Here is a 53,853-nt window from a genome sequence, read left to right as displayed (position 1 = left end):
CTTTAGGTTCCTCTAACACACAAGCCCAATGATCAACATACCATCCAGAGCCCAAGATCAAGCCCAAAGCCCAATAACTCAACTGGCGATGGCCGCAATCACCACCGAGGCCTCCTATGTCCTCATGGGCCCCCCATGGCGTCGCTGCATGGGCCACGAAGGCGACGCCTGTTGCTGTGACGAAGGCAGCACCGACAGGGGACGAGTTCCTGGATGTGATGGACACCAGCTTCAACAAGCCAGCGGTGTGGTCAGAGGGGAAGGCACTCATAGAGAACCTCACGTCGACGTTCGTGTCCTCAGGGGACCCCTGCCTCGACTTCTTCTTCCATGTGGTGCCCAACACGCCGGTGTCCTCTATGGCATCGCTCCTCGCCGGTGTGTGGGTGGCGACCGGGCCACTAGGCTCCACCTAGTTGCCAACCTCTGCGGTGCACGCGGGTCGAGCAAGTCCGACCACGAGGGCTTCTACCCTGCCACGCTTTGGCTCCACGCGCACCACCCGCATACCCTCGCGCTCAACACCGCCTCCGTCGCCGCGTTCGGATACCTCAAGGACCTCTCCAAGATGCTCCACTGCATCACACACATCGACGTGTCGATGAAGACACCCGGCAAGAAGGTGTGCCTTGCCACCGAGGGTGGCTTCATCGGCCGACGCCGCGTCCACTTCAACAGACGTAGGCCACGCTTCCACGCGCACAAATCACGCTCTGCGCACCAGCATGACAGAGGAGCACATCGTGGATAGCATGGAACGCAACAGGGGGCTCACAGCCGCGGTGGCGATGATGCGTCGGAGCAAGAGGGAGGAGACCGCAACCAGGGTGGTGGATGAAGGTGATAGGCTTCAGAGGCAATCATAGAGATGATTGTATCATACGTCTATGTTCATGTACTACCGAATAATGTGTTATTTCAAGAATGACTATAGTTTATATTGATTGGTAAGTATGTGACTTGTTCATGAAACTCTTTGTTTATTTCATAATGTTATTCTTAGTTGATCCCTGGTCGTATATCATTGTGATGATACATAAGACCAACATATGTATTGATTAATAATCACGTTTTATTGATCATAGGTATAGAGATACCATGTCAATAATATGAATATTTATATTAGAGAATATGATGTTGGATAGACCCATCTTGAGATACTGCTAGGATTGTTATTTATAATGTATCATCAGTTGTTATCTCAAATGATGTACCTGCAGGATCTTTAGACATGAGATCATCATTGATTCCCAGAATATGTAGTGGCATACTTTGAGGCTGCCAAACGCTATTCCATAACTGGGTAGTCATAAAGGTAGATTTCGGGTTTGTCATGAAACATGTCTTGGGGTATGAGTGATCAAGATGGAATTTGCCTCTCCTTGATAACAAGAGAGATATCTCTGGGCTTCTCGAGGTAGTTGGATTGAGAAAGTGTATGGCCATGCTAATATGATTAAAGAGTTAATCATGATGAATCCACTACTTGATCGAGTGAATGGTCGGGATATCACAAGGGTGGCATGTATCTCGCCTTGAGCTTGACTGGTATTGTGAGGCGAAAGGATCGGTGCATGTGTATATCAAGGTTCAACTAATATGATCTTTTATGTATACTCGGGGGTCAACATGTCTTGCTAGGGACTGCTATTGATTTCGGTCTGAAAAGGGATTCCGAGTCATAGATGTTTGTACATGAACCTAACGGGTCACACACTTAATGGGTTGGAACAAAACATGCGAATTGGATGAAAGTTCAGAATGAATGGCTCGAAGCTCGTAGGAAGCGACTAGAGAATCACATTAGTAGATAACTCTGGGCTAAGGGGAAAACCAAACTTTTTCAGGCTCTCAATGTAACCAATGATCTTGATCACATGATGACTAACTAGGCTACTTTCTGCTAACCTGCACATAAACAAGGACTTTGAGGTATTGAATCTCTCAGTCCTAGCTTGATTCTCAAACATGCCACAGAGTCCTATAATCATATTGTAAGCATCCATATTCTCATATTGCTTCTGAATCTTAGAGTTCATTGTGGCAAGCATGAGATAACCCATCAAGTGTATCATTAGTAGACTTCTCATAGGCCCACTTTTCAGCGGATATGGCACCCTCTTCTAGTTCAACAGGATAGCGGACCTCTAGAACATATTTATTTTTCTCTTACTTGAGAACAATTCTCATATTATGATATCAATCAATAAAGTTTGTTTCAAAAAGCTTCTCTTTTTCAAGAATCGATCGTAAGTTAAAATAGGAAGCATTACTAGCAGTAGGTGCCATAATCTACAACAAAAAATAAACATACAAATTCAGCACTATGTTTATGTGAATCTTCTATTAAACAATTTAACAAAAGATGCTCCACTATATGTTTTATAGCTGTTTTCCCTTTAACGACGTATAGTGTTCCAAGATCTATATTCATCTAAGTTCTATTGAGCTTTGGCATCACAGCTAGAAACCTAGTGACGCAGGAAAGCAACAACTTGTTAATCATATCTCTATATGACTCTTGTTTGTTGGGTGGTATCAAATGCCCTGGTGCCTAACACTACTCCAAAGCCTAAAACCATTTTGATAGCTTTGTTAAGTAAATCAACACTAATAACATAGTTAAAGGTACCCTAGTTTGGTCGACCTACCACACAACAGTCAAATTTTAACAGGTGCAACTATTGAAAGGACATTAATTACTCTTAATTTTTCTGAGAGAAACTACTTTATTATGATAACTATATCTATCACATATAAAACATGAAAGAGTAGTATGATAAGAACATAGAAATCATCACATATACTCAAATTAACTATGACATAGTATGACCCTTCCTATGGAGATCTCCATCGCCAAGCTTCATGTCCTTATAGCTATCATGCTTGAAGGTTCCATGATCATATACTAAGTTAATATATATAATAGCCAGCAATGAATTACATGATAATATAAGCATCACATGTCAACACGTAAGCCATTATACGATAACATGACAACCTTAAACTACAATTAACCATGATTCATAAGCCACGAGAATTACATACATGCATCACATACATAATAAGGCCATACTAGTCATATCATTTTCTGCAAAAATAAGTTAAGCATAGAATCAATTTCTAATGTCGTGATGTGAACATGTTACTATAACAATCTATGCGTGTACACTATGCAACGACAGGTTTTAGGGTAGCACCCTAAAAACCTCTCGAAAATACATAGATTGTATCTATGAGATCGCTACGAAAATCTCATCAAATTGATCATATCAAGTCGATTCTGAATCATTCATAATGCCTCAATTTTCACTGAATCAATCACATTGATCATCGCGTGAGATTTTTTGAAAACGATAACAACACACACAACCTTGATATGTTGTTCTTCCATCCATGTAGTGGCATGCACTGTTAGCCCAATGGTGATTTCAGTCGATAAGAGTAAGTCACACGCGCGGCCAGGTGAGAGAGCGAGCTAATATTTACATCAAACCATGTATCAACCGATCCATCACATAAACCTATCACAAGAACAATAAAGATCTAATCTATTACTACTACATATCATGATAAAAAACTATGCAAGTAGACTCTGATACCACTATTATGGAACGGATAGGCTACGCTAGGACAAATCAAAATTTCTCTATTGTGTTCAACCAGGAAACCATATGAGTAGGGGATCATGGATCATTATCGCTAAACACGTAGCATAGAGGAAGAAAAGTCGTGCGTGTCTACGTAGATGAAGTAGTTGATCTCGTCACGAACCGAGTGTCTCCTCCTAACGTCCTTGTCGCCGATCAACACCAAAGCAATGGCAATAGCTCCTCCACAGTATCCACACGTATAGGAATAGAATGTCGTACACTAATGTGCTAGCACCACGTCTAACTAGAGTTTCGTAGGGAGGTCAGGAGGAGGCGGCGGTCAGGATTTTAGAGTGGTAGAATCCCTATGTTCACAGCTCGTACCTACTCTTATATAGAGCACGGTAATAGACTTTTTATGTTAGTGGTTCATTATGACTCTAATTCCTCGTAAATCAAAATTCAATCAAACCCACGTATGAATCTAATCCGAATTGATGATTCCTCTAAGTATATCACCAACATAACTATTATCTGATTTAAATTACTAAGTTACCTCTAAACACTACCTAATCTTTCTAAATAACAAACTAGGGCGTGCTATAGTAACGCGTCGCTACAGCACCGTGGCTCTCCTTCTAATATAACCGTCCAGTTGTGGCTTTCAAAAAAAAAAAAAAAAAGAAGCTGAAACCATTTCAGTAGAGCCAGAGGCGGTGCAATTCCATAAATCAACTTCCATAATCATCCCATCGATGAAATTAAAACTCATCAGTTCACATCAAAACTATGGAGCTCACCTATGCTCCCTCCATTAATCCATTTGAATGGTTGCTGCCACAGCAAGCCTACGATGAGGCGCCACAGGCGACGGCCACCTTCTCCCGCCAGTGGATCAACACGGCGACGGCCACGTAGTGCGTGACGGCGCCGACGAGCACGAGCACGTGGAAGATCTGGTGGCTGTGTCCCACGACGTCGAACACGCCGGGGCGCCACTTCTCCGGCACGCGACTGACGTAGAACCAGGCGCCCGTGGCGTAGGCGAGCCCCATGGCCACCTCGAGCGCGAGCGCCAGGTAGCACGCGGCGTGGCCCCAGTTGAGCCACAGCGCGTGCAGCGCCGGCACGACGCCCGACAGGCCCATGGCGAGGAACAGCGCGGCGCGGAGGCGGCGGAAGCGAGGGGACGAGCAGGAAGGGGAGAGCAGCGCGGCGACGACGAGCGCGCCGAGTGCGGTGATGGCGGAGAGGTAGGCGACGCGCGCCGGCGGGTGGCAGAGGAAGGCGTAGTAGACTGGCGGCACGAAGGAGGCGACGATCATCACGGAGATGCCGGCGTAGTCGAGCTGCCAGAAGACGACGCTGGCGCGGCGCGAGTGGCACGCCAGCAGATGCGCCGTCGCGCTGATGGCCAGACACGACATTGCGCCCACCAGGAACACCATCCGCGGCCACCGTGGCACGCCTGACATCGCCGCTCCGGCGGCATGGCTCGGCAGGCCCTGCAGGCAAGCAATGCAAGTGGCGTCAGCTCATGACCACACTTCACTGCACACCATTTGGAACATATCTCTTTCACGACAATAACCGAACAATTTCCTACGAAATTCTTGTGGTTCAAAGAAGCTTGAATTTTATAGACAATTTGCAGAAATTTCAAAAGAAACAGTGACAATTCCGCGTAGGATTGGGGAAAAATTCTCACGTTCGGATCGCAGCTTTGGTGGCTCCTATTGTCAAACGGCCACAGCACAAAGTGAATCGACGACAAGATCACGAGTAAAAAGATCTTCGTCAAAGGATGTCAACAATCACTTGGTTTTGTCTGCTCATCACAAGTGAGTAATTACCATCCAAGTGGAGCAAAAATTGGCCAAGAAAAGCCTCTGCAGGTGTCATTGTCCCTCGAGATTATCATGGCATCTACCACTACTTCTCCGGTTTGCAATGTGAAGCGAACAAAGCCAAAGCCAAAGCCAAATGCATTACTTGCTGTGAACACACAATGCAGAGTACACAGCACAGTACTAGACATGGCTGAACGTTTGATTAATTCGTTGGGGTTGGTTGCCAACTTGCAATCCACCGAGAGGACTTGCATCGAATTGCATGAGTGGTTCTGCTCCTACACCTTTGAGCCATGCGAATGGATTGCAAACAGCAAAGTGCATATCTAGAAGTCTAGAACAAGCTTAGATTACTATCATACGGGCAAAGTGTTTTATTAGGAATCTAGGACAGAATTGCCCCAATAAATTTGGGGTATGTTTTGTTTAATGAAGCTCCCAGACTCATCTTAATCTACAGTACTAGGAATCTAGGATCAAGTGAGTCGAGTAGTGTTTGGTTGGTAGAACATGGTAGCCCTATGCGAGCACACGATCATCTCACAAATAAGGAGCTATTTTAGGAGTCACAGGGTAAGGATTTGAATTGGAATGCCTATCCCCAAACATGCCCTCGGGTCTGTGGACGTATGAGACCAACTCCAGCAGAAGCGGCATCCAGAGCGACATCCACATCCACGTGGGATGCGGGTCATGCTCGCCTCATATATGCGCTCTAACAGAATCGGCTTCGAGCTCTACAGTGATGCAGCGAGTACTCAGGGAGGAGAGAGGAGCGGCATATTTGCCGGAGGAAATGCTTGGTAGTAACACTGTGCGGGACCCACTCGGCAATAGCTCGGTGCTCCAACGAGTTTAGGTGGAGGGAGGGGGTGCGGTGGTAGAGGGAGAGAGGAGAGCACGGGGGAGGAGAGAGGAGAGCACGGGAAGGCCGGGTGAGGATGGGAGAAGCTTTACCGTGGGACGAGGAAGGTCGAGCGGGGGTCAAAGGGTCACAAGCGCGACAACGGCACACAGGTCTTATGGAGGGCTGCGCCAGAGGCAAGCCAGAGGAGGTTTGGCGCACGCAAAAGGTGGAGGAGGGCATGAGGGTGCTCACCGTGGCAACGACCGGGCGAGAGGAGCTCCGAGGAGGGGCGCGTCGAGCGACCAGGAGCACCCGTCGGAACTGAGGATGACGGCGGCGCCAAGGCTCAATTCGACCGGGAAATTTGAGAGTTTTGTGCAAGGATTGGCTCTAACGAAACCTTCCCGATGTGGATCGAGGCTCGCTGAGGTAGGATTCAGGGTGGAGGCGATGGATTTGGGCCGGCAGTGTTATGCGGTGATGTCGTGGCCTTCGTCAATTCGGACGCCCGTGGGTCCGCGCCTCTGGACGGTAGCGTGGCCTACTTCAGCATTGACGGTTGCGACGAATGCGTGCACGGCCACCGCAGCGAGTGCGCGCACGGCAAAAACTCAATTTTCTCCGGGACCGCCAGAGTGAAAGAAACGGTTAAAGGAAAAATAATTTAATATGGGAGAGAAGATAGGGTTTGATTTATAAGTATATACTAAAGATAGTTAGAAAGTATAGTAATAATGATAGTGAATATTATAATAATAATAATATAAGGTACGAAATTTTAAGTAGAGATGGCCTGAAATTCTCATAGCCACTTGTTGTGCACGCGTTTGCACTTTTGTAAATTGCAGAGCATCTCCATGGCTCCATATGTTCAGGTTCACAGTTTACTGCACATGAACAGCTTACACAGCTGCCCATGTCTCTTTCCTGCGGTGATGGCATGGGTCTTGATTAAACTACTCACTAGTGTAATCGAGTTCTGTATAAGTATCCTGCTGATGTCTTTATTTTTATTTAGATGTATACTAGAACGTATTTATATAAATGTATATGAACGTAAAAAAAAGTATCCTGCTAATGCAACCAGATTAGTCTAGTCATGTTATCTAGAACCATCGACTGATTGCTATAATCCGAGTCAAGTAATTAAGGGTTTCCTGGCATCTTTTGCATACGCAACACTTGATTCTTTTTCTGTTTCTGTAAGTTTTTGCATGCTCACATTAGCAAATAGGTTTAAAAATGCAGCATTCAAAATGATCCGAAGAGAATAGAGAGATCGTGGGTGTTGATAGTTTCTTACCGACCGATCACTGTCCCATGAAGAAGATGAAGCATTGGCCGATCTCACCACGAACCTGCGAGAGAAAAGGACGGCGCAGAATCAATGCGAGCTTCGCGTAAAGGCAAAAAAGCGGAGTACGAGGTCCGGTCGTCGCTTTGCTGAAACCGAATCAAGCTGATTTTTTTTTCTTTCTATTTGAGCATGCAGCCTGTATTTCCAAATCCGAGCACGCCAAACCGTTAATTTCAGATTTGGACACGGGCTAAAGGGCAAATAAAGGACTGCGGGCTGCTGGGCCAGTTAAATAGTGCTCAAATATGGAATTACTAGTTTAACGTGCTCAGATTTGAAAATACCAGGCTGCATGTGCTCAAATAGGGAAAAAAAATCGAGAATCCAAGCATATCATTGTTAAAAAAAAAAGGAAAAAGAATATCATGTATTCACTGGCGCCCCAAAAAATTCGGAATTTACACCAACCACAGCCGTCGCATGTGCAGATCGCTACCCCTACTCCAAATTTCGCCGACAAGGACAAAAGAAAATGGAGAGAGTAGGCCTAGCCCCCCACACACACCTGTGTCCTTCCCAACGGCCGTGGGGTACGCGAGCTTGCCAAATCTCTCCCGTGACCTCTTCTCGGACCAATAATTTGCCACCAATGTTATGTTACCAACCTAGAGTTTCCATTGTAAAATCTAGCTTGACGTTGCACTTGCATCACTACGATATGATATGTAACAGTAACGAGTTCAGGGTTTTTAAATTAGATGTACATAGCTTTTTTATAATCATAAATATTAAATAATAACAAGATTCAAAGTAGACAATTACCAATTAATATTCTTAGCAATCAAATTTGTTCAGCAAGACAGTAAACTAATAACTGCACAAATTATGTTATTGTTGTATTTTACTGTCTAAAGCTGTTACATTAACATCCAAATTTGCTGCATCAAACTATTAAAGCTATATGTGAGTCTATGTAGGGTTAAGGATGTATAGATGTATTATCGTTGTGCCACATGTACGACAGGAATTCGTCTGCATGTGGTTCTAAGCGGAGTAGGTGGGAAGAAAATTCCATGAGATCTGGTCTTATAGAAAGATCCCTTCTTATGCATGTTATGTGTTATTTTACTTTCTCTCAGTTACACGTGTCAGCTATTGGATTATGAAATGATGACATAGATCAGAATCTCATAAAAATCTTTCAGTAAAAGATCTAATAAAATTTCTGTCTGAGTAGGTGAGCCTTTATGTCTTGAGAGCCATCATCCATAGTGGACGGTAGTACAAACTATGCGTGAAAAAAATTGTCTATATTTTCTTTCCTTTTATAAACTACGATAATAAATACTGTACAAGCTAAAATGGTTTGACAGCAACTTTCTTAACATGAAAAATTAGTGGACCCTTGTAAGGTTTAAGCACAGAAGAACTATATATGCAAAAGAGAGGAAATTGAATCTTAACATTTGATTCTCAATCTATACGTGGCTCCTAACGCTATACGTCGGCCTCTGTGCCTATAGTGGCACCACAAAGAGGAAACCACAGTGGATGGTGGAAACAACACCGATGTTTTTTTTTTTGTGTGACATGTGACTACCAATACTAGTTAAGAGGTTTCCATAACAGCATTCCAAACATGCAGATTAGAACCTTTCAAGATTTAACCACGTAGTGCTCACGCAAAAGACAGCTACTATATTGAATTTTAACAACTGTTTCACATCATATGTCGACAATGCAAAGAACATCAATGGTAATGATCAATGTTACGGTCACCATAATACTACAATGTGTTACTTTATAGCTCCGGTGACATCACAAAAAACGCATCTGCAACAACATTTACAAGTTACGCGTGAACTAATCTGTCTCCAAGCCTTCGTTTGGATGGTTAGTAGAGGTGGTTGTATCACATATACGTATCCGCAACAATATTTACAAGTTACGCATAAACAAATCTGTCTCTAAGCCTTCATTTGGATGGTTAGTGAGGGTGGATATATCCCTGTCCAACATGAATCAAACCCAAGTTTGCTCCTCATGTGCTTTGTTAAGATAGGATTTTCTTTAAATGGTAGACGATATAGCATTAATATCGAGACGTAATGATGACTTTGTTGATCTCCAAACATTATGTGAGTGTGTTGTGGTGGTGTGAGCGTATTCGTATGCGTGTGTCTACGAATTATATCTTAAAAAATCTATCAACACGTGAACAAAATTTGTCTACGGGTGAATTTTTTTCCGTGTAATCCATGAGGATGTAAATACAAATAAGTTAAGGGGGCACCACAACAAATCCCTCACATGACCCTCTCAAGGTTCTAGCGCCCGGTAATCATGCAGAAATGAACTGAAAACAAGAGTCTTTTTTCATTCTACACTCTACAGTACAAGGTTAAAGAAGAATATCGCAGAAGTTTTGGAAATGCAGAAAAGGCAGGACGAGTTATGTGCAGCGTGTGCACGTACCTCATGATCCCCGGCGCGGCCTCGTCGGCGGCCTCCCTCGCCCCTCCGGCGACGGCGAGCGCCAGGAACAGTAGGAACCCTCCCAAATGCCTGCGGGAAGAAACAACCCGACTCGAGTCAATCAATCATCAACATCACGACACGAACAGCGAGCTGCAAGGGGATCGGGCGCGAGGAATCGATCGAGGGCACGCACGTCCAGACGTTGAGGGTCTCGTTGTGCCAGGCGAAGGCGCTGAGGAGGGCGTCGCGAATGGGCCACTCGGCGCGGTAGTGGCCGCGGATGTACTCGTTGTCCTTGAGGTACTCGGGCAGCTCCTCGTACCCCACCAGCCGCGGCCGACGCCGCGCCGCCGCCGCCGCGCCCGAACGCGCCATGGCCCCCTGTTTCTTGGCGGCGGGGCTCCGCTTCGTCGCCGCCGCCGTCGCGGTTCCCATGCGACCTGCGCGCGCGGTGGGTACCTCTGCGTCCGGCGTTCGCGGGGGTAAGCTGGAGCGCGCGGCGAGGGGTGGCAGGCAAATCTTGGCGGGGAGCGCGCGGGGGCCGGCAGGTGGGGGCAGGGGCACATGGATTTCCTCTGCCCGTCTTGTAAGGGAGAGAGAGGGACGTGCTCCCCTTGCTTGGATGAGCTGCCCCCACTGCGACACAGCAGCGTCATTAATCTCAGCCGTTAGATTACCGTGGATTTTACGATCGGGCGGTACCGGTTTCCCTTGTCTATTTAATTCCTTTTTGGTCGCTTTCCGTGTTTATTTTTCCTGTGTTACTTCTGTTTGGGGCCAAGGGTATTGTTCATATGTTTTCTACTTTACTTCACCAACGGGTGGTGATGTACAAATACAGGTTTGTTACAGCGTAAGCATATAAAACAAACCATCATAGCTCGATCTTTGATAGTAAAAGTCATCAAAGAAAGGTCCGGTGTGTGGGCTCAAAAACATACACTCTGGCTATCTCTAACACAGGAGGAAATTCACCGTACCAATCACTTTCTCTATCCCTATAGCGCTTTTGCCGACCACTTTTGCCGATCGGAGCTCTCTAACAGGAGTCTCCATCTAGTGCTACAGGAATACAGATGGATGTTGATGTCAGCAACTTTGCCGAAGGAAAAAGGATTCCACATTACTGTAGCTGCATATGACTGTTGATTCGATGAGAGATGGAAAGTAATGGTAGATAGAAAATAGAATAGCTATTAGAGATGGTTTAAATAGTGAATACTGTAATAGTATTAGGGAATGTTATAATAGTATTATACGAGATGAATTTTTAAATATCCGTTAGATATGGATTTTTAGAGTGCATTTTAATGCCTTCATATAGTCCAGTCAGGTATGTAGCTTGCAAAGCCCGCATCCTACCCCTGCGAGCCTCAACACTCATGAAATTGGTTATAGCGCTATTTTTTTATCTGCCTATTTTTCTTCTTTTACCAATGGAAAACACGTGAACCATCCAAATGAACAAGGTTTCACGTGTTTTCTTCAACCCCACCATAAAGTGGTGATATGCTTAAGTAACATTTATGAGTGACGCGTATGCGATACAATGTTGCGTGTGATATGTGTGACAGATAGATCCCTTATATAGCGTGGTTACGTAGCTCAGTTATGTCTGTTTGGAGAAACTAAGCCAATTTTTTTTTAAAGTTACCTGATGGAAAAAAGTCATTAGACGCGAGTTGTGATAATGAGTAGTATATAATAACATATACTGATACTTCAGGATTTTTTTAATTCTCAAGTATATATTTATTACTTGGAAGGGAATCTCTAAATGATTAAAAATTGCTTATAAATACTCAGGATATCTCATAAATAGGGAAGCTTATCTCAAGAACAGGAAAAAAGACTTAAGAGACTGTACGACGCCCTTTATATATGGAGAGCTTAAGGATCCTAAGGACAATTCGAGTCAAGTAGAGACAATTGGGCATAACTCATTAGAAGCAAAGACACAAGCCATCATCCACCCGTGGAAGCTATGTATTCACCAAATCTTTCGCAGTTATATCTTCTTCGACTACACGCAAGGAAGCTGCTCGACTAGGTTATGTCTATCTAGACTAGCAACGCACCCTATTATAACAGTTTTAGATATCAATACAAGACAAACAAGATGTAGAGCTATTAACCCAATGAAGGTCTGAACCTGTATAAAAATTCTTCTATGTGCCCACTGAATCGTCTACGTGAAACATCTCCTATTTCTTCAAAAAATTTGTAAGATCCACAATTCACCAATCATCGACAGCTGGCGCTGTCCGTGGGGATTATGACCAATGACGTCGAATCTTTGCCACACAACATGTCCTCGACTCAACCTAAGTCTATGTAACACCTAGTTTTAAACGAACAAAGCCAGGTACAACCATATGTATGCCATAATCAAGTTTCATATATGCATTACATCATTAATGTATTATCACAGTATTAAAATTACATTATCGATATAACTTATTATAAAAGAACCTGAGGATCTTTTCATATATGCATTACATCATTAATGTATTATCACAGTATTAAAATTACATTATTGATATAACTTATTATAAAAGGACCTGAGGGTCTAAAAGAAAAGCACAACATAAAGGTAAACTCCAGCGCCAGAGGGTCTTCCATCTTTCACAGGCGTCAACAGGGGGAACATCATCCTAGAACAAGAGCTCCGGGCTGAAGTCATCTCCATCGAAGGGTGCAGCTTTATTGACGGCTTCTGAACAACAGAAGAATGCAAGAAAGGGAGCAACGAGTGTGAGTACATAATGTACTCCGCAAGTGTAGAAAATTAAGATATGGGATTTAAGTCAAGAAAAGGTTAGACACTGGTTAACTGCACTAATCAACCTTAACCTATGACTCCAACAATAGGCATTCTATTTACTAAGTGTAAGGACACAACAAAATAAAAAGAATAGCTCATCGGATCCTATCCGACTACCAAACTCACCAGATATTCCATATCCAGCTACTAAAACTCACCAGGTAATACCATTATCTGGCTACCCAACCATCCATACCAGAACCCTGATCCCAACTAATTAAGAAGAAGTCCAAGACGCTCTTGACCATGAGTACGGCTGATCGATCAGTTTTATACTCTGTAGAGTTTGCACACTTTACCCACGAGTCGTGATTTCATCACCTGCATAACCAGGTGATAGTCTCCATGTTGCTGTACTGGCCAAGCACTTACACACTTCCTATGGTGTGTCGCTAGGAGATCATTACAAGGTCTTTACAAAGCTCCCACCAACCTATAAGCACCCACTGAGGTTTCACTGCTAACGGTGATGTAACGGTAATTACATCATTATAGAAGCCCCCCTCTAGTGCCACTCAACAGTTCATTGGTGCTCACAGAACTGGATGGGTGGCTAATTAATTGGCTAGGCCGTACCTATATATGCCTCATGGTTGCGTTGTTTAGCTGGGTTACATGCTTCAAGAATCGGTCCTTAGGATCCCACACAGGAACAAACACATTCGCCTTCTTACACTATCATCAATCCAACCATCCTGTTAGGATCCTATACCATGTTGCTACAAAAGATTATCACTCTTGATTCATATTGCATAATCATTAGTCACGTTTAATCTCATAACCCAACCATGACAGCAACTAGCATATCTAACCTTTATTTCCCATGACTTGATCAACAACGACAAGCATAATTAGACAATTGCTAGTAAACACTATTCATAGGTTTCCAATTTAGACAATCATGCAATATAGGATAAAAATCTAACATATAAACCCTAAAATAGGTGCAATATGTTTAAGGACACTTGCCTTCAACTGAGGGTTGCTTGAAGTCTTCGAAAGCTTGATCTTGTAGGTTCACAAACAGCTCACCTCTTGAACGGCACATAGGAAAAGCACATGTAAAGAAACTACTAAGAATAGTACACAAAACAGTAAAAAAAAAACTAGGTAAAAACCCTATAAAAATATTCTACACGTCACTACGAGAATTAGAGCGCAAAAATCACTCAACTCGGAGCTACGAACAAAAAGATATAAGATTTTGAAGGTAAAAGGGCTTCTTTGAAAATAAACTAAACTACATAGGTTAAACTGCAAAAAGGTAGGGGCTAAAAGCTTTTTTATAAAAGACCAGGGGGTTTATGCGCAAAATAGGGGCATACTGGGCTCAGTTGGCTGAGGTGGCAGGTTACGTGGCGCCACATGGTGCCACCTAGGATGCTAACTTGGATTATGAAGTGCTGACTCAGCAGAACGAAGGGGTATGCAACCATTCTAATCCTAATCGTTCAACAAAGATTGGACAGCTCCCAGAGCTCCACTGGCTTCTAGCTACCGCCGACGGCTTGGGACGACAGTGCTGCCGAGGACATCATCGGAGGATTGCTGGAGACTCTCAAACAAGGGCATCTGAGCACGGGTCTCGACAGAATCTACCGAAAAAGAAAGAGGAGTGCACGAGGATCATCACTGAGGGCTTGAGCAAGTCGACGAAGGCTTGGTGACGGAGGGAGGTGACGAGTGCAGCTGGAGGTCATCGGTGTGCGGTTGAGACGGTGTTTCAGCGGTGAAGAACCGTCGAGGAGTGTTGGGGTGGACACATTGGGGGCTCGTGGTTCTAGAGACGCCCTTGGTGAGGCAGGGCCAGCTCGGACATGGAGATCCCGTGTGGTGGAGCTTCTCGCTAGAGCTCGGGAAGAAGATGGGCGACACGACACAAGGGTAAGGGAGGGGCAAGAGCGAGTGAGGAGATCGTGGAAACTTGAGGTGGATCTCGAGGACAACATAAATAGCCTCGGGGCGAGGTGGAGTGGTCGGGCTTAAAGGAGAAACGGCCGGCGCTTCATGTCCATAATTGCCGGTGGTTACCGCATCGATTCGGGAATTAGAGAGGAATAAAGAGGGGGAAATGGTTGGGGTGCCTTAATGGGGTTTGATGCCTCAATTTCAGCCGTTTCAGGAGGGAGAGAACGCACAAGGAGGCATGGAGCACTGGTCGCCACTAAGGGGCTTATCGTGTTGAGGGCCACCCTAATGACCATGAGGCCACAGGTCCTAACTTGGGTCAAGCACTTGTCGCCACTGAGGGACTTGTCAGACCAAAAGTTATCATGAGCATAGAAACCTAACTTGCGAGCGACTACGCCATGGAACAAAAGCAAGCCACTCGCACAAAGTCAAAGGTATAGACGCTCATACAATCGCGACCACAAGGCCATGGGTCTCAATTTGGGTCAAACGTAGGTTGCCACCGAGGGGCTTGTCGTGCTGAGGGCCACCCTAATGACCACAAGGCCACATGCCCCAAATCAGGTCAGGCGATGGTCACCGCCGAGGGCTTGTCGTGCTATGCCATCTCAAGCGCTTAGAACCTAACTCGCGAGCAGTGCAACGTGATCCCCCCATGCATAGCAAGGACTCCTAATCTACTAGCTACCCGAGCACAGGAAAAACTTGCTTAAATAACAGTTCCTCTCATTACAATGCAACCCCCTGGGCCACACCCAGGGGCTGATGCTAACTTTTTGATCAGTACATACGGGACCCAAAAACATGTGGCAGGGATCAAACCGAACAGTCCAAAAAAGAGAACAAATGGCAGACATATATAGGTTAGCCTGACCTCGAAGCTCCTCTGTGGTCCTCGTCGCGTCGGTGAAGCCTTCAGAGACAGCCGTGATAAGGTCAATGTCTAGAAAATACTCTTGGACAGAGGCCAAGGCAAGGCAGGTGCTGGTGGCTCCAACATCCAGCAAGTGGTCACCCACCGTCACGCAAAGCCTGTCCTTGATATCACGGGCCTCCTTGGAGGCCACCAAAAACCAGTTAATATGACCGGTCATAGTGTTCCTATGTGTTGGGAGAACCTTAATGCCGGCGGACCAAAGCAACGAGTCAAATGGGGTAAAAGCCTAGCTAAGGCGATCAAAGAACTTTTCGCGTTGCTCAAGATTCTCCCTTACCATATGCGCCTAGTCCCTCCACACCATGAGGAGTTCATCCCGAAAGTGACTGAGGCGATCGTAAAACTATTCTCGCTGCTGGTCGTTCTCCCTAGTCATTTGTGCCAGGTCCCGTCATACCATAAGCAGCTCCTCCCGACAAGCTGGTCGACAAAAAGGAAAAGAGCCATGCAGGAGTCAGCTGGTCAAAGTCTTACACGGCTAGCCTAAGACTACACGTAGCTCGGACGGTAGGACCAACGTACCTTGGAGATTGCCCTGCAGACTAGCTTGCTCGACCGCAAAACCCCAGTCACACTCAGCCACCACCTTTCGAGTATGCTGGTCGCCGAAGTCATCAGTGAGCATGATCGAGGGCACACTGCAAGTAGAGGGGCCGGTCGGCTCTAGCCACGCTTCGTTTATGGGCGTGGTCGGGGGCTCAGAGTGAGCACCAGGTTTGGACATGTCGTGGATTCTACAACCACAGCGGCGACAAAAGCTTATCAAAAAACAAAAGGCATCATCCAGATATATTACAAAACCAGAGTTACTACCCAGTTCTTACTCCTCGGTGGTCTCCACCCTAAAAATGGACTCTATGAAATTTACAGCCCCTTAGCACTCCTGTTGCAGCTTCTCCTCGGCCTCGGGTTTGGTGGCCGCAACTCCCTCCCGAATGATGTACGGATCGAAGTTGGGGTCACGACTGTGGTAGCACTGGAGGATGTACCTTGTAGTCTCCCTCACTGCCTCCGCCACGTCCTCCGCGGCACTCGCCGCCAGGATACCTGGGAGCTTAGAAAACCTCTCTGAGAGAACCTTAGTGGCATGGGCCCAGGACAGGGTTGTGTGTCGTGACTGCGGCTCAATGATGTCTAGCCCAAGTTTCTCTAAGAGATCCGCCAACCCCTTAAAGGCATCCAGGAGAAGACCTTGGGTGGTATGCTCGTTCGCCTAGATCTGGAGGTTCTCAGCAGTGAGCACAACTTGCTGATGCTGGAGCTCACCGTACTTTTGCTGAAGCACGAGTCTCGCCTCCTTCTCCTGAGACATCTACCTTTCCAGCTCAGTGCATCTACTCGCTGCTGCTTCCTTGTCGGCAACTAGCTTGCGGACCAAGGTTGGGAAACGGGCAACCATGAAGATCATGTCAGATTCCAGAGCAGGCTCCATGACCGGCTCCGTCGGCACATGAGCCACGATTAGTGCTCCCGGGGCGGAGGTTAATGCTGGAGGAGGGACGGAAATGCCTTGCTATGGCACCAGAGGGGGAGTCACGATCGGGGCCGTAGGAGTTGTTGAGGGCTTGCAACAACAATGGAACCACGGAATCAAAAGGAGAATATGAACTTGGTGTATTCTACACCAACCAGAGAACTCATCGAGGACGCGGAGACATGAGCACGAGCCTGGTCCTCACGAAGCCGGTGGACCGGCTGTTCGAGGAGGATAGGCTTGCGAACGACTCACAAACGCGCTTGGATGTCCAGGATAGACGAGTCCCCCACTAATCTTTTTTCTCCTAAGCGCATACGCTCTGCTGGCAGCAGCCTGACCGCTCCCAGTCTGGGTAGAAGGGGTTTGGTCGAGGGATGTCTGGTCGGTGGGCACCTGGTTAGGGTGAGACTGGTTGAAGCAATGCAGGTCAGCCCCTGCTGGCCAGCGCCAGTATCGAGACCGCCACCCATAGCCTCCGTCTGGCTCTAGACAGTTTGGCAACCTTCGTGACCAGCTGTGCTGACTTCTGTGGCCATGGCCTCGGTAGTCACCTGACGTAATACGTCGACCAGTGGAAGATCCTGATGTAATACGAACTATGAAACCTCAACCCATGGGAAGATCGGGGACCAAAAAGTATAAGGAAAAGCCAGGCATACCATGCAGCAAGCCCTCTCCAAAGGCGACATATCGCATAGCGGAAAAGCGTCTCGTGGAGGTCCATTCTTCCTTGCAGCGGCCGCCATTAGGAGTTTGACCCGCTGATCGACGACATCATCGACCAACTCTGAGATAAGGTAATACGTAAGATACCATATGATCAACAAGCAGACACCATGAAAAGGGATGCGATGTTACCTGTGGAGCTTTCCCGAGTGACATCATCCCTCCCAGTGTACAAATAGGTCAGGTGCTCTCTCCTCCGCAGAGGGTACAATCGGCGCTTGATGAAGTCGTGGACGACGTCCGCTCCCATCAGCCCGGTGTTCACAAGATTCTTGACCGAGGCCACAAGGATCAACAACTCCGTGGTGGGTGTGAGGGTGGTTCCCCAGTCCTCGTGGTACTAATCCAGCCCACTCGGCACATGGATATTATCCATGGTGTCCTCGGTCTAGAGGTAGAATCAGTCCTCCCTCTAGCCCGACCACGAGGACTTAAGGACCATCTGGAGGTATGAGTCGGCGATGCCATCGCGGAGACGAAACCCACAGCTCCCGGTGACCGACTGGCCACCGGCCTGGCCATGTAGAAGTACCTGAAGAGATCGAGGCACCACTTGACCCGATAAAGTTCTCGCACATATGAGCAAAAATGCTCAACATGATAATGGAGTTGGAGTTGAGGTAGAGGTGATACATGTCATAGATGGAAAGGACAGTAGTGAAGAACTCGGAGAAGGAGGGCACAAGATCAGCTAGGAAGAAGGAGGCAAACATCACGATCTCCCCCTCATGAGGAGCAGGCGTGTCCTCCCCAGCGTGGTACCCAGAAGAAAGGCGGTGAGGGAGTAGACGACTCTCGTACATCGCCTTCAGCCTTGCCTTAGTGCACTTTGACTTGGGAAAGTTAGGCTCATTGCCAGTACGCGGTGCCATGGGGTGTCTAGGGGGGCTGTAAAGAAAGCTCTGATGAAGAAGAAGGCGATGGGCATTGCTCTGGGGCTTGGTGACTGGGGACATGGAAAAAAGTTTCGAGAGAGCCTTTGGCTGTCCAACTTATAGGGCCAGTGCGATATCCCAACCGCCGCGACCCCAACCTTTTCGGAATTCGAGAGGCCGCATGGGGAACCAAAATCCTCTCGGGTCCAGCATCAATTAAAGTTTCTCTCTCTCATGTCCTCTCCCATGCACATGCCTTCCTTTTCTCTCTCTTAGGATTCTCTCTCTCTCCGAACGTTTAAACTCCCCTCAGGATGTGGTTTTCTAAGCTAGCCACAAAAGTGGACCATGTCGTCAACCACTCCCTGGGTGAACTCATGTTCACCCAGGGCCCAAATGGTATGACTGGGTCTGACCACGACCACATGACAAACTACTCAGTCTATCGTATCCGCGAGAGAGATTGGGGGCTACTATCGGTGTAAAGAATAATAGAGTCCCTTGGCAGGGGGACCTACGACGGTCAAATATCAACCTTTTTCTACATGTCATGATTGGGCAGGAGCATGGTCCCCCGGCACATCCAACTAGCGACCACATGACCAGTTTCTCCCACCAGTCACCAGGTCTTAGAGGGAAACCCCGCGACCAGTTTTCTCTAGTCGTGGGGCAGGTATGTGCCTAATCAGTCTAATTTTATTATATACTTTTCCACTTAAGTGTTATCTCTTACACAGGTCGTCCTTCTAGCGGACCTAGGCGTGACTGGCACAAGCTTGTCGTGCCCCGTCCCATAGCATTAAACACTACAGGACGACCTAACAAAGCGTGACTGTAGGTTTTGCAAGAGCACAGACGGCGCGTGGGGACGAGACCTGACAGACCAAGCGATAATCATGGAGCAGGCGTGGGACCGAGGGCACAGACCCTATAGAACGCCAGGACAAGTGGAATGCGACCATTCATCGTAATGATGGGCATATGTTAGAAGGATTAGCTAGTCCTGGGTCTAACTTGAGTCCCTATGTAAGTCCTCTCTCCCTCGGATACATAAAGGGAGGGAGACACACAGAAGAAAGAGGGGGGTATTGAGTTCATTCAGACCCATATAAAAAAATACACATGATATAGGGCTACTACCTTAAGGGAGGTTCCAATTTAGATAACTCCTAGTGTTCTTGAGTTCATCACATGCACGCAGCTAGGACATACGGATCTAGGTCACGGATCACGCATCTGTCGTCAAGTATACTTCGGTATCATTGTGAGGAACAACCCTCGAATTTAGTCTTTACTAAACTTTAATCTTCAGTCCTTCGCTCTTCTCTTCAACGCAGTGCAGTACTTAGTACTCTCTCTGTAAATACATATTATTTTAGATAAGACATGATTTTTAATGTATAGTTTTGATCAATATTTTCTATTAGAATATATTTATAATATTTATTGAATTTGTAATTTATGAAAGCATTTTTCAGGATAAATATGCACATATGATTTTTAGTTTCCAAATTAAATATTTTAAAAGCTATTATTGATCAAAGTTTAAAAAATTTGATCTAATATTTTTTGAAACGACATTTATTTATGACCTACGGAGTACAAATTTTACAAGACGCGCTTAAATTCGTTTGTTTTTAGTTTAAACAAGTTGCTTCAGAACTCGGAAGCATTAAACCTAGGCTGCCTCCTTCCTGCTCTGCTTCCAAAGTCGGCCCTGTTCGTACTTGCGCATTAAAGAATGTGGCCTGACATGTTAGCAGTTCGAAACAAACAAACAAACAAAAGCTGAGGTCAGATTTATCAAATACGGAAGCGTCAACGTTACGGCCCCGCAGGTTCATGGCTTCGTATGTATTTCACTTCATTTATTCCTCCAGCATCTGGGCGAGTTGGCATCTTTATGCAATGAGGCAGCTGGAGAAAGCAACGCTAAAGCTTGGTTTGAGCGTAACCTTATATGCCCAAGTTTAGTTACATAGTAGATTTTGAGATAACTATTTAGTTAATTGTCATAACTATCATAAACTATATTTTATTAGTCTATTGGTCTGCACATCGTACACTCAGTTTTTTTTTAATTAATTTTGCTATATTTGTGACTAATAATTTGTTGGATGCACCTTTTTATCAAACCATACTTAACTAAGTTTAGTTTTAATACCATAAGATATGAACCAAATATACCCTAATTTCACAGAAGCAGGCGTGTTGGATAGCATTTGGATTTTGGAGTTGTGAACGTTTGAAATTTCTGCGTTCCAAACGGGATCGATTTTTCTTCCTCTTTTTTCCTTCTCCACTCAGAGACCATTTATCTGCTTTTTATTAACGGCGCCCCCAAACGCAAATGCTTCTTGTTTCTCGGACATAACATCGGAGCGCTGCCCCCGTTCAAATCAGCGAGCACGAACGACTAGCAAAATTTCAAAAATCCACGAAAAGATCCAAAAGATGACCGGAAAAGGCCCGATTCCCGAGACGGCGGCCGTTACCAGTACCAATCACCCACCCCCTCGCCGATTTCAAATTTAAATTCTCCCCTCCAAATCACCACCAATAAACAACAAATTGCTCACCACACCCCACTCGTTCACTTCCACTTCGCTCGCCAAGCTCCCGCTGTCCCGCAAGCCTCCGGAACTGGGCGGGGATGGCAACCACCGCGCCGGCCAAGAGGGAGCCGCTGCGTCCGCGGAGCAACAACGCCGGCGCGGCTCCGGCCGCAGCGAGGCGCGGGCCGGCTTCCGCCGAGAAAGAGAACCGGGGCCCGAAGAATCCCGGGCATGGGAAAGAAGAGGAGGAGAAGCTTGCGACTACTGAGCTGTCGAAGCATGCAAAGCTGGCACCGCCACCGCCGCCGCTGAAGCCGTCGTCGCTGCAGCTCCGCATGAAAGACGAGTCCTCCTCCTCCTCCTCGTCGGCGGTGGAGGCGGCCTTGCTAGTCGGGCCGAGGGGGAGGGAGCTACTCCCGCCGCCACCGCCGGCGTCGTCGTCCTACGAGGCGTGGGACCTCTCCGACAGCGAGTCGGCGCCGGCGTCCTCCTGGGCGACCCTCCCCAACAGGTACGCCGCCGCCGTGCTCCTGCTTTCTCCACCGCCGTTGCAGAACACCGAGCAGCTAGTAATGCTCCCTCCCCTGTTCTTCCAGGGCGCTGCTGTGCAGGCCTCTGCCGCTGGACGTCGGGCGTTGCACCTGCGTCATCGTCAGGGAGGTGGCCGTCGGCGCGAGAGGGGTCGCGCTCTACTCCCTCTACACCAACGTGAGCTCGCCTCCAACCTCATACGGATGACGGATCCAATTCCTTTCCTGGCTCGATTCCAATCTCCACGGCGAGCTCATAGCTTCTTGTTCGTCGCATCGCAGGAGGGGCAGGGGCGGCAGGACCGGAAGCTGGCGGTGGCGCGGCACCGGAGGAGGAGAGGGAGGTCGGAGTTCATCATGGCGCAGAACCAGGACGGCATTTTCTGCACCGCTGACAAGAACTTCCTCGGCACGATGCCCGCCAATCTGGTCGGATCCAAGTACCAAATCTGGGGCCAGGTACAAGCACAACTCAAATCATGCTTCCCCTCCATGCACGCTTCTTGTTATTGATTGGTGTCAATTTCTTGGAGATTGATTATCTCGAACCATTGATGAGCAAGTGTGACTGTGGCTGATTGCAGGGGAACCGGGCCGACGAGCTGAAGAGCCAATCGAAGCGGCTTCTCGGCGTTGTCGCGTAAGATCCAACCTCCATCGGTAACCAATTCAGGTATCAGATGGTCTTTTTCTGTGACGTTTATTGACCCAGTTTTGGTGTCTGCAGGTTTGCCCCTACCATCACAACGCTGACGGGAAGTTTCAGAAGCATAAGGGCATGGATCCCCAAGAACCAGTCTATGCAGCTGAAGACCAACAATTCTGCTCAGGTAAGTTCAGCTGAAACATTTCAAGATCCAGTGGACTAATTTGGAGCCAGTCGTGTGGTTTTTAACTCTAAAAATTTGCAGATTCAGCATATCAGTGGGCTCCCAAAGGATTGGCAGGAGAAGAAGAGCAGAGCTGACCAGCTGTGCTCAAGAGCCCCATTCTACAACAATGTAAGCAATTTCTGACAACTATTTTTGATGCATCTTCTTCAGAGTGATACGTCAAGAGACAAGCTAATGGTATGTATTATGATACTCTCTCTTTGTTCATAGCAGATGACAAAGCGCTATGAACTGGACTTCAGAGAGAGGGCAGGAAGGATGGGGTACAAGGTGCAGACATCGGTGAAGAACTTTCAGATGACTTTGGAGGTAGCATTTCATTTCCTGTTGGTTATCAGAAGAACACATCACCGGTATCTCATTGTTGGAGTGAGACGTGTGGCTGGCATCAGGATCGCAGCATTCATAGCTCATAAGATCAAACAACTTTGCTTGGCAGGAGAATGGAAGGCACACAGTTTTGCAGCTCGGCAGGATTGGAAAATCCAAGTACATAATGGACTTCAGGTAACCATCATCGTCCCCGTTGGTCGACTTCTCTATGATTATGAATGCTGACTCAAGAAGCAAAATTTAACCATGGAAGATCTGTTTGCAGATACCCATTGACTGGCTACCAAGCGTTTTGCATTTGCCTGGCGTCGATCGACTCCAAGCTGTGTTGCACTCTGTGAGATGGGAGAAGTGGAACATGTGTTTATTTTTGCAGCTAAGGTTTCCTTTTTGCGATCCTGTATTCCCAGCCTTCTCACCTTGAGAAAAGGGGTTGAATAATAGATCAAGCTAATATGTGCTTATCCTTGTGCCACTGACGTGTTGTTTGATACCTTTTTTTAATAAAAAAGTATGGTATTATTTACACGAAAATATTCAGCTCCTTTCTCCCCATTCCCTAACCAAATCATCCCTCCCAACACCCTTTGTTTCTCCCGGGACAAGCCAAGGTTGCAGGTCGAGTTCATTTGTTTCAACCCTCATATATGAACCCAAACTTGTCTCGTACTTGTACCCTATGCGTACACCATCAGAACTGATGTTTAGTACATGAGAAACGTAATGCTGGGAAAACACTACAGAAGCATTCTATTTAAATGTTCAGCTACATGTCTTTAAATGTATAAGGCAACGTGTAATATAGGTCTAGTACATGAGAGATAAATTCAACCGAGTGTTTGCATCACAACTTTTCGTAGTCATTTGGAACTTCTGCAGTCTCGATTAATTTGGGTCAGATGTCCAGAAAAAGCTGTCATGATACGAAAGAAAAATCCCTTCAGAAGTGAACTACTTGCTACTAATGTTAGGCAGACATAATCAGAAGATGGCAGAGTTCTCACCAAATGTAAACTATTCCCTCTTAATCTTCCTCACCAGCATGCTCAAGAAGATAGTTTGCAGCTAGCTGCTCATTCCTGTCGCAGGCAAAGAATGCTTCAATGACACGTGGTCTGTCAAACCCCATGGCTTCAAGCTGAAATATATGAAAACAAATGTGATGATAATGTGATTTCAAATGCAGTAAGAAGTTAGAGAGTTAACTATGTTGTATATACCCGTCCAATGGCCACCTGCTCTTCTGGTGTAACATTAAAAGCATGAGGCATTTCATCCCGGTCAGGTTGCTCTAAGAAGTCCCTAGAGATTTTGAGGAAGTAGGGTAGAAGAAATGAGATAACTATATCTATTCATGGAAAATCAGTGAAAGGAATTTATAACAAAATACCATGACCGATGTTCCATGGAATCAAGAGCATGCAAACAACAGAAGGGGGGGTAGCAATTGAATAGAATGCAACAAATAGAGATATACAATAATGTGCCATAGAGGTTATACGAGGTACCGCGTTTTTAATATGTTGCGTAGACATACTTCCTGGTGATAAGAAATCGAAACCGAAACTGGCAGTGATAATTGAATAAACTGAGTTTCTAGTTTAGAATTAAGAATGCAAATTTAGTACAAACAGAATCTTGTAACCCAAGCAAACAAAATGGGAAAATTGAATCAGGCAAGTAAAAGAATGCTTACCCATCGCCACCTTCAAAGGGTTCATTTAGTAATTGAATGAACTCATCATGATTCTCTTGAATCAACCTTAGAATTTGAGGATTCTGCTTGCTCAATTCCTGGAGCATAGGCTATAACATAATAGCAGCACAAAATTTAGGCAGGTGCTACACAAGCCATAGAATGTAATCAAAATAAGAATACAAAACCTGCAAAATTTGTGGATTTGTATGGACCATTCCCCGGAGTGCTTGAAACTGCAATATAATTAAAATGCTATTAATTCAAAACCAGAACGATGAGGATTTTTGGTTTACTTAAAAGAAAATAGGTACAAGTTGTTCCAAAAAGAAGGGTTAATGGGAAGTTTTACAAAGCTCATCCTCACACCATACTGGGCTGGGCCAAGGTCCATTCTAGATGACATTTACAACTTACTAATACATTAGATCATCACCTATATGACTAGATTGACAAGCATTGATGGCCAAGAGGAACCCACGCCCATGGGTACATTGCATATCTAATATAATATTTCTGCGAAATTAATAAAGAACAAACAGAAAATCGTAAACAACAAAATTTAAAATATGAGAACCTGTTGGTTATTTCTAAGAAAATCAAGCGGTCCACCACCAGCACCACCTCCAGCATTGGAACCCCCCTGCCGCATTGTTTAATTGGTCAATACATGCTTCAATAGCAGTCATAATGAATGAACCAAGAAAGAAGTAAACCTGTGGGAAAAGATTTAGTGGAGCAGTGTTTGGAATTCCAGAGAGATCGGCTTCCCCAGTAGGAGTAGGAGCTGGATTGGTTGTGTTTTCTCCTTGAACACCAATTGGAACAGCAACTTCAGCTGTTACGGGAATACCCTAATGTTTGAGAGAAATAAATTTCATCTATAAGCACCAGAAAATTGGACCAATTCAAGAAGTGCAAAGAGGCAAAACAAATACACACAGAGTACAGATATTCAACAGCACGTTCCGGGTTGTTATAAGCGGCACGGAGAGCCCTTTGGACTTTATCTCTGTCCCAACTGCCCCCACCCATCTCCATTAGATGGTTAATCATTGTGTCAAGATTGCTTCCTGACAGTAGATTTGATGCTGCATTGTCATGTGTGTTTGAAGGGGCCCTAACAAAAAGAAAAAAGTAAAATAAGTTTCCGTTAGCAGGCTAAATGCAATAAAAAAGGAAATGGCAGAGTTACTGTATCCCCAACTTTCAGTGGGTTTGGGGCCTAACTTCCTACTGGGCACCTAAGCTTGCTGTTTGAGTGGCTTTTAGTTTTTGTCCATTCCAAAATCTGAACTAATGTTCTACTATTCTAACAGTGTATGTACTTATGTGTTTTGATAATTAGGTTTAACTCATAGCTACTTTCCCTACTGGGCCATATTACATGTTCACAGAAAAGTTGGAGGCTCTATTTGTCTTCTTATCCCTGGCAAACCCACTGTCCATTAGTTCATCCCACAGCTTGTGTGGTCCTGCCACTCTTCAGTGGACCTTTGCCAGCTATGGTCATTTCTGCAAGGTTATATGATTTAGGCCTAGTTTGGCAGGGCTCCAGCTCCTAGATCTATCTCATATCTGGAATTTGTAGGCTAAAATAAAGTGGTTTAAGCCACTATTTTTAGTCTAAAATGGAAACAGTAGCCCACCCAAACACCCCTGGTGCACCTTCAGCTCCACGAATTCACGGAGGTAGAGATACTCAGCTCCAAGAACTCTTGGAGCTAGAGCTCTGCCAAACAGGCCCTTAATGCAGCAAAAAACTTCAGAAAGGCTTCTCTATGAAGGTCAACATCAAGTTTTTCCTTGGGAGGGGTACATAAAGCACGGATTTCGATTTTAAGTGGTAAAAAGAGCATCATAGTACAGATGTGTGATTGGCAGACTGGAAACATACTCAGCAGGAGGTCCTTCAGGCTGAGAAGTTGTAGTTGGTGCCACCCTGCAAAAAGGCATACCGTTAGTTTAAGCAACCCTATTTAAATGAATGAAGAGGCAAAGAAAAAGCCAGCAAGAGACTCACCGGGGTTGAGGAGCTTGTCGTGGAGCATCCAGAGGAGGTGCCTGCCTGGTTGCTGGAGTGCTTGAGGGCTAGTAATGGTTCATGCAGTAAGTACATAAGACGGTAGTTTGTGTTTCCAGCCCCAAACGGAATAACTTTACCTGGGCAGATGAAGCTCCACTTGAACCAGATGTTTTACTCTGCAAAGACAGTAGATAATCATGTCTTAATAAGAAACAGAACAAGAGAAAAGGCATAGAGGGAAAATGTTGAATAATGTAATAATGAGTAATGGTACCAATAGATATATCATTCTTCATTACACGTATTATTCAAGGAAGGCAGCGTTAGAATGCAAATCGTCAAATACCATGTACTCTTTTACTGTGGCATAAAAGGAGTAGTGTGCAGTATAGCTGCTATATAGGACAGACGAATTGTATTAAACTATGTCAGATGATCAACAAAATCGCAAAGCATCAACGCAGACCAAATAATGTTCCAGGAATATTTGTCGTTGGCGAATAACTGTTACATTTCATATCTGAATTTACCTTACTAAGCATGACAACTAGAAACCCATCTTCACTGACTTTATTCTCATCCAATGTACTTTCATCTTTCAAAACCGTCCCGTTGTAAATCAGTAGTTGTTGGCCCCATGGATAGCTATCCTTTCCTTGTATCTCTTCGATGTTCTTCTTCACAGCCATAATCTGATAAAAAAAGTAACAGTTAGAAGAATCTTGACACAAATTTAATGCCAATAGAACCCATTCAACTATGATAACAAAACAGTAAGCAGAAAAGCATTATACATCTATGCCTTTGTTGCACCTGCGTAGCTGATGGTGGAGGGAAGCAGAAGAGATGGAGAAGAACATGGTACCATGAGCCATTAGAAGGAGAAGGTGATGCAAATGGGCCCAAGAGCCAAACAGTATGACAAATCGGACAGAGTGCCTGAGATTATGTGTGGGAAAGGTATAAATAGGGTGTGATACTGGCTACAACCAGTAACACATGCGTCTTGCAATGGGTCCATGGTGTTAGAATGAGCAAGGTACTGGTTACCTCGAGCTACTATACCAACAGAAGTGGTGCAAAAGAAATAAAAATCCTCAATTCTTCCTTTTTCTCACCCCAGTTCTTCCCTTCCTGCCCCGTTTTTTGATTCTTCTCATCGGACCCCAACTTCCTCATTCTTATGAAACTGTGAGCCCAATCCCATGTAACTCCACGCAAGTGGTCTCAGGTTATAATAGCCCTTTTGGTTGATTTTCCTCTAGCAACCCCCTCCTTGTACAGCACTGCCAAACCATTTGCCAACAATACTCTACAACACTAATGCACCGATAATGTGAAGACCTGGTACTTGCCAAATATATGCAATGGCCTGCACATGCAACAGAAACAAGCACCAACAATGGATAGCCACGTGATCCACCTCCAAACCAGTTGCAAGCAATAAGGGAACACAACTATTTGCACGTAACACAAGGAGAAACGGCCAGCCCCAAAGCTAAACCATCCCAATGGCAGCACTAACAACAGAGGGCCCTGAAACGGCCACCTTGCGACACCAAATTTCAAATTCTAATCTAAACCACCAGGAACACCTGCCGCGGACATTATTCTCCGATCTCCAGTACCAACTCCACACCTCCGTCGTCATAAAACCACATCCCCTGCTGCATCTCGTCAACGGCTCCTAACAAAGCATACACAGACAGGAATCCACATCACCAGCAAATGCCAACTCCTCTCGGAATTCTACCCCCTCAGAATGCCGCGGAAATCACTCGCCTCGCGTCGCCTACAACATTGCCGCGACGCTAGCACCGTAAAACCCCGGAATCGCCACACGGTTCGCCGGGAATCGCCGACCCGAATCTCCAGGAGCATGGGAAAAGTTTCAAAACGAAATGGGGAGCGGAGGGATGGGAAGGGACTCACGGTGTCGTTGGGCTGCACCCGTATCTCGAAATGGGTGCCCTTGAGGGTCTTCACCGTCAGCTTCATGGCGGTGGCGGCGGAGGCTCGCCGTGCCGGCGCCGGTGGCGCGGGAATCCGAGGCTCCGCCCCTCCGCTCCAGCTGCGTGGGCTAGGGTTTTAGGGGGAAAACGTCGCGCGGCGGAAGGCTCTAGAATTTGGGGGCGAAGAGAAACCGAGTCGGACCAACGGGTACGTAGGGCCGTAACGGGCCGGCACAGTGGAGTCAGAGCTTTTGGGCCTGTTCGGTCTATATACGGGGACTTTTTTATTTATATATTTTTTTTATTTTTAAAATAGCATAAATATGCGTCCTTTTTATCATGCGGCTTGGAGATCGGACGCCTCACCCGGAAGCTTCACTTCGCTGGCAGTTTAATTAGCTTTTGCTTTAAAAATTTATTTCCTCTCTCTTCTTTTATAAATTAAAAAGTGATTTTATAGAGCTCTTAAAATCACACCAATTTTTATACTAATAAAATAAATAACAGAGAACCCATTTTAACCAATTCCTACTAAAAATCTCTTACAATTTTAAATGAAAAATGCTCCAAATTTAACTATTTTGATGTCTATTTTCGATGTTGCAAGCATTGTCTCCAAATGTTGTAGATGTTGACTTTCGATGTTACAAACGTTATTTTTTGATGTTGTATTTGTAACTAAGCTTTCATATGAAAAATGTTGCGTGCAACATGCTGTGATGTTGCGGTGAAAAATGTTCGCCTTAATTAATCATTCTGATGTTTGCAGTGTGCTATTTTTTTTTATGTTTTCGATGTTGACTTCCGATGTTGCATACATTATTTTTCGATGTTGCATTTGTAACATGAGTTTTTATATGAAAAATGTTGCGTGAAACATGTCATGATGTTGCGGTAGAAATTTTTCTGCTTAATTAATCCTTCTGATGCTTGCAGTGTGCTATTTTTTGGTATGTTTTTTATGTTTACTTCAGATGTTGCATACGTTATTTTTTTAATGTTGCAAAGGATTGTTGAAGTGTCCGATGGGAGGTTTTCCTATTGGACATTCGGCGCTAGCTGGGCCGTTTTAAAATTAACAAAAATATGTGAATTGTGCGGGTGATTTATTTAAAAATTATAAAAATGTCACATTTCAATGCTCTCAAATATTCAAAATACTATCTAAATAATTGTGAAGTTTTCTTAAAAACTTTTGTAGTGTAGAGGATGCAATTTTTTTAATAATATTATTTTATTAGAAAATTACAAATATTCAAAATCACAAAAATTGTAAGAATGAGTACTTGCTGGCACATAGAGTGTCGACTAAAGATCTGTTGGCACTCCGTGTACCGATTTTCTATGTGGCAGTAAGCTTGGAGGCCTATCAATACTATGTGTGCCAACATGTGGTGGGCTCGTTGAGTCGGGGTGCCACGTTGTCATCTAGAGGACCTTAGGGGCATATCGGCATGCAGAGTGTCGGTAAGAGCCACGTTAGGCCTGTTAGCACTCCACGTACCGATAGACCCCTATTTATTACTGGCCACCGCCGATTTGTCTTTCCACGTCACATGCACACAGAGTCGAGCAAGAGAGCGGCGAGCATGACTGGCAAGCGGTGGACACGATGAGCAAAGGCGGACGTGGGAGGGCAGGTGCGCGAGCGTGACGATGAGCGTCGACGCGGCTCGCGAAGGTGGGGCGATGGCATGGCCAGCACTAGGGAGGGGCGGCGGCGTGGCGACCACCGGGGTGGCGCGACGAGTGCATGTTGTCTGCCATGATGGTTGCTGATTAGGGGGAACAAGATGAGGCACTTGTCGACCAGATGGAGGCAAATGACAACGAGTTTTGCACATTTGTGATCTCAACTGCTGGATTTTCGGATGAATGGACAGTTTTTCCTTTGGATAATTTGACGATGAACGATGAACACGAGTCGTCATGGTAGTATAATTTCATCGTGATGATCAATGGAGAGATGTTTCATGATAAAGTCCATCTGTAGCATGCAGCGAATAGATGGTGTTTCATGGAGAAGAGGGAGTTCAATGTGGTTATTTCCAATCCTCGAATATACGTCATGAAATGTTTAGCTGAAGGTTGTCGTGGCGAGTACATGGCTTCTTGTAGAGGTGTGAGACTATATGGGTAGCGTCCATTGTTGAGCTGCATACAAGCAACTTAAGCCCATCTCTGCGCATATAGGAACATGTGTGCTGGTTTTGTGGCAAAGGAGTTGTACCCACAGATTGTGAAGGAGACTAGTATGTTCCTGTTTGAAATTATGCATGCTATCGATAGCATATTTGGGTACAGGATTTTGTATGACATGGCTTGGAGAGCGAAACAGAAGGTGTTAGAGAACCTACATTCATTGCTAGAGGTTATTCATGGGAGGAACCTGGACAGCTGTATTGCCACTCATGATTTTGTCAATCAGGATGGAGATCGAGTCCTTCGGCGGGCATTCTGGTCGTTCGGTTGTATGTCAAGGTATTCTAACATTGCTACCCGATGATGTGCGTGGATGGGATATTCCTCACACACAAATACAAGGACAGATACTCACAACTATCGGGGTATATGGTGAGAACTAGGTTGAGCCTTTGACTTTTGCATTCGTCGAACGCGAGTCTACATATAGTTGGATGTGGTTCCTGCAGTGCATTAAGAGAGGTGCTGCCGGTAACATGCCTAATGTATGTGTCCTCCACGATCATCATGCAGACTTGTTGAACTCTATCAACACATTGTAGAGTGATACGGGTGGGGTATTGTTGTGGCTAGATTTGCATAGCTGTTGGTGCATGCGCCATCTTGGAGTAAACTTCTACAAATAATTCAGGAGTAAGATGTTGATGGATCTTTTTTAAGAAGCTGTGGAAATAGAACCAAACGATGAAGTTTGATACTCTATGGGAAGAGCTGGATAGACTAACTGATAGGCACATGAAAGAAGTTTTGAATAAGCCAGTTGTACCAAGGGGGGAGGAGCCCGAAGGCTTAGAGTCTTTACCACTTGAGCCGCAGAGTGTAACCAGTAGAAGGAAGGGTGGAAGGAGGGTTAAGTATTTTTTCGACTGGATCAAACACGAACCATTAGAGAAATGGACACTCATTACGGATATTGATAGTTCATGTTATGGAATTATGATAGCTAACATTGCTGAGGTTTACTATATATTAGGTAATGAGGGGGAATAAGTCACTAACATTGATGGCAATTGTAGAGGGAGTCACTCATGAAACACAGCGGTATCTCCGAGAGCGTTACAGTAAAACCGCACTACATATGGGAAACCCACAAAGGGTCTACACGGAGAAGATAGCATCTTATATGAAAGTGAAGAGCAAAAAGGACCAAAAGCACAGGGTTCATGTTGTTGTTAATCGTCAGTACGTGTTCAAGGTGATGTTGCAGGACAAAAGCGAACTCATCATCAGAAGAGAGGAAATTACAACGGAATGCAAGTTGTGGCTAATGAACAACAAGTGTGAGTGCACCTGCAACAAGCCATCACTGATGCATTTGTCTTGCTCTCATGTGGTAGCTTATTGTGTGAAGGGCAACATAGAGTCGGAGATTTCGTGTCGCGTACTACTGCAAGGAAGCAGTATAAAGTACTTGGCGCAGCAAGTTGCTTGGGTGGCAGGCGGTAATGGACTTCACGAAGCCATATGAAAATGGGCCGTCTTGGATTCTAAATCCAAACATCAAGGTTGACACAAAGGGCGTGATGCAAGACTTGGCGTATCAAGAATGATATAGACGCTACTGAGGAAGCATGAGCCCGCAAGGAGTGCCTGGTATATGGAGGTCCGCATTCTAGGGGGTAGTGCAATCAGTATCCATTGGACACTCTAGCGTTAGGCGAGTAGGTCAGGCATGTCTCGATCTGCAAGCCGAAGAAGAAGAAAAACCCTTCAAACAAGACTGAGATTTGAAACACGGCGAGACTGTTTCCATGTTGTTTTATTAATTGGATGGTGCCCTAAGTTTGTAATATTCATCGAACTATGTGTTGAACTCTTGTAATATTAGCACCATATTATATTATGTAATATTTAGACAACCTGAGTATGTGTTGTAATATTTAGACCATATTGTAATATTTAGATCATATTGTATTATACAATATTCAGACTATGGGACAACCTGAGTATATGGTGTAATATTTGGACTATGTTGTAATATTTGGATCATATTGTATTATGTAACATTCTGACTATGTGGCTATGTGTTGTAATATTACGAAATTTTGTAATTATTCGAACTTTGTTGTACTATATGATGTGTTCAAACAAGCTGGTAAGTTTTTTGTAATAATTTATTCTATTTGTGCATTATTATATAAGTTTTATTTACTTCGAGTTCAATTTTTATTGTGCATGTTCTGTGTTTTATTACTATGTACTTGTGATATTCATTATGTTATGCAGTACAATCTTGTTTGCTTCTAGGTATGGAGCTCATCGACCCGGTGATCAATGCAACGCATCGAACACACTTGGAGGGCTCCAAGCTACACCCCACCTCGCGTCGGTGTACTTCGGACCACTTCTGGATGCTTGACCAGCTTTGGATCCCGAGGTAATTAGTTCATTCATTGTATGTTTGTTGTTGCAAATCCCCCCGTATATTACTCTCAATCTATATTTTTCGTAGGTTGAGGGCCTCGAGTCTCCATTCGATGGCGCATCTCCTCAACCCGACTAGGGACCGAGCCCCCTGGATTCCCCTTGATTGGACACTGCTGACTGCACTTGTCGATCGATGGAGGCCAGAGATGCACTCTTTTCACCTGCCCGTAGGTGAGATGATCATCACGCTGCAAGATGTCTCCATGCTACTAGATTTACTCTTAGCGGGGCCTGCCATGTACGGGCCTAACTTGCACGCCAGGTGGAGGGACAAGTTGCTGCGTAGGTTCAACGGAGTCATCCCTGAGGGTCAGAAGCCAGCACAGGTGGACTTCATCTCAAAGCACGGTCCATCAAAGTCATGGCTTGAGCAGTTCCAAGTGGACCACCTCACAGTAGAGTCTGAGGACTGGAGAGTGCGACGACACATGGAGGCATACATGTTGTGGCTGTTCGAATAGGTCCTCTTCACTAGCATGCACGACAACACCATCAACAAGCAGCTCGTCTTCACACATCACATTGCAGACGAACACCTGGACTAGGTCCCTCAGTATAGTTAGGGCTCCACAATCCTAGTGTAGATGTATCGGGTATTATGTAAGGCCTGTTGTAGGAGCAGAGTGTCTGCGTCGATCACAGGTTGTCTGTTGCTCCTGAACCTGTGGTCGTACAAGCGCTTGGACATAGGACGCACACATATGAGGTCATACGATGAGTCTGATGGTGCTTTCTACTTCCCCGATGAGTTTGTCCTGCACGACACAGTGGACGACCCTGTGATGGGTTCGCTCTGGTGCAAGTGCAATGTAAGTAATACAAGTTAACACAATTCTTTAAGTATCATTCTTTCATTACACTTATCTACCTAACACTTTACTTTTTCATGAAAACGAGGTGGGCGACGGCGATGACACACACTTCGTACCCTCAGTTCGTTGCTGCATTCGACTAGCTACAGATGGACAGAGTGTAGTGGACACCGTATGACCATGAGGCGATCATGACTAGCGCGCCTCTTGGCCTCTCTGACTTGTGCCACATGAACCAAGCTCTCTAGCTTACAAGGCGATGGCCGGTCTTCAACATCACGGTCGAGCCCTACTAGAGCGTCGACCGACGGACATCACTCACATGTAAGTGTTTATTGTTACAAGTGCTTTACTAATCATGTTTTCAATTCTATAATAGTAACTTTGTCTTGCAGGATGATGAGGAAGGGCCAAGGCATCACGTACAAAGGAACTTGGACGATAAAGATGCAGCTTTGGGTGGAGCAATGGGCGGACGCAGCTGCAGACCTCCATGTCCCCAACAGCCATTACGAATTGTCGATGGAAGACACATACTTGCATTGGTTCCCACACAGCGACGCAGGTTAGGTGCATCCCAGTGCCTCTGGAGCCACTACAACATGAGCCAGAGATCATCGACACTTTCGCTACAGAGCTTGTGGTGGCATACCACACCTTGGTACATGAGACTTGTTATATTCTATTGACTTGCATTCTTATATTAAATGTGTTCTCTCACAAATTGCAGTCGGACACGTGCAAGGATGTCAGCACGGAGCTACGAGACTTTGTGGACTGCTGGAAGTCAGTCCCTCCTCGGGTTGACCCGAACGAGCTAAAGGCTAGTCCGCATTGGCTCGCACGTCGTTACCTCGACTGGTTTTGACGCGCTTTGTTCCAGAGGTTACCAGATGTCGTCGAGAATAACACACATAGGAGGTCTCTGACACACGCTCAGGCTATGGCACCACGCTTCGACACAGAACCAGTGTCATCGTCTTAGCCACACCGGTGCGCTACATGCTGACTCCAGGTTTCTTTGCTGGTGCTATAGTTCCAAGTCACTCGGGATTGCACCTTACAATTTAATTATTATGTGATGCATGACATTTGACATTGTGGTAACATGCAACAGTTCCAGGCTCCTCCGTCGCTGCGTTCGGCTCGATGGACTCCCTACCGGACGACTAGTTCATGGTTTCGCATGACAAGAAGGGTCCGTCACAGACAGTGGGGCACCTCTATCGATGCAACCATCACAAGTTGACCCTAGCACCCCTACAGACACTGCATAGCCTCGCCACCCTCGGTGCGAGCCCCTGACGTACTCCACTGACAACGTGCATCACAGAGCAGCTGGCCAGCGTAGGCCGACGGGCATGCCCAACAAGCATGCATGTGGCCATGGCGATGCCCCTTGACTGCAGCATTAGAAGTACTTGGACAAGTTTATGTCACCACAATATTGTCAGCCATGTTTTTATTACATGTGTTCTCATTCCATCTAAAGCATAGCATTGTACAATCGTATCCTCTTTCAAACCGTATCAGTGTTGTGTCCTGTCAGGCAATAAATCGTATCAACATTTCATCGTGAAAAGAAGCAGAACATGAAAGAACGGGGAACAAACCATGGCCCACACAGTAGGATCTATTGTAAACCATTCACTTGCAACTTTCAAAATAAAAACCCCTCCCATTACGGACCCTACTACTATTACGCAAGCAACCAAAATATAATGTTATATGATGGTACACAATTTATTTAATTAAAAACAAAACGGTACAAAGAAATATAACATAAGGCTAAGGCAACATATCGAAATACATTGCTTCTTGTCATACTAACTTAGAATGAACTATGAAGACTCTCCTCACTCCTAGCATCCCCCATCACCGGTAGTGGTGGTGGAGGAGGAGGAGGAGGAAACTTTTGCTACGTGGGCATGGGCATCAGGGGTTGAGGCATACAGTAGGATCATCGATGTGGATGACCAGCTTGTCCTCCTCTGGAGGGATCAGATAGTATAAACTTCACGATGTAGGTCGAAGATACGGTCTTGCAAGTGATGGATGTACTCCTGGATGTTCTGTTCAACAGGAGGATCGACCCATCTCGTGTAGTGGCAGCTCTCATCGTCGTTTGACTCCTGCAATTACATAGAAATTAAAGACTAAAATGTCCTACGGTACTAAACTTGTTGGCACTCTCACCCTTCCAAGAGGACATCGAAGAATTGGCAACCTCAGCTAATGCTACCATCATATATCTGTACAAAGCAATCATATCCATGGAAGCACTTTGGCCACTCTTCTTTAGGGTGATCGTAAGTCCTCAGATGATGGGGTGACCGAAACTCACTCTTTCCCTGCAAAGGGAAGTTCTTGAGTGGCTCCTCGTACGCACTAAGACCAAAGGAACCTGGCCATATCACCGGTGCCCTCCCCACGCCAGTAGACGCTCCAGTTCTTCCTCTCCCACCTCTAGTAGCCAATTGTTTCATTGTGCTTATGGTTCAAACTATGCGAACCATTTTATAGATGCACTACCATGAATTAATTATGCTAATATTACCGTTAAGCCTTACGTACAATGCTTATCGTAATATTTAACCCTAATTCAACGATTTAAGATATAACCTTTTCAAATGTAGCCCCTAACCTTTTAAGACATAACCCTCTTGGAGTCCATCTGAATGTCGTATTTTTGTGAGCATGGATGTGACTTTCAAGGAACCTATTCCTTTTTATGGGGAAAAGACATATTTGAGTTCTTTATTTGTTGATCTTGAATATTCTGACATGGACAAGGATGGTGTTAAGGGCTAAGGATGAGGAGAAATCAGAGGAGAGGGGAGCTATGACTGGCTTGATCTCGTGTTCAGGTACCGTGAACAAGCCAGTATAGGAGGAAAGGGGGGAGAAGGTCACACACAAAAGATAATCTACAAGTGCATATGAGAAGGAGGAAAGAAAATACCATACAACTTCGTCCTGTTAGTGATGAGGTTGCAAGTAACGAGGGGCAACCGCAAGTGGCCAAGCTACACCATTCACCAGTTGCAGGAAATGAAGTTGATCAGCTATTGGAGTTAGGTGGAGAAGAGGTTGAATCTTCCATTGACTTGCCTATTGCCATAAGGAAGGGAACAAGGAGTATTGCAGGAAAGACTCCGATAAGATATGGCTTTGAAGATGAAGATAGTGATGGGAACATGAATGATGTAGCTAACTATGTCTCATATGAGTCGTTGTTCTCTGCTTATCGAGCTTTTGTGGTGTCACTAAAATTAGTGACAATCCCAAAGGATCGGAGAGAAGACAAGCAGAATCCAAGATGGAAGGAGGCCATACTCAAGGAGCTAGCAGCACTTGAGAAGAATAAGACTTGGGATATTGTTCCATTCCCTACGGGCAAGAAGGTAGATAGTTGCAAATGGGTTTATACGGTGAAGCAGAACCTGATGGTAAGATAGAGAGGTATAAGGCAAGATTGGTGGAAAAAGGGTATAGCCAAACTTATAGAATTGATTATGATGAGACATTTTCACCAATTGCAAAAATGAGTATGGTAAGAACACTAACCTCTTGTGCGGCTAATTTCATTGGTCATTGTACCAATTGGATGTCAAGAATGCATTCTTATATGGAGATCTTCGAGATGAAGTTTATATGGAAATTCCACCTGGATTTTCTACTGATCAGACTAAGGAAAAATTATTAAAATTGAAGAAGTTGTTGTATGGTCTAAAACAATCACCAAGAGCGTGGTTTGACCAGTTTAGATGTGCAATGTGCAGCATGGGGTATAGACAATGTAATGGGGATCACACTGTGTTTTATCGTCATTATGGAAATCATGTTACTATTCTTGTGCTTTATGTAGATGACATGATTATCACTAATGATGACACTTTGGAGATAACTCGACTAAAGGAGAATCAAAGCAAAGAGTTTGAAATTAAGGATTTGGGCCAACTCTTTTACTTCTTGGGCATTGAAATAGCAAGATCTCCTAGCGGGATTATTCTATCATAGCAAAAGTATTTCCTAGATTTATTAAATGAGACATGTATGCTTGGATGTCGCCCTGCTTCTACACCCATAGAACAAAACTACAAGCTAAGTGCATAATCTGGAGATCCAGTAGATAAAGAGAGATATCAAAGACTTGTGGGGCGACTGATTTACTTGTGCCATACGAGGCCTAATATAATTTATGCAATGAGTGTAGTGAGCCGATATATGCATGATCCTAGAAGCGAACACTTGAATGCAATTTACATGATCCTGATATATTTGAAGAGTGGTCCTAGTAAAGGACTATTGTAGCATTTGGACCCCTAGGTAAGTGGCAAGTGTTTCGGTGATTAATGACAACCGTATCATTGTGACTAACAATTTGTTTTGAATATATAAAAAATTTTAGTTCACAATGATAATTGGGTATTCTTGGTCCTTAAAGCGATTTTGTGGACGATCAAAGGACTTCTGCATCAAGATTAAGGATCTTCTAGTTCTAAGTGTTACAAAGGAGATGAAGGACACTTAGAGTAATATAAGTTATTTTTCTTTAACGTTTTAACCGTACTATAAAGAGGGGCTAAGAGTAGTAGCTTGACCTACTTGAGTCTAGATTTGGTTTGATGTACACTTGTGAAAGTATAGCACTAGGTAGCTTATAGAAGCCCATGGTTGAGATGTCAAGAAGTTAGAGCTCAAGAAACTTTGAATTTGATGAGCTCAGAAAAAGTTTAACTCACCAGATGATCCGCGTTTGAAAAAGGAACCCATTGGAGCTTTATTTGTTTAGCAAGACAAAAAGTAGTTAAATGCACAGGATGATCTGATGTATAAGTTGATGGATCATCGGATGATTTGTTTTTGATGACACGTGTCCAAAAATTTTAGAAGTGTTACACCTGATGGTCTGGTGTTAGTATGGTGAAATCACCGGACTAATTTCAGCAGAAATGAACTTTCACAGGAAAATAAAGTTGATCTCACCGGATGATCCGGTGATGGAAGTGTGGGGTCACCGGACTAACATTTTTAGAGGCAAATTGAAGATGTTATACTCACCGGATGGTCCGATGAGTTGATTGGAGACTACACCGGAGTAATATTTACAGAGAGAGTTATTTCGGGTGTTTTGAATTGGAGCTACTTACCGGATGGTCCGGTGGATGTGTGGGATCACCGAACTAACGTTTTCAGAGGCAAATTGAAGATGTTATACTCACCGGATGGTCTGATGAGTTGATTGGAGACTACACTGGAGTAATATTTCCATAGAGGGTTATTTCGGGTGTTTTGAATTGGAACTACTCATCGGATAGTCCGGTGAGAGTCATATATGTACACCAGAGCATTTTCTCTAGAGGAGACTTTGATGGCAGAAGCAAGTCAACCCATTGGATAGTCCGGTGTTAGCTTGATGAGAGTCACCGAACCAATATTTCTAGAGAGGGTTGCAACGGGTAGTTTTGGTTGAGTTACACTCACAGAATAGTTCGATGTTGAGTGTGTGTTCACCAGATGCATGCACCGGACTATTAATAGTACAACGGCTATTGACAGCTGGCGTAGTGAAGGATTGAAGTTTGAGCTCATCGGATTGTTCGGTGTGAGTAAAAGGATACTCACCGAATCATCCGGTGTTAACAGAAAGTGGGTGGTTAGGCAATAGCTATAATTTGGATCTCTAGCATATAAATACCCCTCCACTTGGTTTCATTTGGTGTTCTTGCGACCCAAAGGAGTTCATACACTATGTGTGTCATCAAGAAGTAAGAGAGAGCACATGAGTTGATTTCCAAGTTACTAATTGAAGATTAAGGACATCATTAGTGCTTGGAGAGTAGTAAGTGTGCATCTAGCTGTAGTCTAGGCTTGATCTTGGTCAAGTAAAGCTATTGGCCTGTTACTCTTGGTGGTTGGCAACACCTAACCAGTCTTGGTGATTGGCGGTGTTCTCGGTGAGCTCTTAGAGTTCTTGCGGAAGATCCGAAAAGAGCTTGTACATGGTTTGATGTCCGCAAATTCGGAGATGGAGAAGTGACAATCATGAGAGAGCACTTGAATATTGGTGACTCAAGGGGGAGCGATATCCTTGGTGGATGCTCCAACGAAGACTAGGGGGAGTGCCAACTACTTGATACCTCGGGGGGGAAAATCTGGTGTTCTCTTATCCATCTCTTTATATTCCCGTATTTACTTTGAGCATTCACTTTCCTGCAAGCTTTTGTTTCCGCATTTCTCTTTATGTTTTTGATTTTTTTTGTTTTGGTCCCCTTTCCTTAGCTTGATCGTGTACTCGCTTTTCTTTGCATCTAGGTTAAGATTGCTATCAGAAGAATTTTTTTAATTGCCCAATTTACCCCCCTCTTGAGCCATTCGATCATTTCAACTATGGTTTACCTGAGTATAGAGGGTTATTGTGATGCAAATTGGGCTAGCTATCCTGATGATAGAAGATCAACTTCTGGTTATTGTACTTTTGTTGGAGGAAATCTAGTGACTTGAAGAAGCAAAAAGCAATCGGTGGTGTCTCGGTTAACGGCAGAAGCGGAATATAGAGCCATGTTTGTGTGCCTGAGTGAGATGTTCTGGATAAGAAAACTATTATCTGAATTGAAGCTATTGAAAGGCACCCTGAAGCTTTTGTGTGACAATAAGTCAGCGATCAACATTGCTATTAATTGGATTCACATGACAGAACCAAACATATAGAGATTGATCACTTCTTCATAAAAGAGTGATTGGATGATAGAACACTTAGACTTGATCAGTTCAAGTAGCAGATTGTTTAACAAAATACTCAGGACTTAGAGAATGTATATATGCTGTAGCAAGATGGGAGTGATAGACATCTATCACCCATCTCAAGGGGAGTGTTGATGTGTGCATATGCGTTATGTAATTACACGGTGGTGTAGGAAGTAAAATGTAAAAGGCTGTAATATAAAAGAAACATTACAGGGGAATGGAAGGGTATCGAGAGTTTTCCACAAAAATCTTCACTTGCATAGTACGTGTCTCTATTTGGCTGGCTAATATAATGTACAATAAACATCTAGGCCCCTTTCCGTAAGAAATATATAGCACCAAGAAATCAGGGACAGCAGAGCTCAGGTGCTGATCAGTTCTTGCATAGATCGAGTTGCCGGCCAATATCGATATTAACACTGCTACAGAACGTCTCGAAAGCTTTATGGTAGACGATTTCCCTTCCGTCTAGCCAAAAATGTTTGTGATGTCCCTTAACAGTAGATGTTTCGTCAACCGTTTAGAATTAATGTAAGATATCACAGACAGTAATAGTGAAATAACCATCTGTTTGCACTATATATTACGTCGGTTTGGATAAAGACCTGTTTGCTTTATTATCGAAGTCACATACGATTTCCAGAAAGAGTCAACTGCCTTTTTCGATAACATCGTATGGCTACCTCCGTAAAACCGACTGCAATATGTACACACCCCTGTCCCTGCTTTTTTCCCTGCCCTTGCTTCCTGGCTGCCAAAACCAGAATAGATATATATACACAGATCGACCAAAGATTTATATATTACACACAGAGATCAATACATGCACAGAACACCACATATATTATTTTGACCACAAGTCTAAGAAGAACGACTATATATATAACCACAATCCACAACAATACAAGTAGCTAGGCACAATGTTAAATAAAATAGAAACAACATCATACTTTGATTCAGTCAGCCATTAGCTTCATGGTCGTATCTTCGGTTAGCCACTGCTCCGCACTCCTTGTTGAAACCCTCGAATTACTAAAGAGTTAGTGATTTTGAGAATAATTGTATTCCTGATGTTACTGAATCCCTTAATGAATTTTCACAGAGTCTCAATGTTCTCTTGGTGTCCCCTAGAAATTGGAAAAAAAACGTCACACAAGTGTTCCCAGAGTAAACCGATTCTAAGAAGATGAAGATGATATATAACTAATATTATATATCCCATAAATATCGTACCTGTAAAAGGTATATGTAGATAGTCTATATCTTACTCAATATTGTGCTAGATGATAGCAATATATGTACCAGATTTTTGTCTCATTGTACAAATTATATTTTTATTTAAAAATATTTAGAGAGCTAGATGATACCATCCTCTACATCACATTTTTTTTTAATTTTTTCATGACTATTTCGATAGTATTTTAATTTTTGAGATCATTGGAACGCGATATTTTGGAAAATTTTAAACATGTCGCCCGTTCTTCCAACATGCGACAAGAGTCTTAGATTAGTAATTTTTAAAATAAACACATAAATTTGTAATTGTTTGATTAAAAAACCAGATAAACATGCGTCTGGAAATATATCACATAATATGACTCAGCTTGAGAATTGACTGTAATAAGGCAAGTCATCGTAGTCGGTTTCTCACTACATTGTCGCGAACGCTTACCTTGAGAAATCGATAGCGATGTACACATGTCACAAATGATTTTTCCCTCCCGACTTAATAGGAGATGGTTCCCATAGAAAATTGTCTGCTTTCTCCCTATCTTAGTCAGTTTTCGTTTTCTGTCTGTGATGTACTGTTAGATATGTGACGTTATATAAATGGTACAACAGTCTCACAACAATTAATTAATATACATGTGCCCATGGTGGTTATCTTTCTACAAAGTTGAAACCGTCAATCTTGCCTGAATCACTGATCATCTCAAAGATATTATACTAGTATATTATATAGGGGTGGCATCTATATACGTGTCGTCACTGTTGACACTTGACAGGTCGTCTACAGGCAAATAAGCTTTCACCGAGACACCGACCATCTCTTTTTTGTTTAATTCGAAGACACCATGCTCCATGTGATTCAGCAAACTGATTGCGACCCCTGCTCTCAAGGTGACAGGTCCTGATGATCAACTCCTCAACATGCATTATATAGTATACTTAATTACTACCTCCATTTTTAAATAACTGTCACTATTAACTTTAAATATTAATATTTGATCGTTAATTTTTCATAAATACATATATAAATCATTCTAAGTATACAACATATTTAAACTATTTTTATGACAAATCTAACAATACTATTTTTATTTTACTTCTTAAATATTTTAAAAATTATTATTGATCAAAGTTACTTGGTTGCTACAGTACTACTGTCAATTATTTGAAAACAAAGGTAGTACATAACTGTTACACCATTGACAATTGGCCAAACCAAATTTGTATAGATGTCGTCGGACTCCTGCATCCTTGTATCTACTACAACTCAACTCTGCATACTTCGTTAGACCGCGTGTTTGCGGATCCACGTGTTTCACAAGCGATCGCGACGTCTACGGATACGCGCACTCGCGCCCCCCATTAAATTGGAGCTCCGAATTCGATAGCATCTCATCCAGAGCTCGCGACACAGCTCAGTGTTAGTGTACTACACTTGGGCAGCTTCGAGCCAGCAGCTAGCTTCCGGGTGTTCCAGCGATGACGACGGCGGCGGCGTGCGGCGTGGGGAGGCGGTACGCGCTGCTGCTGGCGCTGAGGGACTCGGAGTACGCCCGGAAGGTGTACGGAGGGTACCGCAACGTCTTCGTGGCCGCGCTCGGCGGCGTCGACGGCGAGAGGTGGGACTGCTTCCGCGTGGTGGACGGCGAGTTCCCCGCGCCGGAGGACCTGGCCCGGTACGACGGTTTCGTGGTGAGCGGCAGCCCGCACGACGCGTACGGCGACGACGACTGGATCCGCCGCCTGTGCGCGCTGATCCAGACCGTCCACGCCATGAAGAAGCGGGTCCTCGGCATCTGCTTCGGACACCAAGTGAGTGCATGCATGCTAAGTGTCACTGCCGTGCTGATTCAATTCTAGCAAAATTCTGTAGCACCCACTTGATGCAACGGAGACCTAGCTCTAAGTGGATCCACCTGTCAGTCACCGTTATCGAATCGATAATCTTCCCCTACATTCATCATACAGGTGATTTATTTCACCATCAGCTAGCAATTCGTAAGTACTAATTTCGTTTTTTTCTTTCTTGCTTCATTAGGTTTTGTGCCGAGCATTGGGGGGAAGGGTGGGCAAGGCGCGTGGCGGATGGGACGTTGGGGTGAGGAAGGTGACCTTCGTCCATGACCTGGAGGGCTTGGAGTTCCTCCGGAATCTCCAGATCGACCGGCTCCCCAAGTACGCCTCCATCATCGAGGTGCACCAAGACGAGGTACCGTGCGTGCATGAGTGCTGACAATGCATGTGTATTTTATGTCGATGTCGATGTCGATGTCGATGTCTGTCTTATTGGGCCATTTCCATGCTTCAATTCGCATTCCGAAAACTTGGTCAAATTGGGAGCGAGGAAGTTGACATTTGCAAATTATTTACTACATATTCTCTTTGTTTAGAAATAGTAGGTGTATTTTTCTAAGTTTGATTTTGAAATTTAGGTTTTGACTAAAATTTCTCACAAAATATATTATTTATAGCTACAAAACCTATATAGTTTGAAATTATTTTTATAATTTAATTAAATGTTAGTTAAAGTACACAAAGTTTGAATTTTTAAAAAATAAATACATCTACTATTTCTAACCGGTGGACTAGTATTTTGTATTACCGTCCATACGTATTGCAGCCTCTCTTTTTTCCCCCTCCTAATTAAGCCTGTAAATTTCAAGAGGCACTCTGGTGCAGAGTTTACCAATTCATCAAATACCGGTCAGTATTCGTGAACTTCGGTCAATTTGCCATGGTTCAATAACCGAAACCGGTGGGAAGTCGATCAAATTCAAATTTAAATTTAAATTTTTTAACAAAATTTTTCTGAATTTTACTAGTTTTCGAGCGGTATTCGCGAGAACCGCAGAAACCACTAGGGACCGGTTTTTGATCTAATTTCGGTTTTTGAAACCTTGTTCTGGTCTACTTCTGTCACATGCATGTGCACTAATTTCTTGTCCGTTTTATTACACCAAAACACCTCATCAATGCCGGTTTCAAAACCTCATCAGTGTCGGTTTTAGAACCAACACTCCATAAATAGCACTGATAGTCTCCGACTATCAATGCTGATTTGGAATCGACACTGATGAAGTTTTCCAGAAACAAAAGAAAAGAAAAAATAGCCAGACAAATGAGCTGGCTTCATGCATTGAGCTGAGCCCACTGTCAGCAACACATGTCGGAGCTCATCGTCACCGAGGACGCCACCGCCGCACATCCTTGCTCCGTCCTGCACACTCCGTCATGCACAAATAAAATGCGGGGTACAAAAGTCGTCGCCACAGTTTTGTTGCATTGGGTAAATTGACTGCCCATTGGAGCCCCCGCCAGCCGCCGTGGCTATGGCTCTAGTCACGCCCGGCGCAGCAGACGCCGAGGTGGAACCTCAGCATGGCCGTGACGAACGCGCCCACTTGCTCCAACGCGAGCAGTTCGACGACGCCGCGCACCGTGTGCTCCTGCAGCACGTCTGCCATGTCGAGCAGCACGCACAATGACCGCCCGACCACGGCCACGTCCTTGTCGGCCTCATTGTTCCCCAGGTGGGGCCTCTAGCATGTGGTCGACAACCGCCTCCGCTCCGGATCCTGCTGCTCCCGAGCCGGATCCAGCCGCCCCACGCGATGATCGACGATGAGAGCTCTAGGCTGCCTCTGGAGTCGACGACGAGCTGGGCGAGCTCCATGACCGGCGTCGGTGACCACATCACCATCTTGTCCACCTCCGTCACATCGCATCCTTCCAAAATATTCTTCCGTGAGCCACGCCAAGGAGTCACCTTTGGAGCGACGGGGTTGACCAAGGAGAGGGCTCGGAGGCAGGAGCGGAGGCGCGTGGGGCTGACCGAGAGAGAGATGGAGGAGAGGAGGAAGAGATAAGATAGAGAGAGGGAGGAGATTGATGAGAGCTGCGGGTGTCCATGTGCTCCCGAGAAGATAAGGTAGAGAGAGGTGGACTCGAGCTGAACGAGCCAAAACTCCTGTGAAGAAATATTTCAGGTCTGATTCTTATTAGTGCTGGTTGCAAATGGAACCAACATTGGTAGTCCTTTTCAGTGTTGGATCCTAGCGGCTCACTAATTTTTCGAGCGTGAGAGATTAAAAACCGACACTGATACATCTTCGATCGTGATTTTTTTCATCCAATATTAATAAGATGTTACTTATGGTCTATACTATATTTGTGTTTGCTGATCATGCAGGTGTGGGAGATCCCGCCGCGGGCGAGGGTGCTGGCCTACTCAGAGAAGACACGCGTGGAGGCGTTCGCGGTGGGGGAGCACGCACTGGGCATCCAGGGCCACCCCGAGTACACCACCGACATCCTCCATAGCCTCATCGACCGCCTCCTCCGCGAGAACGCTATCCACCGGTGCGTGGGCGAGGACGCGCGGCGGACGATGGCGGAGAGCCGCGGACCGGACTGCAGGTTCTGGACGGCGCTCTGCAGGGGGTTCCTGAATGGAGGAGGGAGCTGCAGCCGGTCGCCCGCGGCGCCGGAGGTCACCAGCCGGGCCGCTGTCGACTGCTTCGCCGGCGCCGCTCCGGTGCTCCCGCTGGCGTGCAGTACCAGGACCGGCACCTATTAGTTATTCGCCAGCGGCTAGCGCTGCACGTCGTCGTACGCAAGTGCCTTCATGGTTGGCGCCATGTACGGCGTGCAATCAGGGAGGACGAAGGAGTGGGTGGTGGTGAGGTCCAGCTCCCAGATTCATGCATGTGTTACACACTTCACACTGCACAGCTCTCGATTAATGGAAGCCATATGGACGGGACAATTGGCGTCCTTTTTTCCGTGAGCTAGACAGGCTAGATGTGTATTATATGTGTCTTTTTTTTTTAATGTATCGAATGTGTCAATGTATATTTAGATCATTTAAATTTGAGTTATTTTAGACTTAAATTTAAGTGTTTTTAAAAAAAAAATTGTTTATATGCATAATTCAGACGTCTTGTTGGTGCATAGAACAAAAATTGTACTTTCATTATTAAAAAATGTAGGGTTTGCTCGGAAGAGGTGGTGGTACTGTCAATGTTTAGGATTTAGTCTCTGTCAGATTTTAGGATTTAGTTCAAATTTAAATTGAGCATAGAGGATCCCAATCGCCCTATTCAAACAAGCCTACAAAAGTTTTCTCGCCATGGTATGATAGTGGGCATCCGTTTTGGTATATATGAGTTGTCGCTGATAGAGCAATAAACTATAGTCAATATACACATGTTATATCTCAATATACACGAAGGCCGATCACCAGTGCTACATTGTGCACGCATCCAGTACGTGTGTGATTTCAGTTTTTGATATTTAGTTGCGGGCTATGGCACAATAATATTATTTCTCTTTATACTTTTTTTCTTTGCATGCATTGTTCACACGCATAAAGAAATGGACGCTGAGAGAGTCAAATATGAGAAAGATACTGATCATTATCTGAACCGTGAAACAGACGACGCAAAAGAGACGCTGACGAATGGAGGAATTACATCCAATAACAAATCTGTGTGTGATTATGGTATGCTGATCGTTAAGCATCCGGCACGAAAGCGAAGGCACTGAAGTGGACGCTGATATTTGCTACGGTTTGCCTGGCCAACTCGGTTACACGTAATATTTATTGGAGCTGAGATATGAAACGAACAGGCAGGAGAACGATTTGCTTATTTGGAGCTGATATGACATTGGCAGCCGCGAAGATAGAACTTAAATTATGATAGTGTCAAATACACAACCTAAAATAAATATATATTACTCCTAAAGCTTAACTTATCATGATATACATATAGTTAAAATAAGACAATTTCTACTAAAATTTTGATTTACCTTGGTGCAACTGCACCAGGATACATCTACCTAGCTTCACCACTGGACATTGGTCATGTTATTCTTTTTTTGCAAATGGCGCAGCTCGATACGTATATGATCCCTAATCAGCTACCATTTGCTCCCCAGTCTTTATCAGCTTGTTCGTCTACCAAAATTATTGGAGAGATGATACAGAAGTGTCACCTTCTTAGCTAGGTTTTCACAATTATACATGTGAAAACGGCAGAGAGAGATATCAGAGTTCTGTTCAACTTGATTCGAGACCGGGATATCAGAGTTCTACAAGTGATGAGTAAGTGCGAATTCATGAAGCAAGGTTACAGGTGATTGAAACTTTTGTTAAAATTCACTGTGAAGGTGGAAGATCAATAGCCTAGAATAAGAGGATCTCATGTGAGTAGTTCATTTAAAAGATACCAACTCATAGGTACTTAAGTACTAGACCAGGTGCCCCGACACTAACTTACGGGGTGGAAATGTGAGAAGGTAATTTAAAAGAGTCTTTAGGACATTAGAATCAGTGTTGTATGTCATTCTTCTTTACATGTAATTTTTAGATCTACGTGTTCTTCTCTTCGTTCTTTGGTTTGAAGCAATTCGTGTGGAAGATTGTGCAAAGTTGGGCACGGTGTCGGAGGCAGGGTTCCAAAATACGGCCGAGGATTGAATATCGAGCCCCGGCGCATTCAACACGATCAAAATTCAAAGAATTCAATTGAAATTCACAATTTTTTTTGAATTTTTTAAATTTGAATTCAAATTTGATCTGTCAATAAGCATCGAATATCTCGCATTTGCGAACCCTAGTCTGAGGATCCAAAGAACACTCCATAGCGACACAAGCATCGAGGGAGACCACAGATTCGATAGTCATCCAGGGACACAAACAAATTTTCAAAGTGGGCAACAATACTGTCACTCATAGGCCATAAAGAACTAAGAATGTATCAATGGTCAGGCACGAGACATCATAACTAATTCAAAAGTCATATTTTCGATATAAGAATTTTCATTTAGACATGTATGCAATGATTGTTGGCTGGTAATTTCCTCAACTGCAAAGATCACTCTATAAAATCAGACATGATACTTCATTCGACAGTTCGCGAGCCATTTGTTCTTGACTAACACGAGCATAGCATATCAATGACAGTAGAGGGAACTACATCTTATAATCTGATATGACTCGGGCACCCATCACATATATCTATATATATATATATGAGAGAGAGAGAGAGAGAGAGAGAGAGAGAGAGAGAGAGAGAGAACTTAACAGGCACTGAACACCTTGCATACTAATTTACTTTCACAGTGCCTGAAAACTCAAAACAAATTGGCAGAGGTGGCAATACTAGAGGAAAATCTTTAGTACAAACTAGTAAATAGGTGTAAACATGTAAACAATGAATATCTTCCATCTATATCACATTTGAAGACTACGGTTGATCTCACCATCCCATTAGTGGAGGGGTTGACTTGAAAAAAACATGCAATCATAAAATATCACAAAATAGTCCCTCCACTGATGGAATGCTAAGATCAACGATAGCCTTCAGATAGGGATCAGACAAACAACTTTCGCTGTTTACATGTTTACACCCATTTGCTTGTTTGCACCAAATTTTTTCCCATTTACTTGACTGCACATGGGTGTAGACACACGTGGAAAATAAATATATGTAGGCTTTCCAATGCTTTTCCCCTTGAAACAGCAATAAAAAAGAGAACTTTGTAAAGCTTCATACAATTCTACTAAATAGTAAACAGGTGAAAATGCAATATTGATCATAGCAGTTCCAATTAGGATTTTAGATTTTTGACGACCTTGTTAATTCAGGCAAAAAATTAGAATTTGATTGCTTCATGTCTACTATGGCTTGGACATAAAGCAACACGATAATTCCCCTAGACCATGTGTCCGCATGGCTTATCAGAACTGTAGATTTGTGCGTGAAAACAATCATGGGGTATGCAAACTTGTCGGCCATATGCTGTAACCATCATTAACTAGGAGTGTACTATCACATATGCCATTAGTCTAATCGTGCGCTTAATGCCTGTGAAGAAGGCTTCAGCATTCCTCTTACTTTCATCCTTCATCTGCTCTGAAATCACAGAGCTCGCAAAGCAGCGAGCCGGGCAGGGGGCTTTGGACCGGCCTGTGCAGGCGGTTCCTCAGGGTGGAAGAAACGCCAGGGCTAACTCTTGGCCAGTGCACTACTCATGGTCTCATGGATGCCTATGTGTATTTCATTGCAACATATATACCCTTTCTTTTGGTGATACATACAGTAGCTTTGTGTTATGGATGGATGTGGTGACGTACAGTTAACCTTGTGCTCTGTCTGAGCTCTGAATGCACTATTGGTGAACATCAACAACATAGAAATGGATGCAAAAGTCTGAGTTTATCTTGCTTAAAACAAGGGCACAATTTAACAAAAAACGGCTGAAACGATTAAACTGGGTTACCATGAGAAACTATGCTGGTACAGTGATTCAAGACTCGACTGATTTTACATCACCAGGAGCTGGTGCTGAAACTTCCTGTTGGATCCGGCTACGAGCTCTTGACACTTTTGATACGGGCAATTACAAGCCAAAAGAGGTGGCCATCTGGAGCTTTGGTGTAGCGAGCCCAATGTGCCTCAGGGCCAAGAAATGTGGTGAAAGTGAAGTTCACTCCCCAAGGGCAAGCCCAATGTGTTTCAGTGCTAAGCCTTGAAGCATCATCTAGTAAAGGTGAAGTTTAACAGAAATGCGGTGCCGGCAAGTTATCTTGAAAACAGAAAGACCAAACGGATGTCATCTGATCAGTTTGTTTCACTTTCTTCTTGATGCGATCTCCCCTGCCCATGCTTTTCCAATGTCTGTCTGAAATTTCCCTGCACAGGAATTAACCGGAAAAAATAATCATCTTTTTTGTTCCAACTATTTTAGTGCTGATACTCTGGCAAAATTACAAGCGCAAGGAGAGAAAACTGTCAAAAAGCACATATCAACTCATGATAAAAACACTCATGGGGATGCTAGTGCTTAGTTTCAACATCAACACTAACCATTCAGGCGCTAATATGTTCTGAATTTCTGATGAATAGTTTAGATCATCTCAGAGGAACATATCTCAAGTGTAAGAATAAAAGACGTAACAGACTGCGCAGTTTAGATAAGGTGTTCAATTGGGTGTGCTGGATGCTGATGGAAGATAACCACACCTGCTGTTGATTGGAAGAACTCTTCTAGGTCCTGCCCTTGCTCTGCAAATTTTCAGATACACAGGCGTAAGTGTGATACTGTAAACCCCCATCTCATGGTCAATACGGAGCAAAGCAGGTGTTAAGACATGTATTCTGTGTATTACTTCTCACACTATGTAGCGGCACAAGATGATGCAAAAGATGGACCATACTTGATACTCGAACCGAATTTTCACTATAACCAAAATTCGATCACAACAAGAATACTTGATGAATGCACTTAATAGTCTGTAGTTCATACTTCATAGCTACTGCGTTTGGGAAAATGGCAATGCTGATGACATTAAGATAATCGAGAACCAGAAATTAACTTACCCTTTTCATACTCCAGTGCTTGAAGTATCATCTCAACCTGGAAACATAACATTCAGAAAGCAAAAGGTTACTACATGTAAAGGAAAAGAAAAAAGTTGGAGCCACAGGTCAATGTCTATCGAGGGTCCTATCGATGGTCTCCACTGGGACCAACTGGGACCAAACTAAGTTAAGCGCACTTCAAGTTATGGCATTGTCAGTTGAAAGATCGCTAGAATTGCTTGAGACAGATGTTGTCATTGTGTCAGCAAATTGCTGGATATAATTGTACCTTGTCAAAATCTTTGACAAGTTTTGCTTCCAACGAGGCATTCTCCTCATACTCCATCCAAAGTTCACGAATTTCTTGTGCTGAAAAAGAACAGCATGTAGATAATGATATAAAAGCAACATTTATTGTATATCGAATGTATAAGGGCACAGAAACTTTTTAGTTTGGCCTCCGCAGAAGGCATTCCTTATCTTCTATGAAGAACAGTTTCTCCAAAAGGCAGAGTTCGAGAGCGATCTTGAATTTTAAATATTCCCTTGGCACCTAACCAAGGGTTGCTAATGCGGTGGTGCTCTCCAATATTGTTCAATAACTATCTAAATAAGTTTTGAACAACGTGAAAACAAACTACCCACTGGATTTCTAAGTTGTAGAACCCTTTTATCTTGGGGGAAAAAAGATTCCCGCGTCCTGAGTTACTTTCCTGATGGCAGTGAAAAAAAATCTTAGATGGTAAAATGCCCATTTTGCAATAATAACAGTAGGATTAATATAAATTCAAGGATAAGGAAACAAACGATATGGAATTACCAGAATTTACTATATTATGGTATTTACAAAATTCATAGACATCCACATTTCCTCCAATTTTTCCTTGGAGTATGCACACATAGTGGAACACTAAGGTGTTAGGCTGAACTATTGAGTCATCTAGAAAGTTATCAACAATTTACAATAGCATCACATTCATTTTACATAATTATTTATCATACAGTAAAAGATGAACTCATGGTCTCATGTCAATGGAATGGTACCAGCCTAAGATACCTACAACACTGAATATCAATGTTTTACTTTTGCATATTTTGATATTCACCTCTTGAACCTCCACCTAGCAATTCACACATGCGGTCCAATGCTTCTTTCTCCCTGCGGCTCTTCTCTTCCTTGGGCACACCATCTGAAGGGGTGATATCGCCTACGATTGCTGGGGCGCCCAAAAGAAAGCTGAAATGAGTCAACCAAACTAGCATCTTCATATGCAATTAGTGCCAGGCTGCCAGCAACATGCTTTCAGGCTTTAACACCACAGAAATAGTCCATACAGATGCAACACATAATCATCTGTTCCTTTTCTCACTGACAAACGTTTTAAAGCTGAGTGCCATATCGAACGCTTCTCAAAATGAAATGCTAAGTACGAAGGACGTAAGATGTGTAATTCAAGCATATTTTCACTAACCTATGGCATCTTCTCCCTAAGTTCCAAAGGCCATACAAGACTTATCATCACCAGCTCGTTCTATACCAAATTTAAGCACCGCATAATAGGCACTAGCTGTTCCGCTCCCATCAGTTTGAAGCACAAGTACTTGAATGCACATCATTCTCTTTCAATCAAGTTCACGTCTACCAACACCCCCATGGTTATAGGATCCCACATTCACAGATTACAATTTCACATCCCTAACTTTATAGTCAATTGACGCATACACAGCCCCAAAATCCAATCAAACGAACTACAGAGTATTTTCAGCAATACCTTCTGCGATGTCATGCACAATCGCCATCTTGACACACCTGCAGTTGTAGAAAACCCATCAAAATATTTGAACCGCAAGAAGGTTAAATATGGCTGGCGCTGGTGAAGGAAACCAACGGCGTCACCTGTCGCGGTCGACGCCGGGGAGGTCGGCTGCGACAAGCGCCATGACGCCCATCCGGTACATGTGGTCGGCCACCGACTCAGGTGCCTGCACCCCGCGCCTCACCCACCCCGCTCGCTTGGTCGTCTGCACCCACACCCATCCCATCACACATCCCGATCCCCTCACGACCGAACCGCGGAAATGCGAAGCAGAAATGGAGCACTCACCTTGAGGCGGTAGCAGAGCGTGAGGAAGTTGATGGCGTTGGACGCCGAGGGTGCCGGGGCCGCGGCGTCACCCGATGCAGCGGGGGCGGCTGGGGTAGTGGAGGAGGACGAGGACGACATGGCGGCGGCGAGGCGGAGGGGAAGGATGCGATGGGCGGGGGC

General features: G+C 44.4%; 5 protein-coding genes across 10 annotated transcripts in view; 2 read left to right on the top strand and 3 right to left on the bottom strand.

Moving 5' to 3' along the window:
* Window positions 1-4,308: 4,308 nt before the first annotated feature.
* Window positions 4,309-10,634, bottom strand: LOC133918491 (heptahelical transmembrane protein ADIPOR2-like). The gene is made up of 4 exons (XM_062362386.1): window positions 10,259-10,634; window positions 10,063-10,152; window positions 7,594-7,648; window positions 4,309-5,098 (listed from the first exon to the last, which is right to left on the bottom strand). Exons 1-4 carry the CDS (start codon window positions 10,498-10,500, stop codon window positions 4,442-4,444), a joined length of 1,044 nt encoding a protein of 347 aa, XP_062218370.1. The 5' UTR covers window positions 10,501-10,634; the 3' UTR covers window positions 4,309-4,441.
* A 10,789-nt stretch (window positions 10,635-21,423) lies between these two features.
* LOC133918488 (tubby-like protein 4) lies at window positions 21,424-23,648 on the top strand. Its single transcript, XM_062362384.1, has 9 exons — window positions 21,424-21,881; window positions 21,967-22,078; window positions 22,183-22,359; window positions 22,485-22,540; window positions 22,628-22,730; window positions 22,812-22,901; window positions 23,007-23,102; window positions 23,233-23,300; window positions 23,392-23,648. Exons 1-9 carry the CDS (start codon window positions 21,469-21,471, stop codon window positions 23,465-23,467), a joined length of 1,191 nt encoding a protein of 396 aa, XP_062218368.1. The 5' UTR covers window positions 21,424-21,468; the 3' UTR covers window positions 23,468-23,648.
* Window positions 23,649-23,774: 126 nt separating this feature from the next.
* On the bottom strand, window positions 23,775-28,981 carry LOC133918490 (ubiquitin receptor RAD23b-like). 2 transcript variants are annotated; one of them, XM_062362385.1, is made up of 13 exons: window positions 28,781-28,980; window positions 27,379-27,540; window positions 26,986-27,024; window positions 26,846-26,913; window positions 26,720-26,764; window positions 25,765-25,942; window positions 25,539-25,676; window positions 25,400-25,465; window positions 25,011-25,058; window positions 24,823-24,932; window positions 24,347-24,428; window positions 24,131-24,264; window positions 23,775-24,039 (listed from the first exon to the last, which is right to left on the bottom strand). In XM_062362385.1, the coding sequence occupies exons 1-12, from the start codon at window positions 28,844-28,846 to the stop codon at window positions 24,151-24,153; spliced, it is 1,116 nt and encodes a 371-aa protein (XP_062218369.1). In that variant the 5' UTR covers window positions 28,847-28,980; the 3' UTR covers window positions 23,775-24,039; window positions 24,131-24,150. The 2 variants fall into 2 exon arrangements, 1 of the variants encoding a protein (XP_062218369.1); XR_009909774.1 differs by lacking the exon at window positions 23,775-24,039 and adding an exon at window positions 24,635-24,692 and having other exon boundaries at window positions 28,781-28,981.
* Window positions 28,982-43,556: 14,575 nt separating this feature from the next.
* Window positions 43,557-47,089, top strand: LOC133918487 (gamma-glutamyl peptidase 5-like). The gene is made up of 3 exons (XM_062362383.1): window positions 43,557-44,033; window positions 44,260-44,430; window positions 46,411-47,089. Exons 1-3 carry the CDS (start codon window positions 43,701-43,703, stop codon window positions 46,795-46,797), a joined length of 891 nt encoding a protein of 296 aa, XP_062218367.1. The 5' UTR covers window positions 43,557-43,700; the 3' UTR covers window positions 46,798-47,089.
* A 3,377-nt stretch (window positions 47,090-50,466) lies between these two features.
* The window catches only part of LOC133918485 (uncharacterized), a 4,094-nt gene continuing 707 nt past the window's right edge, over window positions 50,467-53,853 (bottom strand). Inside the window, exons 1-8 of one of the 5 annotated variants that reach the window (XM_062362379.1) lie at window positions 53,692-53,853; window positions 53,484-53,608; window positions 53,359-53,396; window positions 52,693-52,803; window positions 51,876-51,955; window positions 51,605-51,641; window positions 51,248-51,289; window positions 50,467-50,917 (exon numbers count right to left, since the gene is read on the bottom strand). The exon at window positions 53,692-53,853 is cut by the window's right edge and continues 707 nt beyond it. In XM_062362379.1, coding sequence (XP_062218363.1) covers window positions 50,856-50,917; window positions 51,248-51,289; window positions 51,605-51,641; window positions 51,876-51,955; window positions 52,693-52,803; window positions 53,359-53,396; window positions 53,484-53,608; window positions 53,692-53,853 — 657 coding nt within the window. In that variant the 3' untranslated portion in view covers window positions 50,467-50,855. Of the gene's footprint in view, window positions 50,918-51,247; window positions 51,290-51,381; window positions 51,465-51,604; window positions 51,642-51,875; window positions 51,956-52,670; window positions 52,804-53,358; window positions 53,397-53,483; window positions 53,609-53,691 lie in introns of those variants that run through there. The other 4 variants (XM_062362381.1, XR_009909772.1, XM_062362380.1 and 1 more) reach the window with 4 other exon arrangements.

Source organism: Phragmites australis, chromosome 5 (assembly GCF_958298935.1).
Source record: "Phragmites australis chromosome 5, lpPhrAust1.1, whole genome shotgun sequence".
Lineage (NCBI taxonomy): Eukaryota > Viridiplantae > Streptophyta > Magnoliopsida > Poales > Poaceae > Phragmites > Phragmites australis.
Note: the sequence above shows the minus strand (reverse complement) of the source record. Positions and strands in the feature narration are given on the sequence as shown.

Coding starts and splice junctions, on each gene's coding strand:
- LOC133918487 (XM_062362383.1), top strand. CDS start 43,701: ATGACGACGGCGGCGGCGTGCGGCGTGGGGAGGCGGTACGCGCTGCTG. Junction 44,034..44,259: donor GCATCTGCTTCGGACACCAA/GTGAGTGCATGC, acceptor TTGCTTCATTAG/GTTTTGTGCCGAGCATTGGG. Junction 44,431..46,410: donor TCGAGGTGCACCAAGACGAG/GTACCGTGCGTG, acceptor CTGATCATGCAG/GTGTGGGAGATCCCGCCGCG.
- LOC133918488 (XM_062362384.1), top strand. CDS start 21,469: ATGGCAACCACCGCGCCGGCCAAGAGGGAGCCGCTGCGTCCGCGGAGC. Junction 22,360..22,484: donor AGTACCAAATCTGGGGCCAG/GTACAAGCACAA, acceptor GGCTGATTGCAG/GGGAACCGGGCCGACGAGCT. Junction 22,731..22,811: donor AGACCAACAATTCTGCTCAG/GTAAGTTCAGCT, acceptor AAAAATTTGCAG/ATTCAGCATATCAGTGGGCT.
- LOC133918491 (XM_062362386.1), bottom strand. CDS start 10,500: ATGGGAACCGCGACGGCGGCGGCGACGAAGCGGAGCCCCGCCGCCAAG. Junction 10,153..10,258: donor GAGACCCTCAACGTCTGGAC/GTGCGTGCCCTC, acceptor TTCTTCCCGCAG/GCATTTGGGAGGGTTCCTAC. Junction 5,099..7,593: donor CATGGGACAGTGATCGGTCG/GTAAGAAACTAT, acceptor GCTTGCCTGCAG/GGCCTGCCGAGCCATGCCGC.
- LOC133918490 (XM_062362385.1), bottom strand. CDS start 28,846: ATGAAGCTGACGGTGAAGACCCTCAAGGGCACCCATTTCGAGATACGG. Junction 26,765..26,845: donor CGACAAGCTCCTCAACCCCG/GTGAGTCTCTTG, acceptor GCCTTTTTGCAG/GGTGGCACCAACTACAACTT. Junction 24,265..24,346: donor AGCAGGTGGCCATTGGACGG/GTATATACAACA, acceptor CATATATTTCAG/CTTGAAGCCATGGGGTTTGA.